The sequence below is a fragment of the Delphinapterus leucas genome, chromosome 10 (assembly GCF_059928025.1).
Source record: "Delphinapterus leucas isolate spDelLeu-1000000601 "Yukka" chromosome 10, BTC_Dleu_Yukka2, whole genome shotgun sequence".
Lineage (NCBI taxonomy): Eukaryota > Metazoa > Chordata > Mammalia > Artiodactyla > Monodontidae > Delphinapterus > Delphinapterus leucas.
In genome coordinates, this window is record NC_143138.1 from 7,886,993 (window position 1) to 7,959,081 (window position 72,089).

The window sequence follows — 72,089 nt, forward strand, 5'->3', positions numbered from 1 at the left end:
TTAGGGAGTATGTGGAAACTCTGTACTTTCCAATCAGATTTTCCGTAAACTTAAAACTGCTAAGAAAAAAAAGTTGACTAATTAACAACAAAAAAAGGCCTCAGAGTATAAGTATAAAGTTTAACAATGTAAGGAAAACACACTAGTTAACCATATTAATTTTAATATCTATTTGGAGTTTAAAAGTTTCCCAGCAATACAAAAGAATATTTTTGCTTTGAGACATTAATTAAAACTGTACAAATATATATATAACCATTATCACTAACATAAATTACTCTTTAGATTTTAACATTTTTCAAGAAGGTGAGCTGAATCTTCTGTACAAAAATACCATGTTGTTCTTACTATGCCTTTGTATAATGTCCACAAGATGATACCAATTACATTAGCATTTGTTACAAAGTCATAAAATACATAAAAAATAAGCAGTTTGATAACATTATTCTTTAAAAAGAATATCTAGCTCATAAAATGACAGGCTTGAATAGAGTAGTCCTAAGTTCAAAATGTCTATCTTAACTACCAATTTAGAAATAAAACTAAGAAAACATGTAGTAAGTGAAATCACTGCGATAGCAACTGAATGCATTTGCTCTTCAGAGCAAGTGTGAAGGTCAGAGCTGAGTCTGATCTGTCTGCAGCGGCAGCAAGGGTTTGCGTTGGGGAACGAGCTGGCATACTTCATCTTTGTGCCTCGTGGGAATATGGAAACAAATGTATTTTGAAAGTCTGATGAACACACTTGATGTGAAGATGACAGAACCTTGACTTGGTTAATCTGGAAGTCGTCAAGCCATTGGGTTTGATAGTCACCACGAATTCATAGCAGTTGTATAGATCAAAATCGAACAATCGACTCTTTCTTCACTAAAATCAGGTGATGTGATTTTGACATCTCTGTGTTAAAGAAATACTTATTTCTAAGAAAGATGTCCTGCTTTAGATTAGAATTATCATTTTTTCCATAATTCCAAAGTAGAAAAATGATAAATTACCATCTTTCTGCCATTGCCAAAATGGTAGAGTAGAACCTTGGCCAAATAAGAACCGTAACTGACAGTCCACAGACATCTATGTAATTGCTATAAAAGCCAAAACAAAACAAACCTCTGAGGCTAAACAATGAAATATTAAATAGTTTGGGCAAATATAAAACACTCTAAACACTTATTTCTGGAGGCATTTTTTTTAAAAAAAGCTTCTTATTGTACTTAGTATCTATTTGTATATCAAATACTTGACACTTTGGCAAATAGTTTATTCAATACTTAGTAAAGTCCTACCCATATATCAGCACTGTGGGCAATGATGCTCAGAAAATGCATTTCATTTCTAGGAAAGAAAGAAAATAGGAGATGAGTTTTGCTCTTCAGAGTACCCACTATTACATATTTCTTCCAGAACTCAGTAGACGTAGACATCTGTAGACATTTCCCGGGGTCAGGGGACTTGCACAGACTCTGGAGCGATGCTGTGGGACTTCACACCAGACTCCTATCGGTGGCCTCCGTACTTGGCCACCCAGTCTGTCCTCCCGTGCACAGAGGAGACTGGCTGTGCGCGGTTCACAATATTTAGATTCTTGGCTGTAGGATTATAAGTAGGTCCTGAAAACTGCCCCTGACCAGTTTTTGTGTTCCAGGGATATTCTGAAAGAAAGCAGAATCAGAAATTAGAATTTTATTCAGATGATTATTAAATTCAAAATAAAGCAGTTCATTTTATGGGGGAAAATCTGAATTTATCTTTTTTAAAAAAAATTATTTTTGGCTGTGTTGGGTCTTCATTGCTGCATGCGGGCTTTCTCTCTAGTTGCGGCGAGCAGGGGCTGCTCTTCGTTGCAGTGCCCGGGCTTCTCACTGCGGTGGCTTCTCTTGTGCGGAGCATGGGCTCTAGGCATGCGGGCTTCAGTAGTGGCGGCGCATGGGCTCAGTAGCTGTGGCTCGTGGGCTCTAGAGCACAGGCTCGGTAGTTGTGGCTCACGGGCTCTAGAGCGCAGGCTCAGTAGTTGTGGCCCACGGGCTTAGTTGCTCCGCGGCATGTGGGATCTTCCCAGACCAGGGCTCGAGCCCATGTCCCCTGCGTTGGCAGGCAGATTCTTAACCACTGCGCCACCAGGGAAGTCCTAAAATCTGAATTTGTCTTTAAAAGATTAATTCAGTGCTCTCTAAGTTTTTTTTTTAATTATATATAAGCCAAAAATTCTATTGTAGTGTTATGCTGACGCCAGCTAGCGTTTTCAGTAGCTTAAGCGCCATAATTTCTGGTTTATAGTTCTGACACTGCTACTGTTCCTTATTTGGGCTCACTGAAGTGCCCATCATATTTTGATGGGCAATGCCAACTTGGATGACCAAGAACAACTCCTTGGTTTAAGTTCAATGGGCAGTACCCACAGTGTCAGTGACTGTTTAAAATCACACCGTGGTTATATCTAAATAATATCTGAACACAGTATCACTACAGAAAATGTATTCAGAATTGTGAATCCTGTAAAGCTCTGGCTTCATGGAGCCACACAGGTGGGGTCACATAGCAGGTTTCCCTTTAAACATGAAAATGTGGTTTTTGGAGTCAAGAAACTTCATGTTTTATTGGGAAATCGATGGATGATAACAGAATCCCATTGAAAAGTGAGCCATTCTTAGGATCCCAAACCTTTCATCGCAAGGTTTGTTTTATTCATACATGTATTGGCTGATGAAAATTTTGTGAAAATTTTAATGTGTTAGACATTTGTTACCCGAACAATTTATAAGCTCAGATTGCTTGAACGTGTCAAATGACAAAGCAGTAAATCATTTCAGAGAAAACTTTAATATCCTCAGTCCCTCCTTCACCCCTTCCTCACTTCAAGCTGGGAGCTAGGTGTCAGAGCTATTCTCTCTGATGTTCCGTCTTTCTCTTTGGGATTTAAATATCTTTTCACACTATGTGGTAGCTGTCATTCTTGGATTATACTCTGTAGGCGTCAACTTTGAAATGACTCTCTAACCATTCTGTACACCTAACACTAGCTATACTATATTTATTGGCATGGTTTTCCCAGTTTTTTCTTCTATTTTTACTGTAGAATTGGAAGTATAGGAGGAACTTATGGGAACACGTGGGTCCTGACGTGTTGCTAACCTCAGCTTAAAGGGGACAAAGCCTTACGTGAGGAGCTGCCCTGGTGCCAGTCACCCCAACTGTTTTGTGGTTCAGTTGGGACAAGGAGGCCAAGAGTTCTTCCTTGGTCTGACGGGTCATTTCATCCCACTCTTACTGGGTTTAAAGTTCTCAAAGCCAATAAAAAAGCTCCTTAAGAAAGACAGGGACAGTGTCTAGAAGGGCCAGTTAAGTGCACCATATTTTCTAGGAATGGCCCTTTAGTCATAACCCACTGGAATATAGACCAGCATCAGTCTGATAAATTAGTGCGCTCACATCAAAATGGTACCGTGGGCAGAGGAGAGCACATGGGAGGGGAGGGCAGGAGGGAGGAGACAGTAAGTCCCCGTGACTGAGAGAAAGGAGAAGGGAAAACCCATCCTTAAGCTAACAGTGGGTGAGAAGTGAGGCGTCTGGGGAGTAACATCCAGAGAAGCTTTTTTTCCAGATGATGACATAGTCTAAGTCAAGTCCTAAATGCATTTGAAGGAAACTGTCCAGGCCAACATTTGTAAAACCTTCTTTGAAAAGGGAATCATTTTGCCAGTAAGGCGGTAGTGTTGACATTTAGGATTCCTTTCTGAGAAATAACAGAGTTTTAGGACTCCAGCACCCTTGGTGAAGAACTTAGTAGCTGACAAAGGAGCCCAGGTCTCATGTGGGGCAAAGAAACGCTTTGTTCAGCAGCTGGCTGTGCCCACACCTCACCACTCCCCAGAACGGAGCTGGCAGCCCTCTAACATTTGCTGTACATTTATTTTAAAACCTGCATGTGTCCTACCAAGGGCATTTAACTTCTTGTAGGAAACGTTGCTGCAGGAAAGGGTGTTTGCCTCTAGTTAAGAATGTAATCTGTGTCACTGCTATATAACTTATAGCAAGACAGAAAACTTCTGTAAAATGGAGATAATGATGGTACCTTCTGTCTTAGCGAGTTCAGTGAGTTAATGCATGTAAAGCACGTAGAACAGGGCCCCGTGCTTCTAGAGGGCGGCTGTGTCTGAAAGAAGTCACTCCTCTAGCAGGGGACAAGGAGGTATGAGGGGGTTTGGGTTGATAGATGACATGGGAAGGGAGGAAGAAATTAATGTGATTTTTCTTCTCCAGACTTGAGGATGAGGAAGAAGAGTAGAGAGGGAGGCTGAGAGAAGGGGAAATAGTCGAGTAAATACGGTAATGACCTGGTTGTATTCTCTTGTGGGAAACTGTCACACCAGTGGGAGAGCTGGAAGACACTTCTCTTACAGAACAGTGTTTTCCTAAGGATTTGCATTGACCACTTGAGAATGATTAATATTTACTTCTTTTTTTTTTTAACCTTTCCTCCTATCACGATCTGTAGGAAAATCTGATAAGCAGAGTAAAATGAAGAGATGAAAAGTTATGAGAAAGCATTTTACTTAAAAAAATGAAAACAGGAATATGCATGCTAAACTGACAGAATAATTAATATATAAAGGCCTCCAATCCCTTATAAAAATATGTTCAAAAATACCCACTTGCACTTTCTAAGAGCAGGTACTCAAAGTAATTTGAGACGTTATGATTTTCTGCCTTCATATTAAAAATTGCTACCAAGCTGTGGCTAATGACTCATGATAAGGCTGCCCTAAAGTATTTAAGGCTTTGTAAAAATTACTGCTGTATATAAAATGTTTATTTATATATTTTGTTTCAGCAGAGAGATAATGAAGCAGTTCTTTTCGCAGATAAGGTAACAGTACTGCTTAAGCAGCTCTGCCATGGTAAGAAATAAAAAATTACGGAAGTCCAGTGCTTTTTACAATTTTAGCTCCAAGAGCATGAACTTTAAAGACTGGTAACTCGAATCAGGAGTTCTATAATATAAGATCCTGGCCGGGACAGACTGGGAGAAGACTTTTGAAGTCAACTTTTAAATTAAACTGTAACTAGATACCTTATCAAACTTGTAATTATCTGCCTCAATGTTTATTTTAGGTGCTTAAGAAGGGTATCTATTTTAGACTGAAATAACTTAGAGAACATTCATAGTCAGATCTGGTCAACTCAAGTACAGAATCCTCACATCAGTTTCAAGAGCGTCCCCCTGAATGTGGCTGTCACACGCCACGCCACTGCAGAGCAGGTGACCTAATTAGTCATAGCGTCGGAGGGTGGGGAATAAAACTTCACCACCTAATATATTACAGAGCAAAAGCCTGTCAAAGTCCTGCCGCAGTTTATTTCTAAGCCCTAAGATGGAGCTGCAGAAGGACTACCCATTAACTGATAGGTGACAGAGTCTCCGCATCTGCTGTGCTTTCCGCTCCGTGCCAGGTGCCAGGCGGCAAGCCCTGAAAAGTGCATCCTCGCACATCTCGTCGTGTAGCATAGCACACTCTTCGGAATGAGACAACTTCTATCCCAGCTCCACTGTTTACAGGCTGTGTGACCCTAGGTAAATTACTCAATGTCAGTTTCCTCATCTGTAAAAGATCTACCTCCTCAGGTCATTGGGAGGATTCGGTGGCACAATCCGTGTGTCTGACCGAGAAAAACCACTGAATCAGAGGTAGCTCCGCTTATTAGACTCGCAAACCACATCTTTGGGAGAAAAATGGGACATTTTGCCAAAAACAGAACTTTAGTTAATAGCTGAGACTAATTTAAAAGTCCTCACTCAGGAAAGGTGACTGTAAACTTTAAAAAGCTCCCTTCTGATCAGAATTCTCAAAAACTGTATCTGAACTTGTTCTTACCTGAAGCTGTCGCACCGAGTGGTGCTAAGTGTATCCTCTGGCCAGCTGACCCCACTTCTTTTTTGAGAAAGGAAGGAATATATCCTGACTGATTGTAAGTAGCATAACTTCCAAGATTTCCTAGTGACGTATCATAAAGTTTCAGAGTCAGAAGGTTAATATTTTAAAGCACCGGAGAGTAACTTTGATTACAACCACTACTAATTCTAAATTCTGTTTTGGGGGGCATCGTCTGTATTTCATGCGCGGCACTACGGTTTTACAGATGTTCCCATTCAGTCCATATAACAATCCTCTTAGATGCATGTTACTATCCACACCTGACTTGGCTAACTTCTCGCAGTTAGTAAGTGACCAAATTAGAATGTGAACCCAAGGTATCCCCCTGAATGTACCCAGGTTTTTATGGCTCCACTTCTTAACCTGAAAGTGTATTTCCTGCCAGGAAGCCCCCATCCCTGCGGTGCTCTCTGAGCACTTCTTCATCTTGTAAAATCACCCTGATAAGTGCACCTATTCTCATAGGGGTTGTTGTAGGGATTGAATGAGATGAATGCAAAGCACTTAGCGTAGGCTCTGCTGTCCAACACGTGTCAGCTGTCACCACCCTCATCACTATTAGTGAATGATCAATCTGGGAGAAAATGTAAAGGCAGGAGACCAGTCAGGAGGGCACTGCTGTAGCTGAAGTGAGAGAGGAAGTAAGAGAGTCTGAACTTAGATGGTCATGGAGGGATGGAGGAGGGAACCAGCAGGTGTATGGGGTGGGAAGGGTGGGAAAGAGAGTAACATAAACCCCCAAGTCTGTAGCGTAGGTGACTGAGAACAGGATACAGGGGAAGAGTCAGGTGTGGGGTGAAGACCTGGTGCCCATGGGAGATTCAAGTCACAGAGGTCCAGCAGGCCTGGAGACCTGGAATGATCGGGGCATGGCTGTGATGGCGCCATGGGCTTGGAGGAGTCAGCTCAGAGGGACTGTGGGATGTGCAAAGACCCAGAATAGAACAGAACCCAGGCAACAGAGCACTAAGGGGGAGAAAAGAAAAGGACCCTGCTGGGGAGAGAGTGGAGAGGTAGACGGTAGGAATAGGGTCTGGAAGCTCCAGAGAAGACAGCGTGTGACGAGGAAGGAGTAGCAAATAAAGCAGAGGTCTGGTGGGGTTGGCACCGCCCTGGGATTTGGCCGCTAGCAGGACAGGCCGCGGCAGGAGCTGTTTCAGCGGCCCAAGGCAAGCTGAGGACAGACTGCAGTGAACTGAGGGGTAAAGTGGAAATCAGAGGAAAAGTGAATGTAACTTCTCTTTTAAGGAGCCTGGCTACACCAGAAAAGGGACAGGTTTGTCAGTGAGAACGTGAATCAGGGCTCTGACCACCTTGGTGGTTTCAAAGAACCGTTCACCTGGCAGCTACGACTGAAGCTTATTTTCACATGGTGTCATTTGACCACAAGGCTGGACTCTGCCTTCCTGTGTCCCTGACGTCTGTCACGGTGCTGTGCATAGCAGGCGCTCAATAAGTGTTTGCTCCTGGACCAACAAATGTCAAACGGCAATATTATTTATCAGACCCTAAAGGATGTTACACAGTAAACACGTTATCAGTTCATACGATTTTTAACACTGCTGAATTTTGCATAGGCATTGCTGCCTCATTTGTCCTTTCTTTTCGCCTTGAGGTACTCGTTCTAATTCACGAATCAGCCCTTTACTTCAAAAGACTTTTTGAAAGGGAAGTTCAAGGCAGTAATCCCATTCAGTAGCAGCCTGAGAACATATCTCCCGGGACATCCATGGCGGTCCAGTGGTTAAGACTCTGCACTTCCAATGCAGGGGGCGCAGGTTTGATCCCTGCTCAGGGAACGAAGATCCCACGTGCCACGTGGCATGGCCAAAATAAAAAAGATCTCTCCCACCCTCATCCCCATGATCAGAGCAAACACTTATTAAATGCTTATTGTGTGACAAAAATCCTAGGGGTGGTCGTATAATAATGCCTCGGTCAGTATTATTTCCTCTGTCTTACAGGCGGGGAAACTGACTTAGAACACCCAAGTAACTTGTCCAAGATCATAAGGCTAGTGAGTGTCTGAACAGGGACACGTCAGGCTCTAAAACCCATGCACTGATCGGTTACAGGATGCTGCTTCCTGTTGGAGGAAGAAGTTGCTAAGGGAAAATGCATAGAAAATTAAGCCTTCTTAAATTATTTTGGCTTTTCATTTGAAGTACCCTGTGAGCTGCAAAGTTTTAGGTTGGAGCCAATAGTTAGCACTATTTAAATCACTGACAGCAAAATTCTAGGACATCCATCATCTCTGTGAACCTGGTTAACTTTTTCTTTTAAATAATGGTTCATGCTCAGAAATCAGTCTCAGAACTTAAAAATTTCCAGGAATATTGATTATAAAATTAGAAAATATTCTTTTAATTACTTTTAGTAGATTTGCTTGATTTCTTTAACTTGTCATAATTAATTTAAGAAGACAAGCATAGAGCCTTTTGAGAGCTAATTACTCTTAGAATTCCAACTACCGAAGAAAGAGGTTCTTGGTGGTGTGGACACTTCTGTCTGCCCGAGTCCTGATCTGACCCCTAAAAGCAGGTGACCTTGGCCTTCGTAGTAGCCTTTTATGACAAGATTTGGGGTCGATGTTGAGAAGATAATTGGACAGGAGATTCAAAGAACAAATTGTACTCATCTACAAGGCCCAGAAATTACCTTGTGAGTCCTGTAATTTTTCAGGAAAACTTTCATTGCATGATAGTTTTTCAATTGGTTTAATTATGCTTTCTTCTAAAGAGAAGGCAGATGGAAGGAAAGAATGAACAATAAGAAGGATGTTATAGGAAAAGCAGAGAAAAAATGGATTCCATGATTAATGAAAAGATGCAGAAAGAAACCTTAAAATGTTTCTCCGAGAAAATGTTCTCGGTGCTGTCTCAGCTTTCATTTGATGTCAGTCGTATATTTCCCCGAGACTCAAAGCTGTGCAGCTGTCATTTCACCTGATTGTATTTAACCACTTGGTTCAGTGAATATTACTTTTAAATAACTGAGAAAAAATTAGCAAATTGCAGTGCCACAGCACTGTTAAATGGATACAATACCCGGAGCGTTTGATGTCACATCAGAACACCTCAGGAGACTCCTCAGTTGCTACACAGTGACCCTCAAACTCTTCTGATCCAATACCACCTACATCTTTTTTAAGAAAGAACTCTCTACCTCTTCAGGCACTTTAAGCTGATATCTAAAATGTTTCCTCGTAAGTTTTACAGTTCCAGAGGATTTAACTTCTGGCATACTGTAATTAGAGACATTTAAAAATAAAACTATTACATCTCTCTTTTAAATATAATCAGTGGAATCTAAATACCATAGTGATTTTATGCTCACCAGTACTGACTTAAGAAATACATGACCACGTTGGACTTCCCTGGTGGTCCAGTGGTTAAGACTCTGCCCTCCTACTGCAGGGGGCACCGTTCGATTCCCCGTCCGGGAACTAAGATCGCACATGCCACGTGGTAAGGCCAAAAAACAAAAAGAAATACATGACCACAGTCCTTTTTAACAGGTAGAAATTTCACATGAATCCCATTTCTCTCCAAAATTTTATTTTCATTCATATGTCTGCTCCCAAATTTTATCTGAATATAATTTTAAAGTCTTTAAATTAACCAGTCAAAAAATGTGTATAGATTGAAACCTTTAAAAAAATTCCTTGTAACCAACCATAAGTATATTAAAATACTTTTCTCTAGATTAAGTTAATTATTGTTAGAATGATTCGTTGTATATAATTTATCAAAGAAGATGAATATTATAGAATTTGATTATTAAAAGTGAAAAGTCAGATTTTTTTGGAAATTCTTCTCCTAATGAGAAAGATGGGACCTTTTTCAAGTGGTTCATGTATCCATTAATAAATATTACTCATTGCTAAAATCAGACAGGATTCAGCTTCATTTTTTTTTTTTTTTTTAAAGATGGGAAGCAAGGAGAAATCTTGTAAATGCATAGTAGGGAATGAAAGGTGTTTTGTTACAGCTCTGTTACTATAGTCTTTGAACACTATTCAGAGTTACAGATCAAATATCACATAGAGATCTCATAAAAAATGATTTTCAAAAATATTTTCATTTTATATTGGAGTACAGTTGATTTACAGTGTTGTGTTATTTTCACCAATGATTTTTAATTATCTATTAGCTATAACTCAATTAGGTTCTCCTTCAGTTTTTTAAAAGCTAAGAACTGGAAACCACTTGACTTAAAAAGGATTTATTTGTTCCCCAATCATCAGAGTTACTCACTTTCTCAACACTGACACCAGTATATCAAACTAGTCCTTTGACTGGCACCCCACCTATTTTTACACTTTGGGGAAAAAGGAAACATTTAAAAGTAAAAATCCGCAGAAGGAAAACAGTGTAAGTTCATACTTTAAATGTAGTCTTGCCTTACCTGCATTACTCCTTTTGAAAGCAAGTTCTGCCCCCGTGGGTCCCAACGACTTAGGAAATAGCTGGCTATTCCAGTTGTATGGGTTTGTATCCTTCCCACTGGCTGTCAAGGACACGTTCTTGGGGTTTACACCTTAGAAGAACAGAACAGTCATTTCAAAGGTTAGAGTGCGATCATACATTTGAAGGAAAAATATACATTCAAACTAGACTAGAAAGAACGCGAGGGAATGGAAATAAATTTTGGCTACAGTGTAGCAAATACTTGCTTTTTGATGGACCCTCACATGATCCTCAGCCCTAAATACAATAACCTGGAATCCTCACGGTGTCTTTTAGAAACGTTATTTTCTGTAATACAAGTAATGATAAACATTGGACATTTCTTGCTAAATGTCTTAAAAAATTGAGGTGGCACAAAAATTTTCTTCCAAAAGTTATTTCCATGTCATACACTTATTTTGAGTGTTTGCTCTGTGCCAGACCCTTGAGGAACACTTGGGCTGGGGAAAACAGACATGCGGCCAAGAACCCAGGGGAACTGAGAAATTCGGAAGTACATGTAAAGATCCATCTGTGAAGCTTATTTGCATATCGGATATAGTAAAATATAAACAGCTAGTTGTTTATGATTTTCTGAAATCTGTGAAATGTGGACTCGGCCTTGGACTTTCGTCCCAGTGGTCAAAGGGTGTTGTTTTAACCTAGTTTTAAGAGATTTGAGAACTTCCTGAACTTGCCTTCTTTTGACTGATAATTAAATTGGGTTCAGCTTAGCAGACGCCAGAGACATCACACTGTCTAATAAGCCTCTGGGTCATACATGTAGAGTTCTCTTTAGTGTAGAGAACATCCTTACCGAGGACTGCTATTAATGTAGAGAGAGGGTCAGTCCCTGTTTCAAGGGAGCTTTGACTTTTCCCAAAGTGAACTCCTTGACAAGGTTTCACATTTATGAGACATATAATAATATTCCTTGTTTTAAAGCCAGAAACAAGCCTGGTTGTTCCGAACCAAGCCGCAAGGCTACCTGTCATCAGTTCTGTAAGGAAACACTCCATCAGGTAGATCATTTCTCTTTATCATAGGATATTGCTCTTTATGGATTTTGGTTTCTAATAAAATACCTACAAATAGAACTATAATAGGCAATTCCCTGACAATAAAGAAGATGCACTAGGTAGCAATTACTCAGGTTAAAAACATCTTAACACACACACACACACACACACACACACACACACAAGATATTTACCCCCAAAGAAGGTGCAAGGTCAGGGGAGAAAACTACAAATCTCTTTAGGTGAATATTTTTTATAAATACAGTTCAACAAAGAATGGGCCCTGAATGCTTAAATTATTTTAATACGATTAGCCTTGCGATATCCCTAGTCTCTTTTGTTTTTCAGTAAATACATACTACACTATTGAAAATAATTGCTTTAACTCTTTGTCTGTTAAAAGATTTCAGTTTTCTTGAAAATAGACAATATCTGGAATTTTAAAACATGTATTAGTTTACAAGCTTTTCTGGGGTACCTTCTATAACCAAACACTGTTAAAGAGAAGCAAAATTAATATACTATCATCCCGTCCCCTCAAAGGATATTAAAAAGTCAGCAAATATTTACTGAGCACCTACCACGTGCCAGGCAGTGTGCGTGGCACTGGAGAAAAAGTGGTGAACAAAGTAGACCAGTTTCTGCCCTTGTGGCTCTTATAATCTACTCTAGTGAGAAGGGAGACATGAACAGTTATAGATAATTAGGTGAGTAATTAGCAGTGTGCAAATTATGCAGAAGAATCTGGTGCTGAGGCTGCAAAAAACAGAAGCCACAAAGCCAGTCTTCTAAAAAGGTAATTTTAAGCTGAAATGTGAGTCATGATAAGGACTTGGTAGGAGTTGGGGAGGTGTGTTCCTGGGAGAGGCGTCAGTGTGGGCAGTGGACCTGGGAAGGAGAAGAACTCGGAGTCCTCGGCAAGGATGGAGCAGGGACAGGGCGTGGCCCAGAGTGAGGCTGGAGAGGGGAGCAGGCAGCGGATCACAGGGCAGTTCGTGGGTCTCGCTAAGAAACTTAAAACGCAGTAGGAGAGGCACATACACAAATGACACAGGACGTTGGATACACTGGGTGGAAGGAAGGACCGTAAGTGATAATGGGACTCGAGAAGGATCCACAGAACAGGGTTTCAAAAGTGCTGGGGCCCGGAGTGAGAGCAGAAGGCACCACCGAGATCGTTAGCGCCTCCACTGTATACTCTATTTGCAACAACTACCTTGTGATAATTAAGTACCCAAGGCTTACGGGGCGAGCTGATGCATGACTGCAGTCCCATCGTTAAGTAACAGAAAACAGAATCTCAGAGTCGTGCTCCAGTACACAGCCGGTCAGTAGCAGGTCAATAACTATGACTCTTGCGTCCCTCTCCCTGAAGGCCAGTGTCACAGATCTGCCAATCCTTGTAGTGTAATGTCAGGCTGCCCTGAAATTATATGGTACATTTCTAGAGCTCCCATGATCCTAGAAGTTGATGCTTAATAAGACCGTAATACTTGGCTTTATGGTAAAAAAAAAAAAAAAAAAAAAAAAAAAAAAAGAAAAGGAAGGCCCCCAAAGATAATACTCTTTGTTATTCCTGAGGATATTCAGTGAATTAACTACAGACCATAAATAAATGTCAAGGATCACTTCTTTGCATTTCTGTCCTCTGCACTTGCTGGATCACGATAGGTGCTCAGTAAATGTTTGTCCAAGTGACTGAGCTGAGCTCAGTTCTCGTTTCAGATCTCACCCAGCTCTAGAGGGGCCACATCTTTGAGACCAAACACGCCAAAATAGGGTACAGTCAGGCTCAGGTTTAGATTTCAAACAGTTCGTTCTAATTTTGAGTCTGTTTCTTAGGCTTCAATTACAGCCATGCTTCTGACCCAGAGTGATTAGTAGAATTTGTTAGATCTTTCTGGTGAAAAAGGAAGTGATCAGATGGGTCTCAGGTGCCCTGAAATGCGTTCCTGAAAACTGCATGAGGGGAGCAGAGCTGGGAAAACAGGTGTCTGCTAAAAATTTTACAATACCCTCTCCCACCACCAGAGGGCGCACTTCTACAGCGAAGATGAAGCACTGATTTTATTTTAGTGAAATGAATTCAATTTTCTTTCTTTTTTAAACAGGGAAAAGTGTCCCCCATGAATCTGTGTTCTGGAAGCTTTATTTACACCCCCACTTTTGCAGTCAGATCAGAACTTCCTCATGGTTTCAGCACCGAAACTTACTAACCAACTGGTGTCTTTGCACCTTTCAAAAGTGCACCCTCTCTTACGGTCTTAATTCCCACCCCTCTCACCGTCCTAGGGAACAAGTCATCACCCTCTCTATCCAGACGTGTGCAGTGACCTCTAGACCAGTCTCCTTGGGCCCCTCGCCCAGTCCCCTACCCTTTTTGAGCCGCTAGTGTGGCCTACCTAGCAGCCAGAATGATCTTTTAAAAACACAAATCAGATCATTTAGGAAACAGTATAAAATTCTACTTCTTATAAGAACTGGTAATGGGAGTGCAGAATTGTTTGCATACAGTTTACAGAAGGCATAGCTTTGGTGGGGGAGGGTGGTATTTTCTGAAGCATCCTCGCCATCTTGATTGGTGGCTGCCAGGCATTTCCTGAGCAGACTTCACAGAGGCAGGAGGTCCAGAAACGTCCCGGCGACAGGCTGAGCCCGCAAAGAGTGCTATGATTGTATTTCACTGGTGCCCTTTCTCCAGAGATTCAAAGACCCTGGAACGTGACCTATTAACTATTCTAGTTACCAGGAAACATTTTATTTTCTCTGCTTACCTGGAAGGTATCTTGATTGTTTCAAATAGTACTGTTTAGCTGTTGAAGCAGTTGACAATTCCGAATCAGATTTTAGGGAAATAGCAGGGGGTAAGTTCTTGTTTTCCTCTGTTGAGTGGTTGGGGCCTGCAGGTACTGACTCTGGAAGCCTTGAAAGTCAACATAAAGTAGCATCACCGGGTGAAGAACAGGAAGATGACGGCTGCTATGCTCTCGCCCACCCTCCGCCCATCTTTCCAAGCCAGTCAGTGGTTTCCATCAGAGACCTTCTGCTGATAGCATTAAATGACAGCCCCTCTCCCCGAGTAGATATCGGGCAGTGCATAGAATCCTTCCTAATACTGGACAGTATGAGGCAGAAAGCTTTGTAACTAAGCAGCAAGTTGCCTGTGTGCAGTATGTTTCCATTTTTCCTGCGACTGCCGCAGCTGTGGATTTGTGATGTGGGAAGATGGCATGTTGGAAGGGAAGAGAATCACAGCCATCTCCAGCTGGCTACTCCAGCAATGTGTAACCACTAAGGTTGTTAGAACACGGTTTAGGCTGGACTAAGAGAACTGAAGTGGGGAAGTGTTAGGAAAGTCCCCAAACAGAATTTCCAAAGAGCCTGATGACATACAGAGACATCATGCATTTGTTGAGATGTGCCTGTTCCCCAGAAGGCAGAATCGACTTGGGCGGTGGCGAGCGCCTGGCTGGGTGCCTCTGTCCCCCAGTGCCCGGCCTCCTACGGCCCCAGTTCTGTGTAGGAACGGAGGCCTTCCGGCATCCAGGCTTAGCTCTGTCTAGTTCCTGAGGCCATCTGTCCGAGCGGCAGCCTTCGCTACCAGAGGATGGGGCTGTGGTTGGTTTTGCTGCCTGTCGCTCTGTGTGCAGCCCGGCACCACGACCTTCTCTCCCACCTGTGACCGGGCCTCTTCCTGTGCTGAGGCCTGGCCCCCCGGCCAGCTCTCGTCACCTGTCTGACCCCAGGCCTCCACGGTTCCCCCAGGAAAGTCCTGCTTACCACTTCGACCCCCTCAGGGATGGACACTGCTGTGATTGGCCCTTTGGACTGCTGGCCGCCACTTTGGGGTGGCCCTGGACACAGGGAGCCCCCTTCATTAGAAACAGCCCTACTCATTTCCGGCCACTGTGTTTACACCCTGCTTTCCAACACTGGCTAAAATACCCTATTTCTAAATGCCGGGTTTTCCCCTTAAAGAGAAATACATATAGGACCAGGAAGGGTGAAGAGCCAGTCTTCTGATCTGTCCCTTTGGTTAGCACCTCAACGCTTGTTACACCCTCGTGCCCGGCAAGATTGGAAGTGGCTGAGAGGTGTGACTTTCTGACTTAAAAGTGGAAGGGGGATTAAGCAGGTTTATTCTGTTTCTTCTCAAGTTTGGGGATTTTAGGGAGGAGTAGCTGTGGAACTTGGGGATCTGGAAATTGACTGACTGAGAATTATCTCCCCCCGGAAAGTCTTCATCTACCTTCAGAGGTATGTGTACTCCAAAGTGAAGGCTTCTGCGCCGTACTGTGCCAAACAGCTATGAGAGAAATTTCCCTGACTCCTGCGTCATCTTTTCTCCCTGTTCCTCTTCTGTTCCAAGGCGGGGCAGGGACGAGGAAAATATTTTCCCAAAATATTCACCAAAATTTCACCCATCTTCACCTCAAAGTTGAATAACATGTGGATTTCAAATGGGAATTATGGGGATCATAACTGAACAGGGGACACGAAAAACTGAACTAGAACTCCCTCTACACACGCTCAGCCTCTGGTGCTGGGCATTGTCACTGTGAGGGACTCGGAGTCTTACTTTTTCAGAGGTGAGCACAGAGGTCTGGATTTGACAGGAGAAACAACATAAGCTGCTTCTTTTAACATGTACACTCATTTATACGTAATGAGTAAAGTTGATGCCTGACGAAAACATATTTTCCCGAGAAATGTGAAATCTTACCAAGATGGAGAATCTGTTTTCCTCGTTTCTTTGAAAACACGCATGCTTGGCTTCTTGGAATGGGAGACCCCGAAGTCACATTCCTCAAACTCTTCCCAACCGTCTTCAGCCTTGAACACAGCCTGACCCCAACGCCTCCTGGCACCTTTATGGCCCAGAGTGCCATTTGGCTTCTGTGGTGGGAAACCGGTGTCGTCATCTTTAATCGGGTGCTGAATGCCTTTTATGTGCAAGCTATTATATTTGAGGCTAAGAGTCCCCATCCTCAAGGAGCTTTCCATACAGTGAAGGAGATAACATATATACATATTTAAAAGTATTAAGGAAAATAGGTAGCGCATGCTAAAAATATGATAGGAAATTGAGAGAGGACAGATCTCTGTGAACTTGGGTTGGGGGAGACTTGAATATGTAGGATCAGAATTGACTCTTCGTTGATGTGTAATCTGGAAACCTGCCACGTGTGGCTGTGTCTCTGGGCAAATGACGTAACTTTTCAAAGCCTTAGTTTCCTTCTCCTCAAATGGTGACATACAGTATTTATGTAATTTAGTGTTTTCGGATTTGATAGTAAAATACATTGAAAGTTTTTAGGATAGGGCCTGGCACATAAGCGTTACTGTAGGTTAGGTATTATTGCTGTGGTTGTTATTCTAGAGTTTGGAAGAGGAGATGCGTAGAGTACGGCTTTTTAATGGGAAAGAGCCAGAGCGTGTTCCACGGGGAAAGGGCGGAGCGGACTGCGTTTACTGAAGCAGATGTTCGTGCTGGGTGGAGGATAGGGTTGTAAAGACAGGCCGATGCTATATGATGAGGGGCCTTCATTGTACGCCTGGGACATCGCAGCTGTCCTGTGGGCAGTGGAGAACACTGGATGTTTTTGAGATTAAAAAGTGATGTGATAAAGGCAGCATTCGAGAAAGGTCAGGCTCCTCAGATAGGAGGCCTTTGCAGTTAACAGTGGCACGTGGTAACAAGAGCCACGGATTCATAGTGGTTGGAATGCTCATGAAAGAATACATTTGCTGTTAACAAGAAATAAAAGGTCTGGACTTTTTTTCTGTCTCTCCGAACAGAGGTCAAGGAGAGTGTAGCAGACACTGCTTCCTCACTAAGATTTTGTTCAGGGCAGCAATATGCCCACGTAAAAGATCTGAAATGCCAGCCTCCCTTGCAGCTCTGTGTAGCCATGGGACATGACCTAGCCAGTGAGTTGTAAGTGCAAGTCTGTTGGGAGGGGCTTCCACGAGAAACAGTTTAGGCTCTGCCGGCCTGTGCCAGTGTCTTCCACTCTTCCCCCTTCTGGAAGGCAGATGCAACCCCAAAGGAGCAGCAGCCAGCTGTGGCCACAGGACCGAGAGCCGTCTGCTGAGGAGGGTGGTAGAGCAGGAAGACAGAGCAGTCTGGCTCCTTTTATGAGCTGCACCAGCTCTGGCTTACCCACCACCCACCTTCTCGCTATGAGAGGAGAACAACCCCTCGTGGTTTAAGCCACAGTGGTCAGGTTCTGTCATAAGTCACTGAATGTAATCCTGTTGGACACAGAGAAGGAAAGGCAGGGATGGCTTTAAAAATGTGAGCCTGACTGTCTCAGAATGGTAGCTTTGTTAACAAAAATAAGGAATGAGGAAGAAGACCTGGTCTGGGGCAGACCATGGGGTGGTTTGGGGGCATATAAACTGAAAAATCCAAAATGCAATGGGAAATTGGGGAATTTGGAAGCAAGGTCATCAAATACAGCTGTGTTTGAAGTAAGAAGATGCTTAAAGAATGGATATGCCTTTGCTTGAAGCTGATGGTGCCACAGTGATGGATGATGAACAAAAAGTGGTATTTGCCAACTTCTCTTATACTCTTATTTCTTGGTCAGAGAGAATGAGCTCCAGACTAAGGAGAATAAGAAGATCTAAAGCCCCAGGTGAGTAGAGTTAATGAAAAGTCATACTTGGCTGAGTCCGAGACTCTTATTATTTCATTTGAACTGTATGTTAGGGTCCTGCTGAACAATGCCAGTAACATCAAGTCATCTCATGTCTAAGAAGATTGGAAAGGGATAAATATTAATAATGTTTATAAAGTAGAAGGTGGATTTTTGCAAACTCCACATTAATAAGTTTGGTACCAGATGAGGGCAAAGATTCTAACATCAGTTATTAAAGAGAAAGTTTTTGAGCACTAATGAAAAAAGGTGGTAGAAACACAGACCACCATTTTTCATAAAAAGCAGACAGCGAATGCATGTACTCTATATGGCCTTCAGCAAAGGAGGTGACAGGGTCTTCTTTCATGCTATCAAAGAAATGAAGTAATGAAAGGACAACAAAGGAGCATTAGTACTGTCATGGGCTGAATGCTTATGTCCCACCAAAATTTATACCCCAACTCCAATGGATTGGTACCTTTGGGAGGTAACTGGGGATGAGATGAGGTCATGAGGGTGGGACCCTCATGGTGGGATTAGTGCCCTTAGAAGAAGAGAATCCAGGGAGCTGCTTTCTCTCTCTGCCATGTGGACAAAGCAAGAAAAGGTGCTGTCTGCATATCAGGAGGAGGGCCCCACCAGGAATCAAGTTGGCTGACACCTTGATCTTGGATTTCCCAACCTCCAGAAGTGTGGGAAAGTAAATTTTTGTTATTTAAGCCACCCAGTCTATGGTATTTTCTTATGGCAGCCTGAGCAGACTGAGACAAGTACATAGTTCAATAATCTGACCAAGAGTACTGATTAATGGATCAGTATCCATCTAGAAGAAGGTTCTAGTGGCTTGCTATCCCAAGGGCACATTGCTATTCTGTTCATCGTGAAGGTACAGGAGGAAAAAAATGAACAACCATTCCATAGCTGGTGACAAGCTGGGCAGAATGGTTAAACTGAGAAGACAAAATAAGGGTTCAAAAATACTTATTAGAAATGTGAGGGGTAAAAATAAGGTCTTCCAATTTTTGAATCCTAGAGATCAAATACACAATGAGAGGTATAGAATATGTGATTGAACAGAAGCACTTGTACAAAACAGACTTGGGAATTTTAGTTAACAGAACGCTGAATCCCAGCTCCGCAGCTCATTAGCCATCTAAAAATTGTGGGCTAGTTTATTGGGTACTTTAACTTAGTGAATGCATACGAGAGGGCGGGAGGGTGTTGCATAGCGCATGGCACTTAGTAGCTGTTTAGTAATGTTAACTTCCTTTCCTTCCCTCCCAGTGTGAGTCAACATTTTATGGGCCATCCAAGAAAAAAAAAAAAGTAGTCCTTGATGGCACGAGTGAACACAGGTTCTGGAATGTTGGCGGTGATTCACCCTGTTTCATGTTTCCTACCTACTGTCTGCCTCTGGTTCTGGCAGGGGAAGCAGGAGGGTGAGGGGACTCAAAGGCTCCTTCAGACACAGGAACCGAGGGTCACTCAGTCATCGGTGAATGACATCCCTGTGGAGTACGTGAAGGAACTGAGGGTGTTTCTCTTAGAGAAAGGGGCAGATAATGTAAGGGCGATTTTCAAATATCTGAAAGGCTGCCTTTCTGGAAGAGTGATTAACTTTTATTAAAAGCTACAGAAACCAGATTTGAGCTCAGTATGAGGAAGAACTTTCTAGTAGTCAGAATTGCCCCAAAGATAATGTGGACTCCTCAAGACCCTGGAGGCGGTTCAAAAACAGTGTGGACAATTATTCATTCATTCATTCAACAGATATTTGTTGAGAATTTACCATGTGCCAGACACTGTTTTGGGTTCTGGGTCTGTATTGAGAAACGAAACAGATGGACATCTTTTATATCTTCCCCAACGTGTTTAGAATGCCTAGAAACACAATCCTAATGGAACCAAACCATCACATCTAAAGTGTCATTATGGGCTACTTACGGTTGGCATGTTTTTGACGATACTTGGAAATAGTGTTGGTGGCTGTTTCTGTTGATTCTGCTGCTTGGGCGGTTGCTGGACACCCGTGTTCTGTGGCGGCTGGATGGACTGCAGTGGCTGGTGGCTGTTTTTAGGCTGGGGCTGTCCGGCAATCTGGTCACTTACGTCTGGCAGAGGCGTAGGTTCTAGATCAACTACAGGTGGCTTTGACTCTAGTGGTTGCACATGCTTATTTAAAGTCTGTTTCGGTTCCAGATGATGTGAGGAAGGGCCTAATACTTGACCGACTTGAAAATATGGGTGTTTCAATGCCTAAAGAAGCATGGAAATAACAAATGGAAAACGGTTTCACCTAAATTTATTGCATGTAAACTCTTGTCCAGCGCTGGGCTAGGCATATATCACTAGTCTAGGTAAGCTTCAGAGATTTAGAAAGCATCCAGTTTTCCCCTTATGTGATGACTTTAAAAAGATACCCAGAAAAAAAAAATGATTTGAGAAGAAAATTTCATTAAAAAAAATGAAAAAGTACATATTAGTAGAAAGAATGTATAACTCACTTGTAATTTTAACATCCAGTCAAGGCAACTGTTCTTTGAAAGACTCCGTATAGAACACAAAGTCTAGTTTATAAGCAGTGGCTGAATTTGATGGATTAACTCAAACTAAAACACTAGATACTGATAATGTTTTAGACTCCATAAAGGCATTAAGAAATGAGTTAAGAAAGCCTTCTACGTAGTTTATTTTAAATGATTAACTCTAACATCATATAAAATTCAGGGTTATTTTTAGCCTAACTATAAGTACATGTCTACTAGCAATAAAAAAAAATTCTAAGAAATTGAAATAAGCTTTAACAATATAACAGCAAAGAGAAAGTAGTTATGGGAATAAACTGTACAAGTACTAGTAAAAATGGTCACTGAGTTTTCACTAGATCAGTCATCAAATCACTGTTACTGCATGGAAGTGGGGGGTAGGGGACAGAGCTGGTGACCATCTGGGTGACACAGGCTAGAGCAGTGGTTCTCAACTGGGGGTATTTTGCCCCTCCGGAGACGTTTTTCTTATTGTCACAACTCGGGGGCTGGGAGGCGCTCCGGGCATCTAGGCACGCCGTCAGGGATGCTGCTTAATATCCTACGACGAACAGGACAGCCTCCCCACAGCAAAGAATTAGCGGGTCAAAAATGTCAGAAGTACCGAGGTTGGTGAAAACTGCTCTGGAGAGTGTCTGAAGCTCTCTGTGCAGCTCAGCTGTGGATACAGGTCCCCTTATCAGTACTGCATGTCTGGGTGGGGAGGGAAGTTCCCAGTTCTGCTGTTTTGTGTGTGTGTATCGGGGAAGGGGCTGCCCCTTAAGATAATGAAGCCCTGTTCCCCTGCACCTCCTGCCCTAAGCCAGTACCCGCCTACGTGGAGGCGTAGCCCTGACCCACAGTTAACTTCTCAGGCGTGCAGGGGCAGATTTTAGATGGACAGAGGCAACTCCTGTAACTTAACCTCTCCCTGTCTCCCTGCTTCCACTAAAAAGCAGGGCAATGAAATAGTAAACAAGGAAGAGGTGAAGGGCAGGGAGGTGTATATTTTGGCAGAGGTAGAAAAAGTGTTTCTTCTAAGTTTCCCCTTAGAAACTTTGTTGTGTCCCCTACCACACCTGGTGTGTGTGTTAACTACATGGACATTGCTAAGTGGAACTCAACAACTGTAGACGATTTAAATACATCAGTACCTGACACATAGAAGGCACTCAGGTTCTGGATTAAGTAGCCCCATTGATTAGTATGTCACTGTTCCTAAGTCAATAATGTACATGTTGGAGCCAGAAGCCTTATGAATGTTTTGTAATTTCAGGGCTTCATCTGTAACTTTTCCTCTTTAGGATACCAGCTACCATCCTTAAAGAAACAGAGGATCTTTAAAAAATAATAACTTCTTTTTTCCTGTTTGTTAAGGGAATATTGATTGAATAGAATAAGGAATGTATAGAAAGTTCTCAAGAAGAAATTAAAATCATCTCGAAAGCCGACACCAGGAGAAAACTACTGCTCACATTTTGATGTTTCTCTTTTCAGAACTTCTTTCTAGTCTTTCAGATACATACGCGTATATAGAGAGAGATTTTACCTTACACAGACTTGCAGCTTCTGCAACTGTAAGTACCTCGTGCCAGTACCCCACTGTTGTAATTACTATCACTTCACAGATTATTTTAACGTTTGATAGGGCAAGCTGTCTAACCCTACCACTGTGCTCTGATTACTTATTACTGTTCAAACCTGTCTTGGCTATTCTTTCCTATTTGTTCTTCCAGTTGACCTTTAGAAAATATCGTCTCAAATTAAATTTTTTAAAAGCCAAATAATTATTTGGTTTATTTCAATCCTCAATTTATATTTAAATAACAATAAGAATACCATAAAGCCTGTTATGACTTTTTAAGTTAAGCCCTTTGCAGATAAAACCATGGCGTCTTTAAGACCATGAGACAGGATTCATCTGTAGGTGTTGAGGGTATAGTCACAAAGGAGCCAAGCATGGGTATCACACACTGCCCTCTTGTGGGAGCCGGAGAGGGAGCATGACTCCAGTCCTGTGGAGGGATGCTGCTGCCGTGTCGAGGGAACCCGAGTCCTTTACATGGTAGGAGAGCGTCGAAAAGTCTACTAGGTTGTCTAACTGAAGAGATGCTCTTTTATTACCTGTGACAAGTTTCTTCCTAATTAGCTTGTCACGTGCCTGAATTTATTTTTTTTTGACTTTTACTTTCTTCTTTATTCTTTTCGACTGTGAAACGAACACAAGCTCGTCATAAACATTTGGAGTCATACACAAAGTACAGGCTATCCTGTGCAAATCAGGTCAGCATTCTCCTAATTCTAAATCCGATGCCTTGTTACTTCGTAGTTGTCTTTCTAGCCCATTTCCCACCATTCCCCCATTCCCATTCATCCTCCAGTTCTGCCACTGCCTCAACGTTTAGAGCTCTATCACTTTGCCAGAGAAAGAAGGGAAAGGAAGATGCTAGATGGGAAAAAAGTGTGAGCAAATTCCAACATTTTTAATGCCTAGTGTAAATGTCATTTCCTTTGCAAATTCCTCCTTAAATTTTACCACCATCCTTCCTCTGGGTGGAAGGATCATCCCTATACATCTCTCTGTTAACTGTCTCTAAATTATCAAAGCCCTCTGTCCCCCAAAAAAGTGTGGTAGAAAATTGAGTACTTGCAGAATGTTCCACCAGGCCAGGAAAGGGGTCGTATATTCATATCTGAAATTCCAACCACCTAACATACTACCAGGCACTTAGTTTCTTAGTTTGTGCTCAATAAATATTGAAAGAATAGTGATTTCAAAACTTCCTTGAAAGGTTATTGAAGTGGACATTCATTCTCTGTCCAGAATCCATTGTGCCTTCATAGCCAACCACTTATTTCCTTTGGTGGTTGTGGAGGGATCGTTTTTCTCCTAGTGTACGTCATCTAAGTGGAATAGTAAATCCAAATGCCTCTACCCCCACCTCAAAAGCCAGAGAAATACAGCTTTTTTCCCCCAGACAGTTATCCTCACCGTTCAGTTTTCTAAGGCTCTTGTGGCTTAAACAACAGAAATGTATTTTGTCACCATCCTGGAGGCTAGAAGTCAGAGATCAAAGTGTCGACATGCCTGAATTTTTACCATTAGAGATTAATTCCTTTCAACCTCAGCCTCCACAGAGTTCCTCATTTGAACCACAAAACAGAAAATCATTGGAGTGACTATTTTTGCAATTCTCCCAAGAATCTTACATGCCTAGAAGTTAAATCATAACATACACTGGATGCCTTAAGCTTTAGGGCTTAATTCTCTTGGTAAAACTCTGGTTGAAAATAGACTTGTCTTTGTAAAGAAAAATATCCCCGATATTGTAAAACCTCAAATTAAAAAAACAAACAACCCCCCCCCCACACAACTATACCAGGGAGATCTGTCTTACCTGGCTTGCTGTTGGTCGTTTCTTTGGATTCCAACTCAACATTTCAGTCATAAGCTGAATAGCTTCACTACTGGCATTGGGAATAAGAGTTTTTAAGTTTATAGGAACACACTGGGGAAAGCGGAAATTCATAGAGGATGCAAGCTGGTACCCTTCCGGCCAGTCACTCTGTTTAAGGAATATATAAGTGGGGGAGGGGAGGCAATAAGTAATTTGTTTTTAATGATCAATTTAAAACAGAGTAATAATATAAAAATCACTTGTGTGTGAAAATTTTAATGTTGACTCATATGAATAAATGTGAAAATTAAATACCAGACCACATACACAATTCAGTGCTATAAACAGTATAGAAGGAACAGTGAGTTGAGAATTAGGGAAAAAATGAGAAAGCACTTTCATAAATTTCAAAATGTTAAACTCTGGTCTTTTGGATCTCGATGGTGATGATGGTACCCAGGTGGCTCTGAACAAGTAAGGACAAGCGATGTACAAAGACACTGATTATTACAGAGATCCTCATTATATGTTATCCATTGCATCCAATGTCAAAAACTGCACATAGCTGGGAAATGAGTTACGTTAAAGCTTTAATAGCTGCGTTAACCTGACTAATGTTAACTACGAGGCACACGCTCATTTAATTCAGGTGTAATTATACAAACTTACACTTATTAAATAAGCGCATCTCAGAAAGTGAAGTCTAGCTGAGTGCAATAGTTAATTGAAAAGTACTCAGTTCAAGAAATTAAATATCCATGGCAGAGGTATATAAATGTAAACAAGAAAAGGTTAAGAGAAAATAAAACCCAGGACACCTGGCATTAATGCGTTGATCCCAATGGACATTCACAGAACAAGTAGGAAAGAGGCTAAGCATGTAGTCATCGGCTGGTCATCAGACCAAAGTTAAATACATAGAATTCTAAATATAGAGAATTTTCCCTTAAGTTCTTAAAGAAAGGTAAGCCCCTTTTTTCTACAGTCTGGTGGGATTCTGGCTTCTTGCAGCCCTCATCCCATCCCAATACAAAAAAAGACTGATAAGAAAATTAACCCTTAAAGCGTAAGCCTTTTTGAAAATGAAAATATCAGCTAGCTGCCCCAAAGTTACAAATAATCAAAAGTTATAATAACTTAAGGACAAAAGTACTTACTTTTTTGGGAGTCCCTAAAACTTGGCAAATCTTAAAGATTTCATCGACCTCACTTGTCCCTGGGAAAAGTGGTCTTAACGTGTATAGTTCAGCCATTATACTCCCAACAGCCCACATGTCAATGGGAGAGCTATAAACTGAAGATCTTAATAAAACTTCAGGAGCACGATACCTATGAAAATGGAAAACAAAACAAAACAGGCCATTGTGCTTGTAGTTTCAGAGGTGGAATGGCAGTAGGATTTTGTTTGGTCAGGCATTTCAATCGAGAACCAGGTATTAACTGCCTTCTGTGTATCAGGCATCTATCTGCACAATGTGTTGGGTTTATATTGACTAGCACACGTTTTTCCTGACCACAAGCAAGTAGTGGCGCTCAAGACAACTATAAATGAAATGTCCAAGTGGCCTAAGACAGGGACTCCAACAAATAAATGTGGAAATGCTATATAATACGTTAAGAAAAGGCGGAGAAGCTCTGAATGGAAGCAGATACGTTCTGAATGGGAGCAGTCGTATAATTTTACAACGCATTAACTCCTGATATATTCACATGAAGGATCGAAAACAAAAGATTAACAAAGATTATCCCTGAGTAGTGGGCTTTTTCCCATCTTTTTAAAAAAAAATTATTTTACTGAAGTGTAGTTGATTTACAATGTTGTGTTAATTTCTGCCGTACAGCAAAGCGATTCAGTTATACGTATATATACATTCTTTTTTGTAGACTTTTCCATTATGGTTTATCACAGGATATTGCATATAGTTCCCTGTGCTTGTTTATCCATCCTTCTTTTGGCTTATCTGTTTGAAAGCGCTGATTCCTCAATTGACTCAATTTCCTTAATTGATAATATTTTTAATTAGAAAAATACTCTGTTTATAAGGCAAAGGTAGCTGGTGGAGGATATTCTCAATTTTTTTTCCATGTTGAAATGCATAAACGTTTCAGCCTAAATGCTTTGCAGTGTTGTCCTTTGGCTTCCATTCAGAGTAGCTTTCTTGGACAGCTTTGAGATATAATTCACATAACATACAGTACATCCATTTAAAAGCATACAGTTCAGTGGCTTTAAGTATATTCACAAGAGTTGTGCATCCATCATCACAATCAACTTTAGAACGTTTTCATCACCCCCAAAAGAAACCCCACACCTCTCCAATAGCCCTGCACTCCCATTTCTCTAATCTACTATCTATCTATGGATTTGCCTGTTCTGTCACTTCACATCAATGGAACCATACACTGTCCGGTCCTTTGTGACTGGCTTCTTTCACTGAACATGTTTCCAAGGTTTATCCATGTTGTAGCATATATCAGTACTTCTTTTATTTATTGCTGAATAATATTCCATGGTATGGCTAGACCACATTTTGTTTATCCATTCATCAGTTGATGGGCATTTGGGTTTTTCCCACTTTTTGGTTATTATGAGTAATGTTGCTGTGAACATTCGTATACAAGTTTTTGTGTGGACGTATGTTTTCATTTCTCTTGGGTATATACCTAGGTGTGGGGTTTTGCTGGATCACATGGTAACTATATGTTTAACCACTGAGGAGCTGCCAGGCTGTTTTGTACCATTTTCTACTCCCACCAGCAAATGAGGGTTCCAGTTCCTCCACATCCTTGCCAACACTTTTTATTATGTTTTGATATTTTTAGGAGACAAAATTGTTTTGAATGTTTTGCCAAATTTAGATACTGAAAACAAGTATTCTCAATTTCATTCCATTTCAGTATAGAATCTAAATTTACCCAGTTGAAAATAGAAGCTCCTTAAAAAGATTCTTCCCTGCAAGAGGAGATTTTCCAATTCTAATTATACATTTAAAAAAGATAAAACTAGGGCTTCCCTGGTGGCGCAGCGGTTGGGAGTCCGCTTGCCGATGCAGGGGACATGGGTTCGTGCCCCGGTCCGGGAAGATCCCACATGCCGCGGAGCGGCTGGGCCTGTGAGCCATGGCCGCTGGGCCTGCGCGTCCAGAGCCTGTGCTCCGCAACGGGAGAGGCCACAGCAGTGAGAGGCCCGAATACCGCAGGAAACAAACAAACAAAGATAAAACTAGTACACTTTGAGCTCTTATTTAATTTGTTCAGTTCCTCCTTTGCTTTTGTAGGGATAAATATCATTATCTTCCTGTTTGCAAACTTCATTTTCAATAATTGCAGTTTCCCATAAACTTCAAAAGCCTTGGGTTTTTGGCGTCCATTTATCAAAAATTCTGAATGAAGATTTCCAAGTGATTTGAAACAAAATGTAACCAAAATATGAAGGGATTATTTACAAAAAAAGCTAGATACCACTGTAAATCATTTAAATTGACTTACAATTCTGAAATTCGAATGACAGACGGCAAAGAGAGAAAGCACACACAGCCGTGCTGCAGCCGTTTTTGTAGTCAACATCAATAGCATCACGAAAATTCTGTGGTGCGGTTACCCCCTGCGTGTATGTGTAATGTGTAAATTCTGACAACTGCAGCTTATTTTGATCGGTAGAATGCAAATTTAGCAGCTTATTTGGATGCAGTTACAAAATAGATATGCATCTTAACCAATCCAAATAAATTTCTGCTTTCTGGGTTTCTTAATTTAGTAAGAATACTGTTTTTGTGATGCTAGGCTTCACTAAAACTTGTATTACCATGGCAAAAATAAGTTTATTTTCAAAGGTTTTAAGTGAAGTTAAATAGCATTCATAGTAATGTCAGACATTTCACTTTTCAAGGAATGACCTTCCAGAAGCTTCAATTTGATTCTCCGAATTGTGATGAAAAAAATCAAATGATTATTAGAAATAAGGTAACTGATTTTTCTCTTCGAAGCCAGTTGGAAGGCACTCATTTAAAACTGACATTGTTAATTAGCCATGTGTTGAAGTGTGAACTTGGTTTATGGGTCTCTCATGTCACCAGATCGGACCAGGGAGGAATCGGGAAGCATACAGCGGAGGTCGATCAGACGTGTCCCAGCTTGTTTTTTTTTTTTTTTTTTGCGGTATGCGAGCCCAGCCACTCCACGGCATGTGGGATCTTCCTGGACCGGGGCACGAACCCGTGTCCCCTGCAAAGCCAGGCAGACTCTCAACCACTGCGCCACCAGAGGGAAGCCCCCAGCTTGTTTTAACGAAACTATTGATAACCAAGACTGTCCGCAGCAAACCGGGACATATTGTCACTCTTTCCAGGCTCTGTCCTCAGACTTCTTTTCTTCTCTAACCACACTCAGTCCCTTAGTGACCTCACCCAACCCTGTAATTTTTTAACACTGAGGTGTCCCAAGTTTACGTCTCCAGCCCAGCCCTGCTCCCTGAACCCCAGGTTATAGGTCCCACCGCCTACCGTGACATCTCCCCGTGGTTGTCTCAGAGGCACCCCTCAACCCGAAACACAACTGCGCCTCCCCCCACGAGCTCCACAGCAGCCCCGTCTCCATCAGGGCTGACTCCAGCCCTCTGGCTGCTCATGGAAAAGACCCTGAAGCCTCTGACTCCTTCATCTTATTCCCCGCATCTGCTTCACCAGGAAATCACATCTGCTCTATTTTAAAACACACCCAGCATCTTACACCTGTCACCACCTCCATGGCCCCCAGATCCAAGTCACTGTCATTTTCTGCCCAAGATAAGTGTAACAGCCTCCTCCTTAGTCTCCCTGCTTCTGCCTCTGCTCCTCTAGACCCTTTTCAGGACGGCAGCTCAGAGCCCTCCAGGGGCCCCCTGGTTCTCTCCGATGAGCATGACACCCCAGTCCTTACATCCGGCCACCCCACAAAGGCTCTGACCTCATTTCCCGCTCCCACCCTCCTTATTCACTCTGCTCTTTGCAGAGTCCACGGTGGCACTCCTGTCCGTAGGCCTTTACGCTCAGCATTTTCTCTGCCTGAAAGCCTCTTGCCTCCCAGCATCTCCCCAGCCCGGCATCAGTGAGACCGCCTGTTGAAAACAGCAACATACCCCCTCCCTCCCCTGTCTCTTCCAATCCCCTGTCCCTTTCCAGACTTTATTCTTCTGTATAATAATATGTAGAGATGTATATGTATCACTATCTGGTTTTTATTGGAATCCAATATACATACAGAAAAATGCACATGTCCTAAGAGTACAGCTTGCCTAATTTTCACAGTTAGAACATACCCATGGGCCCAGCACCCAGACCAAGGAACTGCGTGTTATCAGCTCCGCAGAGGGCCCCTCCTCTGCGCTCTTCCAGTCACTACTGCCCCTACCCCGACCACGTAACTGCTATCCTGACTTTTAACAGGTTCGTTCTAGTTTTGTACTTTATATAAATGGAAGCACATAATATGTGCTCTTTTTCTGTCTGGCCTCTTGCTCACAACATTGTATCTGTGAGATTCATCATATTGTTTACGTAGTTGTAGGCCTTTCATTCTCTTTGCTGTGAGGTAGTCCACTGGGTGAATATATATGCCTCTGGTGATGGACATTTGGGTAGTGTGCAAGATGGGACCGTTACGTGGCTTGTGATGAACGCGTGTATGTCTCTCTGTTGGTAACTCAGGACATTCTTTATTTGTTTATGTATTGGCTGTCATGTAAGCAGCATGAGGCAGAGATTCTTTTCTGTTTAGTTCACGTCTGTGTTCCCAGTGCCTAAAATAGTATCCAGCACATAACAGGGGTTTAGTAAATGTTTGTTGAATGAATGAATGGATGCGTGAAATCCTTTTTCCTTCCCTTTTCATTTATCACAAGAGTCATGAGGCAATCCTTCTCTCTCTCCAAAGAATATAAAAAAATTCAGTTCTACATTTTGCTTTAAATACTTGATATGGAACCTCCAGAAAGATGTGTAACGATCTACTGTAGGAAAGCGTCAACAGAGACATATGCCTCTGGACCGTTGCTAAAAACTACTCACCATCTGGTGGATACATAATCAGTATACGGTGGCTGTGACCTTAATTCTCTTGCAAGTCCAAAGTCGGCAATTTTCACAAGTTCTGGGCCCATACAAAGCAAGTTTTCTGGTTTCATATCCCTATGAAAAAAGCCTTGGTAATATAGAGAGGAAAAACAATAATAAATCATCGTATCTAGACATATTTGATTTACTAACAAGATAGCTGAGCCTCTCTGTTCTAATTAGGAAGGTGAGCTTAGGAAAAAAATAAACCATATTTACTGTCTATACAGTGATGGGAGGTGGGGACCCTGCTTTCAAAATAATTTGGCGAGGAAGTTCATACAGTATATATGGCCATTAAAAATAAGTATCCACATGTATTTCTGTTTGTGGATCCGGTGAGTTCAGGCACTGGGTTAGATCCTGCCACATTATGATTATCTCCGCTAATTTGCACAACACCCTTAAGGAGGTATTATGATCACCAGTGGGTAGGAGATGAGGAGGTTGAAGCTTGGAGAGAAGCAGTCCAGTGAAAGCTCAAGGAGCACTGCGTATCAGGCTTCAGTCAGCGAAGCTGGTCTTATCACTGCTCTACCACATTGTAGTTTAACCTGCGATTCCTTGAGTATAATCGCTTTGAGAAGTCCATTAAACACAAATAGAACGCCACACATTTGAATCAACTCCTTCCTTTAAAATTATTTAACAGCTCAGTTCTCCCCTGGAGACTTCTCTAAACCTAAACTTTTTTAACCCCTTCAAAGCCAGCGTGGGCTCTCCATGACATCTACAGCAGTTTTGTACTCTGCTTACCTGGTACTCCTTACTCAAAATAGCTACTGAGATCCATCCATTTCGCTAACTTCCAAGAGAAACACATCGTAATTTCATAATATGAAGACAGGAATGGGAGCACGTGTGATGGTGAAATGACATTAATCCATAAAATCTTAATTAAACCACAGTTGAGGTCTTCCCCATCCTCACTAATATAAATATATTGGTAACTTGGTCCCAACTTTAACTAAAATATTAGTCCATTTCTTTTGACAGCTACTGTTTTTAAAATATCTATTTTCTCAAAGGATTACATCTGAGATGTTTACGAACTATGGCAAGAATAATTTAGCTTTTGTAAAAATGTCTGTTGTTCTTGGAGTCTGGTTTCCCAGATCACTATGTAGGCACTTATAAAGCCAACTCTAGATTACTCATATGTTATTTACTTTCATCAACAATTTTTAAATTCCAAGCTGGTTTCCTCCTTCAATCCCTTATGCTCTGGAGTTGCTGCTAGTTGATAAATATCCAAGGAATCTAAGCCAACTTTATTACTAGCCTAAAAAATATCAGCAGAGCACAAAACTCTTTCCAAAAATCAGAGAATTCCTGAGGCTTTTGGTTTTCCACGTCACACTTGCTTCCATTAGCATAAATTAACGCAGGCAAATATCGAGAGTTAACCATGCTGACCAGAGTTTAAAAATGAGTTGAAGATCAGGAATCCAATATGAACAAGTAAAATAGCATATATCCTTTACATTCCATGTAATTAATAAATGACTGACTTTTATCCATGGATTGTAATATATTTTCATGGGTTTTAGGCTTTTGAAGACCTTAATAGTTTACATAAGACAAAAAAACCCTGGGGATTCAGGACTGTTCTTACAATGTTTATATGGAATTCTGCATAGCATTTCTAGAAAATAAATTATTTCCTGTAGCAGTTAAAAGAGAAAGGAGAAAAGAAAATATAGGATGAAACATGAAAGGAGACTAATAATGGTGATTTTTGAATGCCTATGTGCAGAATACAGCAATGGTATGATATAAACTATCCTAATTTAATATCTAAACATCTAGTGATGCTAAACTAGAATCATTAAAAATTAGTGATCATTAAATCACTAAAATTTTTCGTAATAATATTAACTTTATTTTGATTTGATAGATAACGCAAAAAACTGTAAATTAAGATTACATAAATAAGAAATGCATAAAAATAATTTCTCCAAATATAGAAACAACTAAATGTAAATACTAAGGAAAACTAGAAAATACCATAGCACAGGTGCTTTAAACTATTTAAGTGTTAATAATTGATCATGATAGATCAAAGCATTCCAATCTTTTCCAAAAGAGGGACCTTTTTTTTTTTTTTCATTTCCATGGTAAAATTAGGTGGAATGAGGTAGCAGGATGGGGTTATGATGACTGAGACTAAAGGCTGATGATCAAACTGTAAAAAAATTCTGCTATAGAGGGAAGATAGTCACAGATTATAGAAATTCTATTTTATATAGAATTATAGAAATTCTGAATTTTTAAAATAAAACTGTCAGTTAGTAGGCACATACTCCAAACTTGTAGTTATCCAATATTATTTAACAGTTCATATACAATTCCTACGCATGACCGTGACAGTAATCTAAAGGGGTAGGGCAATGAAACCTACCATGTTTATGGATAAATGCCAGCCCTTGCAATATTTGATACATAATATTTCTGATGACCGACTCAGGGAACAACTTGTTTCTGTGAAGAAATGAACAAATAAACAGTGATGTAATTCAATTTGTAAAAATAATGCTGTACACTAAAGGTACAGTTACAGTATCAGAGCAGAGGTTTTGTATATTGGTCTTCAGTTGACATGGAAAAGAAGTTTACTTGAATAAAAAAGGCTTGTAAACTAATCCTCAAAAACAATATTTCAGGAAGTTAAGCTACGAAAAACAAAGTGTAAAAATACCACTAACCTCAAATAGCCCTTTACTATGTACAATTGTTAATGGTTTAATTTATACTTTTGACATTGAATAGTATTCTAAACAATATCACTTTAATTTCCTTTTAATTTAGAAATCCAGAATTGAATCATGAAATTCCAAAGTTGAGTCTTTTTAATGTTCATTTGCAATTGCATTCGCCACTTCCACTTATATATATATTTAAAATCATATGAAAGTATAATATTTCATGTATTTACATGTACTTAATTTTTTCTTCAAAATTATATCTCAGTATACCATGGATATGTTTATCATTTCATATATTTTGAAGAGCATAAATTATTATTAGAAGCCCAGAAGATTACCCATAATCCCACCACCTGACAAGGAAACTCTCTTGATTTTTCAGCATTCTAATCCAGCCCTAATCCATCTGTGTGTATAACTTTTATATTAGGTGTCAATGTTACATAAATACAACTTTGGTTTCTGTTTTTTATTCACTTATAAGCACTCTTACAATCTTCATAATTATCACTTTTAATGGCTACAAAATAATGACATCAGTATTATACACTGTAATTACCAACCTGTTCTCCCATTGATAGTTATTTATTTTAAATAGTTCAGAGGTAAGTGAAGCTTGGTATGGTCATTTGACAGAACACACTAGCTATGGTAACTATGAAGATTATGTATCAGCATTAAAAAATGCCTATAGGGCTTCCCTGGTGGCGCAGTGGTTGAGAATCTGCCTGCTAATGCAGGGGATGCGGGTTCGAGCCCTGGTCTGGGAAGATCCCACATGCCATGGAGCAGCTAGGCCCGTGATCCACAGCTACTGAGCCTGCGCGTCTGGAGCCTGTGCTCCGCAACAGGAGAGGCCGCAATAGTGAGAGGCCCACACATCGCAATGAAGAGTGGCCCCCACTTGCCACAGCTAGAGAAAGCCCTGGCACAGAAACGAAGACCCAACACAGCCAAAAAATAAATAAATACATACATTAATTAATTTTTAAAAGTGCCTATAAGTGAATAAATCAAACATAAAAATGTATCACCACTAAAATTACAACTATATAGAAAATATGCATGTCTGTATACAGGCGATAGAAAGAAATCTAGAAAAATAAACACTGATTTGAGAGGTAGAATATCCTTTACATTTATTTTAACTGCTATTAATGTCATAATGATATCAGCCTGAAACATAACAGGCATTCAATACAGTATTTTTTGAAAGAGGGAAAAATATGATTAAAGAAAAATTCACTGACTATCCTTAGACCTTGAGAGAGAGAGAGAGAGAGAGTGTGTGTGTGTGTAAGAAATAGAGAGAAATCAACCTCATTCTACTGGGAAATTCATTTCATATTTTAGGCTCTTTTGCTGAACAACTCTGGCTTTAAAAACAGACAAAATGGACATTAAACTCCCAGATGTGACCAGCAGCTACCACCAAAATGTTATCCTCTCCAAGTTCATGGCAGATGACTGAAACTCTCCTTCTTTAGAGATTCTGTTCGTATGTTTAAAAATTAAAATGAGAATTTCCTTGGGATTGGTAACACATTTTTATGATTCACTTAAGCATTCTAATAAACAAGCGTATTAGATCCTTTCTTAAAAGCAACTTCATTCTTTCCTCCATTCCTTCATTAACCTTTTGCAAGATGCTTGGGAGAGTAAGAAAAAATTTTCTCGATTTTGCCCAAGGCCAGCTTTATTATTGAGTATTAAACTATAGATAGATTTTTGTTTCAAAAAGTATAGATAGATAGTGTGCTTATATGAAATATTTACCTTGACTTTTAAGTTATTACCACGGAAAAATGATGGTCCTTCAACGTTAGATATTATCCTTTGATGAAGATAACTAATTTAAAGCTACCTCATGGACTGACAGATCTGTACATTGCCAAGTGTGACATAATGAAGGGATCCAAGGGACTCATGGAGGAGACAATAAGGAAAAGGTTTTCATAAAGACATACCTGTCTTTCATTAATTGATAGAGGTTTTCTTTCATATATTCAAATATAAAATAAAGATGGTCATTTTCTCTGATAACTTCTTTCAGTTTAATCACATTGGCATGATTAAGTTTCTTCAGAGACTGCAATAGAGCAAATGAGCATTAAAATTCTTAAAGCAAAGTTATAGAAGTTGGCACAATCTCATCAATGCTAGGATGATAAGTACCTTAAGTAGTTTTCCATTTCTTCTAAATTCATTAATGAATTTTTAATATCTATAAAAATTTCCATGTCTAAAAACATCTAGAACATCTATTTAAGTAAGCAGTGGGCTTCCCTGGTGGCGCAGTGGTTAAGAACCTACCTGCCAATGCAGGGGACATGGGTTCAAGCCCTGGTCTGGGAAGATCCCACATGCTGCAGAGCAGCTAAGCCCGTGAGCCACAACTACTGAGGCTGCGCTCTAGAGCCTGTGAGCTACAACTACTGAAGCCCACGTGCCTAGAGCCCATGCTCTGCAACAAGAGAAGCCACCGCAATGAGAGAAGCCCTCGCACCGCAACGAAGAGTAGCCCCCGCTCACTGCAACTAGAGAAAGCCCGCCTGCAGCAACGAAGACCCAATACAGCCAAAAATAAATAAATAATTATATATATTTTTAAATTAAAAAAATATAAAGTAAGCAGTAATTGTCTAAGTAATGAGTATAAGTGCAAAAATAAACCAGGTCAACAATAGCTACAAAACATTTGTCACTTTGTTTTTTCTTGGTCATTAAATAGGTTTAATTTTTTCTGCCTTAACTATGTGGAAAGCCATGCAAAAGTCTCCAAAAATTTATCCAAGTTATACAACATAAAATATAAAGAAATGGTATGTGGTAATTAAAAAAATTGTCTTTCCTTTGATAATATGGATTAAAATGCTCATTTAAAAGTGAGAGTATACTTTTAAATATGAGGGTATAGTTACTTTCTGTTCTCCACTGACATTCTGATGAGAAATGAGAAATTAGGAACATAAAGAAAAACATAAGAAATATAATTATCTTTGGTCTGCTTCCCGCAGAGAACAGAACCATCTTCTTAGCTACCATCCTCAGAAATGAGACACATGTGAGGTAGAGCTAAGGCCTTCTGGGGTTCTTTTCATCTCTGGGATTTTACCTTAACTTCTCTCAAGTTCATACATTCATCCCAAGAATAGAACTTTCTCTTCATTCTGCAATAAAATAGAAAAGTTTAGTGTGTGGGGACCGGGGATTTGAAGACACAATTTACACCATTGGCTTTCTTACTCTATAATTAGTTCACTTTGGGCAAAAAGCTGTGATATCTCTTTTCCTTCCTCCTTAAAAGGAGATCATCTCCCTTCTGTGTATCTCAAGGCCATTTGGTGCAGGTTCATGACAGTGTCACTTCTTGGGCAAATTGCCTAATGACTTCTCTGTGCTGCAAACTGCTTAGCTATAAAGTAGGAACTACTGCATAAGAAAATCCTATTGTAAACTGCTTAGTTCAAGCACCCAGTAAATGCTATTGTAGATGTCCTTATTTTTACTGGTATCTGTGGTCAGCTACAATAAGGTATGAAGGGCATCACTACTATTATCTCTAAAATATCCTTAGTGAATCAGAATTTCAGTTATACTCATTCAGGCGCTAGAAATTTATGAAGGAGCTTGAAGAAATTGAGGGCTTACCAACTTACCAAAAGATACGTTTCAGCACTATAGATTTATAAATGTCTTGCTAAAATGATAAAAGTAAATCTAGCACAGTGCTTAATTTGAAATAAAATAGAAGTCAATTCAAATATAGTATAAAAGTATTTTAGTAAATTGATCAAATCCATGCAAAACTATACATATAATCTCTATGATTCTTAAAAAGTAATTATAGAATTTTAATCCAGTGTTTTAGAGGCTAGTTAATATATCCAAGTTCCTTTTCAAAATTTAGTACAAATTGAAACTTTTATTCTTCTTAAAAATCTGTACTAGCTGCATCCACATATACTAACTACCCTAAGGTAATGCATGTATCTATATGCAGCAAATACAGAAGTTTCCTTGCAAAACAATTAGCCTGATTTCTAAAGGAATTAATTATAAAAAATTAAACCAATTTGTCAGAATTCCTTTTAGATTCCCTGCCATCTTCTCTTTCATTTATTGATTCATCCAACACCGACATGCCAGGGTGATGAAATCAGAGATGGTTACCCTGATGCTTCCCATCTCACAGGAAATAGACTTTAGTTAACACAAAACAGACATACAAATGAGCTTTCAGGATCATGAGATGAATTGGCCAGGCCCCAGGCCTTTTTGATGAGGCAGTATTTCAGATGAGACCTGAAAGAGAGAAGGTGCCAGCATGTGAAGGCTGAAAAAAAGAAGATTCAGCCAGACAGAAACAGCTAGAAAGAGCTGGGCTGGTTAGAGGAAATGAGAGACCACCTCAGGTCGATCCTTGTTCCTTTAATGCCGGGGAGCTGATTTTCATGGCTGTGAGGTCACCGTTCCTGCTCTGCTTTTTCTCCCGTAGCACTTTACCCACCTTCTCGCATACCATATAGTTTACTTTTATGTTTAGTCCTTCTCCCCTCTCCTCACACGCAAGCTCCTTGAGGACACCTCCACATTTCTGCTCAGTTTCTGGCACATAGTAAGTGCTCAATCAATGTTTACTAAATGGATGGATGGATTTCGAGACCCACAGCTGGGGTCCTGAGGAGCTGTCCCACAAACAGGAGATCCTCAGGAATGGAATAGCCTCTCAGGTCCTTAAAGGGCAGAGAGCTTAGTAATATTTGTTAATTAAATGAGGTGCGGGGATCTTACCAACACCCCCTAGAATGAATTCTGTTACAGATTTTTTTTGGAGATGGCAGCAGATACCATAAGGTTTCTTACCAGTGACCTAAATTAAATTTCCCAAGGGAAAAACTCTCTTGCTTCTAGGCCTTCATACATATTATTCTTACAACTTGGAATATTCTTCCCCTCCTCTTGAGAATTTTTTGTCATTCTCGAGATCTCATTTTATGGGGGAAGCCTTCCAAGATACCTCTCCAGCACTGCTTCTCTGTGCTCCCATAGGCCCCGGTATCCCCCCATCATAGGACTTATCATATTTTGTGTTGTAACTTTTCTAATTTGTTGGTCTATTTATAACTCATCTATCCCATCCCCATTTGTCCCGAGCACCAAGTGTAATCGTAGCTTAACAATTATGTGTTGAATGAATTTTTAAACTTTTTGCAAGCCTTCCGAATGACTCATCCTCTTCTTATTCATTTTTACTCTGTCTTTAATTAGGGTAGGAACACTGTCTGGCACATAGTAGATACTGAATGTGGCAGACACTATGACTTGTCTATCCAAGAGCCACTTTTCTTCTCTTCTTTATTAACATAGATCAGCTTTAACCCAGGGATACAAAATGGCCACCTAAGTACTCAGTTTCCCAGCTTCTCTTATTGCTACGTGTGCCACGTGACACACTCCTGGCCACTGAGGAGAAACCAGAAGTCTTCTGGAGAGGGGTGGGGGAAAGCTTTTGCTTTCCTAATGAGAAGAAAGTACAGCAACTGACTGACAGTAACTGTTTCAGCTCTTCCTTATTTCTTCTTACTCGGAATTCACACTCAAGGCCTAGACTGCTACAGCTATGTTTTTAAATTTATTTTATTCAAGGATGGTTGATTTACAATGTTGTGTTAATTTCTGCTGCACAGCCAGGTGATTCAGTTACATGTCTATATATATTCTTTTCCATATTCTTTTCCATTATGGTTTATTACAGGATATTGAATATAGTTCCTTGTGCTGTATAGTAGGACCTTGTTTATCCATTCTATATATGAGTTTTCATCTATCTGCTAATCTCAAACTCCAAGTTCATCCCTCTCCTGACCCCCTCCCCCTTGGCAACCACAAGTCTGGTCTCTATGTCTGTGAGTCTGTTTCTGTTTCACAGATAAGTTCATTGGTGTCATATTTTAGGTTCCACATATAAGCGATATCATACGATATTTGTCTTTCTCTTTCTGACTTATTTCACTTAGTATGATAATCTCTAGGTCCATCCATGTTGCTGCAAATGGCATTATTTCATTCCTTTTTATGGCTGAGTAGTATTCCATTGCATATATGTGCCACATCTTCTTTATCTATTCATCTGTCGATGGACATTTAGGTTGCTTCCATGTCTTGGCTACTGCAAATAGTGCTGCTATGAATGCAGGGGTGCATGTATCTTTTTGAATTATAGGTTTGTCTGGGTATATGCCCAGGAGTGGGATTGCTGGATCATATGGTAACTCTATTTTTAGTTTTTTGAGGAACCTCCATACTGTTCTCCATAGTGGCTGCACCAATTTACATTCCCACCAACAATGTACGCGGGTTCCCTGTTCTCCACACCCTCTCCTACTGCAGCTATGTTTTGAAGACAAAAGAACCTAGGTCTGTGATAACAGCATTGAGACAAGGTATGAGCCCTGGGCTACCTACCTCAAAACATTTTACAATGTGAAACAAATAAATCCCTATTTAATTTACTTTTGGTTAGTTTTTTTAATTTCATACACGGAAAGCTTTCCTAAATTATACACGTATGACTTCTTCTCAGCATTCAATCTATTTGACTGCTTAAAGGATGTGACCTCTCACTTCTCTCAAGGTCTTACCCAGTTCTATGCAGGTGAGGCCCAATTCCCCATTTTATGAAATTGAAGACTGAAACAAACACATGATCTTGCCACACAGAAGGAATAATGAACATTTTGTTACAGAAAACAAACCAACGGTAATAACCTTAAATGATACCACGAGACCCAACCCTCATTCTCATTTTCTTACCCCCTCTCCCCGGAAGCCACAGCTTTCACGAAGTTTATGTAAATCTTTACAGTCCTTTTAAAGATATTTTTACGTATAACTTTATGTGTAATGAAGTATTTATCTGTGTGAATTTACATAATTGCTTAACCAACAAATAAGGATGATTTCATCTCATTTTGTCTGATACCTACACCTCATTTATTATTTTTTTCTCTTGTTGCCTTAGTTAGGGTCTCCAGTTCAATCTTGATCAGTAGGGGATATAGCAGGCACTCTGGTCTTAAAACCAACTTTACAAGAAGTACCTGTAATATTTCACCTTTCAAGTCAGGGAAGTTTCTTCTTATTCCTATTTTTCATTTCGGTTATTTTATATTGTACATTTACTTATTTGATAATAATGGCTATTTAACAATATTTTATAAAAATATTTTCTTATATATGTAAAGTTTTAGATCATGATAGTGTAAAGTTTTTAACATTTGATGAACATTTGTTAAAGCATTTAAATTTTAGATCATCATCATTTAGTTGATGTTGTAGTCAGTTTCCAAGACTCGTTCTGGGGAAACCAATTGCCACGTCATGAGGACACTCAAGTGACTGTCTGTAGAGCCCCATATAGAGAGAAACTGAGGCCTCTTTTTGTCCTTATGAAAAAAGGAAATTTGGACACAGAGATAGGCATCGAGGGAAGCTGATGTGGGAGGGATACAGAGAGAAAATACCATGAATAAGCCAAGGAGAAAGGCCTACAATAGATCCTATCCTCCCGGCCCCCAGAAGAAACCAACTCTGCTGACACCTTGATTTTAGACTTCTAGGCTCCAAAACTGTCTCAATAAATCTCTGCTGTTTAAGCCACCCAGTCTGTGGCTTAAACTTTGCTACAGAAGCCAAGTATGAGCCAAATGATGCTCTAAATTCCTATGTTGAAGTCCTGACCTCCCAGTACCTCAGAGTGTATTTGGAGGTAGACCTTAAAGAGGTGATTCAGGTTAAGTGAGGTCTTTAGGGTAGGTCCTAATCCGATATGACTGATGTCCTCATAAGAAGAGATGAGGACACGACATGCACAGAGAGACGATCATGTGAAGACATGGGGAGAAGAGAGCCATCTACAAGCCAAGGAGAGAGGTCTTACATGAACCAACCATGTTAGCTGACACCTTGATCTCTGACTTCTAGCCTCCAGAACTGTGAGGAAATAAATGCATTGTTTAAATCACCCAGTCTGTGGTACTTCGTTGTAGCACCCCCAGCAGACTGATACAGGGAACCACCTTGGGCATGGGTGCTCCAGCCCTGGTTCAGCCTGCAGATGACCGTGACCTTGGCCCACCTCTTACTGTCACCTCATGAGAGACCTGTAGCCCGAACCACAGCTGAGCTACTCCTAAATTCCTGACTCACAGAAACTGTGAATTAATCAATGTTTGTTCTTGTCTTAAATCATTAAGCTTTGGGGTAATTATTTTTTTACATATGATAGATAACAGATACAGTGGATTAAAGAAATAAGATAATAATAATTAACTCTATTTAATTGGTAAGGTCGGGAAAATTCCATATGCCACTCAGAGCTCAGTTTGATACTATGAATACCATCTGATTTTGAGACGTATTGTTTCAAAGAAACAATAAGCTCTACTCTGTACTCAACTTTAAGTTCCACAATTACCTTCAGTTTCAGTTCAAATGTATCATGCATGAAAAGCAGAGCCCTTATATTTTTTGATTTGCCCATGTAGCTGGACAAATCAGAAAATTAACATATGTGGGGATCAGCTGAACTCCTTTTTGGCAGTGTTTTCTCCAGAATGGCGTTCCATATTAGCCTAACGAGCATGGGGTCTAAACCAGACTTCTCTCTGTACTTGTATACAGTCTCAAGCAAGCAAAGGAAAAGAAAGATCGGCAAACTTGGCAGTGTTGCCCATGGTACCTTTTGATGGCCACCAGCTCCCCTGATTCGATACTCTTGCCCATCAGCACACTCCCATAAGTGCCGTCCCCCAGCTGTCTCATGGTTGTGTATCGGTTCATCTTGGAAAAATAATGCAGCACAGTTGCTGACTGAAATGACTTCCTTGTTGAATATAAATGCTTCTTTTTTGTTCGTTTTTGCCCTTAGACTGTTGTTGCTACACTGGTGACAGGCTTGTCATCATTAAGCACAGGCTCTTCCCCAAGATTATGTAGGTTCATAAGATACAGCAATAAGGAATCTGGCAAGGAAACAGTGCTTCCATTCCTATGAACACCCTGTAAAAAAAGCAAAACAAGAATAAAAGGGATTTTCATTAAAGAACCTCTTCCAAAAATTTACTGGTAACCTAGGAAAATTATAAATACCAACGTGTTAAGCACGTGTCATTAAATCAATTGTGCGATGCGAATGATGTTCACCTATAAAAGACTGATGGTACTCACTGATGAATGCTTCATTTACACGGTGCCATGTTACTTATCCCATGAACGTTCAATAAATACTGGCTTAATGATTTGCATGATTGCTTTTTTACTGACTATATAATGCAATCTATATTAGTCCAAATCAGATTTTGGGAAGTCAGACGCTCTACTATGTCCATTCCTTGAATCAATGTTTGCATCATATTTAATTTGGACCATAATCCCTTATTTGAAACTCCTGGACCAGACGTGTTTGGAATCCAGGAATTTGCGTATTTTAGAAAGTAATACGGTGCGTAACACCTCCCAAGCAGCATCTTAATGTACCTGTAGAAAAATGTTTGAAAAGTACACTACGTAAAATAAATGAAGACCATAAATGACATCACGTCATTCGGGTCATGTTCTGTTGCAGATGAATTTGCACAGATTAATTTTTTATTTTTTATAAATTTGTTTGTTTTTATTTTTGGCTGCATTGGGTCTTCGTTGCTGTGCTGGGCTTCCTCTGGTTGTGGTGAGTGGGGGCTACTCTTCGTTGCGGTGCGCAGGCTTCTCATTGTCGTGGCTTCTCTTGTTGCGGAGCATGGGCTCTAGGTGCGCGGGCTTCAGTAGTTGTGGCACGTGGCTCAGTAGTTGTGGCAAGCAGGCTCTAGAGCGCAGGCTCAGTAGTTGTGGCGCACAGGCTTAGTTACGCGGCATGTGGGATCTTCCCGGGCCAGGGAGTGAACCCATATCCCCTGCATTGGCAGGCGGATTCTTAACCACCGTGCCACCAGGGAAGCCCCAGATTAATTTTTAAAAATTCATCTTTCAGAGCTTTGAGGGTTTCAAAACTACAGAAAAGGGATTGTGGATCTGTATATATTTGAAGGGTACAAGTTTCTCTAGGTTCTGATTTTGTAGCTATGATTAAAGAAAACACACAAAGCACATAAAGCCTTAGTGTCTACCTCATTAAAACAGCGTTCAGTAATTTCCTCCCATTGTTCTGTCTTAGTTCTGCATTCAAGGAACAATTTCGCATTTCATACCTGTTTATCATTCTTACGTTGCTTTGAAAAATCTCTGTCATTCTTTTACAAGGCTGTATGCTTAGTTACAAAGTGTAACAACATGTTTGGCACTATCAAATAGTTTGTTTTAAAATGCCTTTTACAGGGACTTACCTGGTGGCTCAGTGGTTAAGAATCCGCCTGCCAATGCAGGGGACACAGGTTTGAGCCCTGGTCCGGGAAGATCCCACATGCTGTGGAGCAGCTAAGCCCGTGTGCCACAACTACTGAGCTTGCGCTCTAGAGCCCACAAGCCACAACTACTGAGCCTGTGTGCCACAACTACTGAGCCTGTGAGCCACAACTACTGAAGCCCGTGCGCCTAGAGCCTGTGCTCTACAACAAGAGAAGCCACCGCAATGAGAAGCCTGTGCACCGCAACAAAGAGCAGCTCCTGCTCGCTGCAACTTGAGAAAGCCCGTGCGCAGCAACGAAAACCCAATGCAGCCAAAAATAAATAAATAATAAATTTGAAAAAAAATAAAATAAAATACCTTTTACAGGGAATTCCCTGGTGGTCCAGTGGTTAGGACTACATGCTTTCATTGCCGAGGGCCCGAGTTTGCTCCCTGGTTGGGGACTAAGATCCCACAAGCCGTGCGGTGTGGCCAAAAAATAAAATGCCTCTTATAATCTGGTGCTTCACTCAAAGATTTTTTTTTTGCGGTACGCAGGCCTCTCACTATTGTGGCCTCTCCCGTTGTGGAGCACAGGCTCCGGACGCGCAGGCTCAGCGGCCATGGCTCACGGGCCCAGCCGCTCCGCGGCATGTGGGATCTTCCCGGACCGGGACACGAACCCGTGTCCCCTGCATCGGCAGGCGGACTCTCAACCGCTGCGCCACCAGGGAAGCCCAAAGATTATTATTTTTTTCACTGTAGCATGATCTCCACGACATAAAGTCATAAAAATTGCTTCTCTATTAGATGCAGAAATTTAGGAGTGACAAGAATATGTTTTAGTTGTCAAAGTACCTAAGGCTTCCAAAAACAGGCTTTCTGAGGAAACATGGAAGAGAAGTGCGCTAAACCTATGTTGTTTCCTTTATACAGGAACACATTTGTCCACAGGAAACTTTGGAAGAAGCTGTGGGGCTTTTAAATAACAGGGAGTGTGTGTTAATTTGTCATTTATTTTACTTCATATAGATAATAACCACTTCAAAGGCACATGAGAGGTAGTTTAGGCCATGCTAACTCTGTGGCCAGGATCTTGAAAAAGAGATCACAATAGTAAACTCCAGTTCTATTTAGTGGTTCCTCCATTTTTCTCAGTTTAAATCTGAGCAAATGGTCTTAACACATGCCAGCAAATGGTTCCCCATTTGCCTGAAAATGAAGTTCTTTTGTAAGTGGCCATTACATTATACACAGACACAGATTCTAAATATTAAGGCCTTAATATAGAGAAAGGTAACACCCCCGCCTCCTCACATATTTCCTGACCAAAACGTGTATTTGCTTTTCTTCATTTTTCCTTTATCTGGATAAGGAAATATAATTTTGAAAGCTCTTTGGGGGTTTGTTTTGTACCCTGTGCTATGATTAAACAAAACATGGACTCTGAAGTGTATTTCTTCTGATCACTTAGACTCTTATTAAATCAGTATTTTGCATTTTATTATCAGCATGTTAAATTGTTTTTCTTTCTTTCTTTCTTTTCTTTTTTTTTTTTTGCTGCACCGGGCAGCTTGTGGGACCTTAGTTCATCAGTCAGGGATTGAATTCACCACAGTGAAAGCGTCGAGTCCTAACCACTGAACCGCCAGGGAATCCCTAAATTGCTTGACATTCTTTTCTAGCTTTTCTGTTTAAGGTGACATACACTTATCTCTTTTAAGGAAATGTGCTTTCTAGAGGTTTACTGATTCTTTCTGGTTAAGTAACAATACAGAGAATAAATTTGTCCAAAAGGCCATGGTGTTTATCATATCAGTAAAATTATACAGTAACAACACAGAGGGATTAAATGACCTATGAGCAGTCAGAGAATCAGTGATGGAGTCAGTGGAATACTTGCATTAGCCTGAAGCTGTTTGGGTTTTTAGTGCAGTCCCCAGCTGCTAAACAACCCATTCTTGCCAGCTTTTACAATCACTGGTGCAGCTTAAGGAACCACCCCTCTCCGCTGCCAAACCATGTAGAATCTACCCCGCAATGAAAGCTGCCCACCCCCTCCACCCCCTAAAGATTCCTAACTCCTCACCCTAAAACGCCAAGATGCTATAAACAACCGGGAAAGTGCACAGGGTGCGCCCCACCCTGGCTACACCCTGGGGCTACATCTGTCTTGTCCTGATACCTGGAAGGACTTAGTGAAAAATTATAGGCCAGAAACAGTGAAGGGAAAGACTGTGAGTGGGGGAGAAGGGAGTCTTCCTGGAGTTCCTTAAGAAAATTATTATTTTTACCCAACCCCCCCAAAATTATTTAATTAAGAATTTTAATGGGATAAATAGCATCTTCTTTTCTTTGCAAATCTGCTGCATATGCAACAAATTATTTTCTTGTTAATACCTCACTGAGGACAGGCATTGAGGGTCTGAGAGGTAGGCAGTTATGTAGGCACTTCTGGAAAAGGACAAATGGCTTGAGAAGGGAGTGAAAGAGGGAGCGGCACAGATGGGGAGAGAAGTTCAGAGGTAAGAGGTGCCAGAAACATTGAAACTTTCCCTTGCAGCGCCTCAACAACCTGCAAAAGTGGGATTAACTGCCTCTTTCCGGTCCACTATTAAGACCATCAGCCCACCATCGTCAGTACTGTTAGCACAACAGACCATTCAGTCATTGACTCCTTTCTGCATTGTCCTGGAAGCCCAACCGGTTTTGGAGTGGCTATTGTAGAAACTGCACTCCAGGCCTAACCACTCATCTTCCAAGTAAACACTGGAAACGCAAAGTTTGTTTCAAGTGCTATAGCATAGGATACTTATATTCAGGGAAAAATAAGTAAGGGACACAGCCATTTCCCAGTTTCTTTCGTTTGAGGGGTAAAGATTATGGATATGACATAGATTTTAAAAAGCTCTGATTTGTGGCTCTCAGAGAATTGGGCCAGTTTACTAACCTTTAAGTAACACAAGTTTACATACTATGCTCCCAAACAAAACTTTAAAAAGGCCTCTTTTGAGTCATGTTAAATACAAAATAAACAGCTCTCCAAGGTGAGAAGCTGACCATTTCAACTGTCCCCTTATCCCCCTAAAAGTATAAGGATAATGGCCTAATGGCATAGATATATAAAGGTAAAGGATTTTTTAAAAAATCATTACTCCCATGTACCTACTCACTGATAGCATATAAACAACTATTTTTATCAGTGTAGAATAGGAAGGTCCTAAACAGATTACTAGTCAAAAGCGGTACATGTAACTTAAAAGACAGACTGCCTATGGGTCCCCAGTTCACACCCAATAATATTTCTCTGCAAGTTACATATATTATTCTCTGTGGACCTTTGGAAAGATAACTCTGCAAAACAGGGATGTATTGACATGACTTCTTATGCATATATTTCCATATATATGCAACAAAGCAAAACAAGTAAATGTAACTATGATCCTCAATTAATTTAATAGAACTGTTAGGAACTTGGAATTTTCTGCAGTCCAGCTCCAGTACTTACTGACTTCCTTATGAGTTATACAAACCTTATATTCTGGTTTAAGGAAAAAGACACTTATTTAGAGGCTCAATTATAGGCCTACATTAGATAAATGCCCTTATCATTTCTCTCCCATTCTAGTTGTCTTACTTTTATCGAAGTGCGCAATTACTGTAAACTTGAGCTTTATTCTCAACAGCTTCTGCCAGGTAATAAGGGATTTAGATAAGATTAAAGGAGATTAACAGAGAGGGCAAATGGAGGGTAAAATTTGTGTCTGCCCAATCACTGAGCAGATAACGTTTCCATGTCTTCAACTTGTCTTTGTAGAATCTGCTGTAACGTTATTACTCTAAGGCTGGCATTAACGTTTGTTAAAAAAAAAAAAAAAGTAACGCCATAAAAACCATTAAGTCGTTTCAAAAGCAAAAGAGAAAAAAGATTTCAAACTAACCAAATCATACGTTTACAGAAATTAAAAGGGGAGCTTTTACAATGGGAAAACAGGATTCTGTGTTAAAAAATAAATAAAAGCATGGTGCTCTGTGCTAATATTCACAAACACTTAAAACGAAGCAAAACCAAACCAAAGTAACCCACCCCAACGAAGAGATGGTACAGCCAGCTTTGCGTAGGCAGACGGTGGCCGCCCTGCGGGGGAGGGGAGGGTTTGTCCCTCCCCGGTCACTCGGCGGTGAACAGGGCGTGGGGCCGATAAAGGAAAGCCAAAAGGCTGGAAAGTAACGTTTGCCTCCGCCACTATTTCGACTGAACGGGTCGTTTTTCTGATTAAAATCACTCCGATAACTTTGACTCTCTTTATGAGAATTCCGTTACAATTAGAACAAATGCCTGATCATTTTAAAAGATTATCTAAACACAATCACATACATTTCTTTCCTTTTAGAATTGAGATTACAAACCACTAAAAAGCCAGTTTTATTGCCTCCCCTCCCCCGACTCCAGCCCTGTCCTTAAACTGACCATGTCTCAGTCTTATTTGTAGTTAAGAAGCAGTTTTCGTTCCCAGACGCTCTGATCTTTTCTCGCAAACCGGGACTTTTAAAAGACTCCCGTCTGGGGGCAGGGCTCGTCCCCGAGGCCCTGCGTGTCCGGCCGCAGCGGGCAGGTTATCCCCTGACCCCCCCGCGGTTGGCTCGGCGTGAGGACTGGGGGCGCCCGCTGGTCCACCCTGTGCCGGGATTCCGCTTTTACCTGGGAGTCATTTGGGAATGCACGAATGAGGACTGAATTTGGACCCCGTTTCTCTTTCTTCTTTCTCCTTTTCAATTTTGTAACAGTTTTGAACTCAATTCCATTGCCTTCTCCAGACCTGATCCCGCCCCTCACTCCTAAAAGTAGCGTCCCCTCCAGCCTAAGCACTAAAGGGAGCGGGGGAGAGCAGGGGTTGCGTTGGGAGACGCTGGGGTAGAGGTTCGGGGGTGCGGGTCCCTCAGACTGATGGATTCCCGCCGTCATCCTCCAACCCAGGACTGACCGCGCCGTCTAGGAGCGCAGGAAAGTGGTCCAGGGGGTCTCGGAGCGAACCGACAGCTATAGGAGCAGGTTGACCGCCTCCTGCCCGCCCCGCCCCTCCCCGAATTCTCCTCCCTCCAGTCTCTCCCACTACCAGTGTCCAGGCCCCTTCTCTCGGCGGAGGTTGGCGCTGGTAGGACAGGGAGCCGAGGGGACATGCCGGGCCGCCTCGCAGGACAGGCTCGGGCTGGGTCGGACGGAGCGTGGCGGCCCAGCTGCCCGCTCGGGATTACCTGCCAGCGCCGGCCGCTTACCTTGTTCACTCCCTTGTCAAGCTCTGGCGTGCTGTGTGTTTCATCTCCTAGGAAACCGCGGGGATGCTCCAGCTCAGCCCGCCCGCTTACGCCCCGCCCACGGGGCGTGATCGAGCCGGAAGGCCCCGCCCAATACACACGCCCCGCCTCCCGAGGGGCGTGGCTTCTGGGGACACCTGGGTGTCAATGGAGTTAGCGCTCTGTGCCGTTTAATTTGGGGCTTGGGAGAGTCCTGATTACATTTGTAGTTATTTATTGGAAGTTGGTTTGTTTGCTCTTTATTTTGTTTGCTCCGATTCATTCTACAAAGTCTTGATTCATTGACTCTTGTTCCCAGACTTGTGAAGAGCAAGTGGAAGGCTACGTTTGCCTCCTGGTCCTTGTATTTGTCTATACGTGAACTGCCTGGGGAAAAACTGCACTGGGTTGCAAGTCCAGTTGCAATCCAGAGCAGTCAACTCCTCAGGTATGTGTCATCTCCATTTTCACTTATTCGTTCAGAGTACTTACTCGTAGCAGTCACAGTGTTAGATTGTAGTGATCCCAAGGTAAATGAGTGAATGTGTGAATAAATGAGTTGTGAAAGAAGGGCACACTTGTGTTATTACCAAAAAACAAACAACAACAAAACTCAATTGGCTAGCAAAAAAAAAGCCCATAAATCAAAAGCATGAGACATGGGGTAGTGATGTACCTATTAGTAATTATCCATTAGGTGTCAGGCTCTGGACCTGGCACTGAGAATAATGCCAGGGTAGCAGGACAGACATGTTCATGGTCCTCTCACAGCTTAAAGCGAAAAAGACAGGGGAAGTAAGAAGCATAAGTTAGATCATGGAGGTCTTATATGCCCAGTTATGAAGCCTAAGCCTTATCAGGCAGTAACTGGGGAACCAGTGAAGAATTTTCTACAGAGGAGTGATATGTTCACGTTTGCATTTCAGAAAGATCACAAAAGCAGCAGTGGGTAAGGTGGATTTCAACAGTGATTGTAAAGGCAACAGAATAAAAAGGAGGCCATGGCAATCGATCAGGAAGAAACGATGAGGATCCAACTATAGCAGCGAGGCTGGGAATAGGACAGAGAGGGAGAGAACCCAAGGGATATTTAGGAGTTAAAAGTGACAGGACCATGTGGCTTAGATGAGTGGTGTCATTCCAGTGCTAGGATCCTCTGCACCTTCCTCAGGGTGATCCCAGAAGTTTCAGGCAGAAGCCAGGGAGGGCTCATACCTAGGAGATCAAAAGACATTGAACCCAAAACACTCAATTGGAACTTCAGCCACAAAACATCCCTATGGATGACTTTGACCATCTTGAAGGGCCGCAGGACAGGGTTGGGAACCTGAGATCTGGCCTGTCTGTCAAGAAGCAGGTACTTCACTGCGTTATGTTTAAACAGATTATTCAGTTCACTTCGTTCCTTTTGCAAATAAGTCTAGAGTCTGTCGTGCTTCAGAGGAAGTCATAAATTATATCCTCTCAAGTGTGTTTGCTTCTGTCAAATGAATTTGAGGAGCTGATCTTTATCAATATGTTTCTAAGTCCAGCAACTTTGTTTATACGTTTTATTCACTGACTTAGAAGATTCTACTGTAATATGATATATCATCAAATTCCTGCCCAAAATGAAGTTTGAAAACTCTGAAATAAAAATTTTTAAATACTAGAGGGACATCATAAAGACAAGTGACTATTGAAATTAAAATTTTCATTCCCAGCTTTTTTCATTTCTTAAAATGCATACTTTTTGATTTGGGTTATGATGGGACATTTGGGGGAGGTTAAGTTTAAAAACTCAGGAAATCAATGCAGCTTTTTAAAGTACAGGAGGTAAATGTAAGCTTCACATTTTTAAAACACCACACAAGTCTTCGATTGATAAGTATAATTTTTAATTGGCTTCATACGGATGGAGACTTTAGAGGTATTTATTTAGATATATTTGTATTTTATTTACTTATTTATTTGTTTGTTTGTTTATTTATTTATTTATTGGCTGCATCTCCCGTGGATGGCAGGATCTTAGTTCCCCGACCAGGGATTGAACCTGGGCCCCTGGCAATGGAAGTGTGGAGTCCTAACCACTGGAGTGCCAGGCAATTCCAGATATGTTTTAATTTAAATGTCAAGATTTATGGGGTTTTTTTTTTAACAGAAAAGAGTTTGTTCTCTTAAGTTTACCAGTTATTAATTAAAAATGAGTCCAATTCCCTAGATATTTCAGTTCATGCTCATTTTTTGTTTACTTGTGAACAGTCTCACAAAGCCTAAGTCTTGGGTGAATTAGGACAAGTAAAGTACTTTTTTCCTGAGGATAAATGTAAAAACATAACTGCAAAGACTAAGTGGCAAAGGAGAAGGAAGCTGATTCACACTCCAAACTCAGATGAAGTTCAGCAGTTGAATGTTTTCGCGGGACTCCAGAGAGTGGCTGAGGTGGAGCTGAAGAAAAGAGGCTTGGCTGGAAGTCTGTGAAAGAGGCAGACGCCAGGTCTTATCCTCGAGCCTGTCCAAACGGGCGATGCCCCTCGCTAGCGCAGCGGAAGGCTGGATGAGGCAGCAGCTGAAAATAGGCAGGCTAAGAAAGAGAGCGCATTTTGAATGGTGAGACCCTGGACCACTTTCTCGGCTTGGCTTCCAGAAAGATGGCAGCTGGCTCATGCTGTAGGTCATAGATTAGAACAGTACTTTCTGGGCAAGTGGATTCGAATAAGAAAAAATCCTGCAGGTACTGAGAGTTGAGTCCCCCGGATTGACAAGCCCCATCCAGATAAGGACTGTGACCACTACTTAGGGCACTGGTTCTCAAATTGGGCTGCACATTGGAATCAACTGGTAAGATTTACAAAAAATACTCATGGCCTGTGTCCCACTCCCAAGGTAATCTGATGTCATTGGCCTGGGTTGCAGCATGGGCTTTGGAAGGTTTTAACAACACCCCAGATGATTCTAATGTATGGCCAAGTTTTAGAACCATTAGTTTAGGGAAGATATTAAACCTATTTTTCACCTTGCCCAAATTCTGGTTAAATAGCTTTGTATAACCTACTAGTGAAACACGCCGCAGTGTTCATGGCAGCATTATTCGCAAGAGCCAAAAGATGGAAACAACCCAATACCCACTGATGGATGTGACTGGATAAACAAAATGTGGCTTATACATATTATACAATGGAATATTATTCAACTTAAAAAGGAATGAAATTCTGATAGATGCTACAATATGCATGGACCCTGAAAGCATCATGTTGAGTGAAATAAGCCGGATATTTCATGATTCCACTTATATGAAATTCCTAGAATAGTCAAATTCGCAGAGATGGAAAGGGGAATAGAGCTTACCAGAGACTGAGAGAAGGATGCATGGGGAGTTACTGTTTAATGGGTATAGAGTTTCAGTTTGGAGATGAAAAATTCCTGGAAATGGATAGTGGTGATGGTTGTGAATGTTCTTAATGCCACTGAATTGTACACTTAAAAATGGCTAAAATGGTAAATTTTATGTTATGTATATTTTAGAACAATAAAAATATTTAAACAAACGAACTAGGCCAAATAAGGACTGTGAGACTCTTAAGGAGATTCTGTGACTCAGAGGAAACAGAAACAATACAGGGAACATCTTCTTAAAAGGCAATACAAACCAAAACTATAATTCATATTCTCCAAGCCATAAAGAGAAAATACTGTGTCTGTGAATGTAACAGGAAAAGGATCCTATAATAGGAATTAATATTCAGGGAATAATAAAAAGCTCTTAGAAAATAAAACTAGGGTAGCAGAAATCTAGAATAAATTAATAAAATAGTTGAAGATAAATTTAAGGAAAACTCCCAGAAATTAGGACAAAACAGCATATAGTTTTTTAAAAAAAAACAAGAGAAAAGATTAGAAAATAAGAGGATCAAGTATTTCCTCTAACTAATGAATGTGCAGAAGAAAAGAAAGAGGAAGTGGAATCAAAAATCAAAAAACTAACACAAGAATAGCACAGAATTGAAGGACACTTGTTTCCAGATTCAAAGAGCCCACCAAACACCCAGTAAAACAATAGGGGGAAAACCCACACAAAGACACATCACTGTGAAATTTCAAAAAATTAGTGATAAATAGAAGATTCTATAAGCTTCCAAAAAGAAAAAACAGGTCACACACATGTGATTAGGGATCACAGTGGTAAATGATGCTGAAAACTGGGAATATATCCAAGCAAACAAAAAACTCTTAGCAATGAAGAGACCATAAATTCAACAGCTGCCCATTTCCACGCCTCAACAAACACAATTCCAGATTTCTAACTTCGGAGCAACCTGAATTATATTGACAGTTTCCTCAATTTTCACATTCACTTTGTACCAAATGATATATGCTGGAGGAGTGTTATCATTGGATTTGATCAGTGGGTATCACTCTTGCTGGGTCATTTTAGGAGAAAGCTGTAACATCAAAATGTGCAGGATTGCTACGTATTTCTCTGCTCTTTGCATTACCAAGAAGGGGTGGGACATTAAGTGATCCACAATGTTGACCTTAGTTCATACTCCTTCCATCAACCTAAAGAAGTTTTTTTTTTTTCTTTAAGTGCCTTGACATAATCCCAAAATGGATATCCATCTTCAAGAATATAGCAGTTTCTCACCAAACACTTTTCAGTAGGATTAAAGGATTTCTTTTTAGACTATTTGCCTCTCTCCAAAGTTATTTCATTTCTAGAGAAATGTTCATACGGAGGCTACTATTTTATTCTAGGAAATGCAAAGAATTTACTTTCTAAAAATTTGAGGCAAACTTTACATACATTGAAATGCCAGACCTTAAGTGTACAATTAATCGGGTGTTTATAAATGTGCACACCTGTGTTATTACCGCCTGGATCAAGATATAGAACATTCCCATCATCCCAGAAAGCTCTCTTGTGTCCCTCAACAGCCAATCCCTACTCCTTTTCTCCACAAACTTCAACTGATTTCTATTATCATGTATTAGTTTTACCTGTTCTTGAACTTCATGTAATTGGAATCTAGAGGATTTAGTCTTTTGTGCCCTGATGCTTTTGCTCAACATAGTCTTTTGAAACTCATCTGTGTTGTTGTGTTTATCTGTAGTTCATTTTTGAAATTACGGAATAGGAGTCCATCATATGAATTTACCATCATTTATTTGTTCATCTTCCTGTCAATTGACATTAATTAATATAAATAAAGCTGCTATGATAATTCCTGTTCAAATCTTTTAAATGAAAATATGTTGTCACTTCTTTTGAGTAAATATGCAGGAGTGAAATGGCTGGATCATAAAGGAGGTGTATGGTGTATGTTAAACTTTAAACGAACTACCAAGTGGTTTTCCAAAGTAATTGTACCATTCAACAATTTTACCAGCAACGTAGGAGAATTCAACTTTGCCCCACATCCTTGCTAACATTTGGCACTGTACATTAAAAAAAAATTAGCCATTCCACTGATTGCAAAATTTCTCATTTAGTTTTCATTCACATTTCCCTGATGACTAATAATTTTGAGACTCTTTTCATGTATATATTAGCCATTCATACGTTTTCTTTTGTAAAGTGACTATTCAAGATTTTTGGCCATTTTTTATTGGGTTGTTTGTCTTCTTGTTACTGATTAGCTTGAGTTCTTTATATATTCTGCATACAAGTTCTTTGTCAGATATATGTTTTGCAAATATTTTCTCTTTGTGGCTTTCCTTCTCGTATTCTTAACTATGTCATTTGATGAGCAGAGGTTTTAGATTCTGATAATGTCCTATTTATAAGTTTTTTCTTTAACAGCTAGTGCTTTTCATGTTCTAAGAAATCTTTGCCTATGACAAGGTCACAAAGATATTCTCCTATGTTTTCTTCTTGAAGCATATTTATACTTTTAGCTTTTACATGTAGGTCTATTAACCAACACAGATTAATTTTTTTCTGTATATGTGGGAGTTGCAGTTTATTTTCCCCCCAGGTAGATATGTAATGAATTACATTATTTTAAAAAATATATTAATATTTATTAGCACAATTATAATGATCAGTATTAATATTTAATGTTCATTATTAACATATGCTAATATGTTAATATAACAGATTATATACAACAAATATTTAACATATTACATTCTAGTCACTCATCTAGGTAAGTGGATCATATTTTTATGAGTTTGAAAGGTTATTTTCTTTTTTTAAATTATTTTTTAAATTGAAGTATAGTTGATTTACAAAGTTCTGTTAGTTTTAGGTGTACAGCAAAGTGATTCAGTTATATCTATTTTATATATGTGTGTATCTGTTAATCCCAAACTCCTAATTTATCTCTCCCCTGCCTTTCCTCTTTGGTAACCATAAGTTTGTTTTCTATGTCTGTGGGTCTATTTCTGTTTTGTAAATAAGTCTATTTGTATCATTTTTCTTAGATTCCACATATAAATGATATCATATGATATTTGTCTTTCTCTGTCTTATTTCACTTAGCATGATAAACTCTAGGTCCATCCAGGATTACATTAATTTTTTAAATGTTAAGTCAAAGTTATAAACCCCATTTGAAAATGATGTATTATCCTTTTTATATGTTGCTGGGTTCAGTTTAATAATATTTCCATAAGAATCTTTCAATTATGTTCATGAGGGATATTGATCTGAATATTTTTTTCCTTGTAGTGTTTTGTCAAATTTTCATATTACGGCTGTGCTAAACTTGGGAAAACAGTTAGGAAGTGTTCCTTCCTCTTATTTCCTGAGAGAATTTGGGTAGACTGATACTATTTTTTCTTTAAATGTTAGCCTTCAATGGTTTAATTATCTAGGCCTAGAGTTTTCTTTGTAGGAAGGTTTTTAATTATAAATTCATCTTCTAAAATAATTATAGGGTTATTCATAATTTTTATTTCATTTTGCATCAGTTTTGGTAAATTTCTTGCAAGGAATTTTCCTCATTTCATCGCACTCATCTAATGTATTGCCTTCCAGTTGTCATAATCTTTCCTTATATCCTCTGGATGCCTATAGGATGTGTCTTTATTCTGCCTTCACTTTTGAAACACGTTTCTGCTGGATATAGAATTCTGGCTGATGTGTTTTGTTTTGTTTTTCTTTTGGATATTTGAAGATGTGATTCTGTCCTCCATTATTTCTGATGTCAGAAGTTACGCTTATTATTTTTCCCTCATTTTGTCTGAAGATTTTAAGATTTTTATCTTTATTTTTGATCTATCAGCTGTTTTCCCATGATGAGCCCAGGTGTGATTTTCTTTGTGTTTATCATTTTTGAGATGCACTGATCTTTTCGAATCTGTCTGTTGATGTTTTTCCACCAGTTTGGGGACATTTAATAGAGTGATGATTTTTGTTTTAAGTAGTCAATTATGTTACTGACTCATTTGTGGATGCTTGGTATTGCACTTTTTTTTTTTTTTTGGCTGCTCGGCTTGTGGGATCTTAGTTTCCTGACCAGGATTGAACCCAGGCCCCTGCAGTAAAAACACTGAGTCCTAACCACTGGACCACCAGGAAGTTCCCTGGTATTGCACTTTTGAAGATGGATTTGTTTTAGTTTTGCCATTAGTTTTAGGGTACATTCTTTGGACCTAGGATATAAACTTTACTCCCTACGGCCCTTCTAGGGTTTCGATGGAAAGCCCATGGTGTTTGCCATGCCCAACTTGGAGAGACTTAACTCCTCATTCTGCCTCCCTTGCAGCCGGCAGATGAGATGGTTGCTGTGTTTCTGCAGCTTTTTCAGCTGTTGCTTTAACAGTCTCCTTGGAATCTCGTCTACGCAAGCACAGGTCAGGGGTCAATTTAAAGTGAGTTTGTACCTAGATTTAGGGGGCTTCCTCTCTGTGGCTTCTCTTTTCCAAGCTTCCTTCCTCAATTTCCAGCTGCTCTGGCAGTCCCAGACTCCATCCTCTGACAAGCCAGAAATGCTGGGTTCTGCTCCGGTTCTAGCTGCCCCGTGTCCTGTGGACTGGGATGTGTCCTGAGGAGAGAAGCTGTGTAGACATGGACCACAGCCATCGTGGTTCCCTTCCCTCCAAATTCCCTCCAATTTCTACTTGACTTTGGTGATTTTTCTAAGGCCTTCACATAGTTATGCTTTATATTTGTCCAGAGTTTATAACTGTTACCTGAAGGAGAGTTAGTTCAATACAAGCCACTCCACCATTTCCAGAACTAGAAATTCAACAATTTACTTTTGAGTGTTGATACTTCAAATATTCCAGAGCAATATTGTATTCTATGACCTTAATATTCCTATTTGTATTTTGAAGGACTGATGTGTAGGTGTGTAACAGCAAAATGGCAAAATATGTGTTCTGAGACTCAACATAACATCAGGATTGGCAGTGGCTTAATGTAATTATTATTTGGGGGAGTCCCTCCTATACATCCTCATCCTTGTGCTTTCCATAAATTGTTTCATCCTCAAATAATAAATTTTTCAGTGGTTAAACCTTAATTGAGGACTTCCCTGGTGGCGCAGTGGTTAAGAATCCACCTGCCAATGCAGGGGACACAGGTTCAAGCCCTGGTCCGGGAAGATCCCACATGCCGCGGAGCAACTAAGCCCGTGTGCCACAACTACTGAGCCTGCACTCTAGAGCCCGTGAGCCACAACTACTGAGCCCACGTGCCACAACTACTGAAGCCTGCGCTCCACAGCAAGAGAAGCCACCGCAGTGACAAGCCTGCACACTGCAACGAAAGAGTAGCCCCCGCTCGCCACAACTAGAGAAAGCCCGCGCGCAGCAATGAAGACCCAACGCAGCCAAAAAATAAAAAATAAATAAAATCCTTTAAAAAAAACCCTTAATTGATGTTTCTTCCAATTCTCCTTACAGGATGGAGTGTTGAAAAGAAGTGTGTATATTTTTAAACTACCAGCATATTCCTTATCAAAGATTGGCAGCATATCCTTCAGTACTTGATTCCTATCAAGACAAGGGCTGACCTAGCAGCTTCACGGTTCTTTAAGACTGCATTTCACATTTGAGCTTTTCCTTTCCTAGGAAGATAAGCATTCTTGAAGATGTCATTACATAGCCTTCTCAGAACTTCCAACTGATAATATTTTGTAAGCCTAAAATCAATAGAGAATCTCTGAACTTCTTAGTACTTAAGATCAGCAATAAAATACTTGAAAGACAGAACAAGAAAAACTTAACACTTGTATATATCCTATTTTCCAAAAAAAAGAGTTCTATTAAAAATATCTTTCAAGGGCTTCCCTGGTGGCGCAGTGGTTGAGAGTCCGCCTGCCGATGCGGGGGACACAGGTTCATGCCCCGGTCTGGGAAGATCCCACATGCCGCGGAGCGGCTGGGCCCGTGAGCCATGGCCGCTGAGCCTGCGCGTCCGGAGCCTGTGCTCCGCAACGGGAGAGGCCACGACAGTGAGAGGCCCGCGTAACGCAAAAAAAAAAAAAAAATTGAAGTATAGTTGATTTACAATGTTCTGTTAGTTTCTGTTATACAGCAAAGTGATTCAGATATATATATTCTTTTTCAGATTCTTTTCCATTAGAGTTTATTATGAGATGTTGAATATAGTTCCCTGTGCTATACAGTAGGACCTTGTTGCTTATCTATTTTATATATAGTAGGGTGTGTCTGCTAATCCCAAACTCCTAATTTATCCCTCCCCCCTTTCCTTTTTGGTAACCTTAAGTTTGTTTTCTGAGTCTGTGAGTCTGTTTCTGTTTTGTAAATAAGTCCATTTTTATCATTTTTTTAAGATTCCGCATATAAGTGATATACGATATTTGTCTTTCTCTGTTGGACTTACTTCTCTAGGTCCATCCATGTTGCTGCAAATGGCATTATTTCATTCTTCAAAAAGTATCTTTGATGTTCCAAACAGAAGGGTTAGCGGGTCAATGACTGCTACTGTGTTATATTCATGAGTAATTACTAGGTAATGATACTTTATATGTGAATAGCATTTTACAACCAACCAATTACAAGTTTGATTGTATGCTGACGATTCCCAAACTTGTATCTCCAAATCTGTGCCTCCATCCTGTACTTTAGACTCAGATGCCAACAGCCTACTCAACACTTCACTTAGAAATCTAAGAGTTTGAACTTAACATGTTCAAACTCAGCTCCTTGCCTCACTCTCTCCTTGCCCCACTTCCCCAAAGTACTCCCCCTTCAGCTGTCCCCAACTCAGTTGATATAGATATATCACCACTGCAAATGTCCAATTAAAAAAAGAAGAATTCATCCCTTACTCCATTTCTGCTTTTTCTAGAGGGGTGTGTGTGTGCCACGTGGCTTGTGGGATCTTAGTTCCCCGACCAGAGATCAAACCCGTGCTCCCTGAAGTGGAAGCATGGAGTCCTAACCACCAGACCGCCAGGGAATTCCCCATTTCTACATTTTAGAATTGATTTCTTACTTAGTTTAGAATTTCCCTTGGAGAACACTTGAAGAGTAAGAGGTAATTGTGGGAGTTCAGATTATATTTATCCATTCTTTGCTGGATTATTTAAAGTAGGTATATTTATATTTTTGAGAACAACTTTTACATTTACAGTCCAAGGAATACTCCAGAAACTCAAGGTTTTGGAATGCCTGATGTTACTAGCCAGCAGCCATTTTTGATTTACAATCTATTACAAATACCTGAGAAATCACCTTGAAATTAGTTTCCTGGCATTCGCACAACTGATACAGGTCGCTGATAACATTTGTTATTCTGTCACCACTTGCTCCGCCCTTCAAGTTCAGCAAATGCTTGGTATAACATTTCCCAGACTCAAGGCAACTTGTCCTCGTTAAAGAAATGAATCTCCAGGGTCTCGTGACAATCATGCGTATCTCTCCAATATTTTCCACCAGCAGTGCAGAGTGTAGAAGAATATCATTTGCTACCACATAGTAGCAAAGTAAGAGTTACAGATGACTATGGTGAGGTTACCATGCTAATGAGTAGACAAAGTCTTACATATATTAACTTTGCGTATTATTAGTTCTCTTTTCTTCTCCACATAAAATATACTTTAGTTTTTTAATGCATAATCTGGTCTAATCTTAAATTATGCTAATTAAATTTTGTCCAAACAAACCAAGCCTTTAAAGTCTAAGTATTCTAAGCTATGTTTTATGTTTAGGCAGTTTGTAAGTCTGACCTGAACTTTTGTCCAGAGGGAATCATGGAAGAATACAAAACAGGAGATGTGTGATGGAATCAATATTTGAAATGTTGGCGTCTTACCATGTATCTTCCTTCTAAGGATGTCCTGAGTCGCAGTCTCAGGAATTCATGGATTCCAAGATCCATGGAAAAGATTCTATGATAACAAACCGCTTTTGCTTAATCGGATGCGTTTTTCTCCAGTCTTTTCCTGCGTGTCTTAGGTGGGTTGCTTCTAAGCAAGCTTCTAGACCACATCCTTTTTTCTGGCCCACATTCACTCTTTATTTTAGATTGTAAAGTACGTTTCCCATATTTCTGTACAAATCCTCCAAATAATTTAGAACCTCTGCCCCTGAATAAGAAGGAGAGATTTCAGTTTCCCTGAGAGGATGGAACTACAGCCCTCAATTCTTCCCAGAAAGGAACTGCCTTCCCCATGTTCACTGAGGTGCATGGAAGGGCTGGGTCCAAATCCCAGCTCCCTCTAAAAAGCTGTGGGAGCCCTGGCAGAATCCTTTCTTGGCTCACTATTTTCAGTTATGTCTGAAGCCCATGACCCTAAATGCCACACTATACTGCAGTCCCATCTCTGCTGGAGGTGACTGCAAATATTTCTAGATTTTATCATGTCCCATCTGAGTCTTTTCTTCTAAGCTAAATATCCCTGGTCCCTTTAATCCACCTTTATCAAGTGGGATGGTTAATTTTATGAGGTTACTGGCTAGGCTAAGTTGTTTGGTCACACATTATTCCAGATGTTTCTGTGAAGGTGTTCACAGATGTGATTCACACTTAAATTGGTCGACTTCGAATAAAAGCAGATTGCTCTCCATCATGTGCCTGGACCTCATCCAGTCGGTTGAAGGTCTTAAGAGGAAAGACAGAGGTTGCCTGAAGAAGAAGCAATTTTGCCTCAAGACTGGAACTAGAAACCCTGCCTGAGTTTCCAGCCTGCTGCCCTGCAGAATTTGAACTCAAGACCTGTAACATCACCTCTTGACGGAATTGCCAGCCTGTGGGCCTGCCTTACAGATTTCTGACTCGTCAGACCCCACAATTGTGAGCCAATTTCTTAAAATCTCTCTCTCTCTCTCTCTCTCTCTCTCTCTATATATATATATATATATACTTATCTAGAGATATATCCTATTGGTTCTTGCTAAATTTGATCCAAGCACCACCAGTCTGATCAAAATCCTATACAAGAAAAAAATGCCTTTAAATAGGACACAAGCGGGACATAAGGTTTTTGATACATAGATAAGGACATTTTTGTCCTAGTGAAAGGCTCTGCTCTGTCATTCCTTTGTGCCTGGGATTTTGCTGTCAAAGGTGGGACCCAGGAGGAGGAATATTTATTTTTTACTTTTTTCTTTTTAATTTATTTTTTGGGTGCGTCAGGTCTTAGTTGCAGCACACGAGATCTTCGTTGGGCACGTGGGCTTCTCTCCAGTTGTGGCGCGGGTTCCAGGGCACGTGGGCTCTGTAGTTTGCGACTCGGGGGTCTCTATTTGAGGTGCACGAGCTCAGTAGTTGTTGTGTGTGGGCTTAGTTGCCCCGCGGTATGCGGGATCTTAGTTCCCCTGTCAGGGATCAAACCCACGTCCCCTGCATTGGAAGATGGATTCTTTACCACTGGACCACCAGCGAAGTCCCTATTTTTTACTTTAAATAGACCTTATTTTTTAGAAGGGTTTTACATTTACAAAATAATGGAGAAAATGGTACAGAGTTCACATATGCCCTGCACCCAGTTTCCCCTATTATTAACATCTAACATTAGTGTTATATATTTACTATAATTAATTGATACTTTTTCTTTTTGCCACACCGCGAGGCATGCGAGATCCTAGTTCCCAGACCAGGGATCAAACCCATGTCCTGTGCATTGGCGGGAGGATCCTTAACCACTGTGCCACCGTGGAAGTCCCTGAGGTGCATCCTTGATACTAGGATTGTTAAGGCTCCCCAGGTGATTCTAATGTGTAGAGGGATGTTGTGAACCATAGAAAGAGGCAGTGAGAGACCATTTATCACTTTCTTTTGTTGTTTGTAAATTCTATTTCCAGTGGTTTTTTTAGCACAACGTCTCACGGAATATTAGTTAAAATCATTCCATAAGATCCGAAAATTTTGGGGCTTCCCTGGTGGCGCAGTGGTTGAGAGTCCCCCTGCCAATGCAGGGGACACGGGTTCGAGCCCCGGTCCGGGAAGATCCCACATGCCGCGGAGCAACTGGGCCTGTGAGCCATGGCCGCTGAGCCTGCTCATCCGGAGCCTGTGCTCCTTAACAAGAGAGGCCGCGACAGTGAGAGGCCCACGCACCGCAACGCAGAGTGGCCCCCACTTGCCACAACTAGAGAAAGCCCTTGCACAGAAACGAAGACCCAACACAGCCAAAAATAAATTAAAAAAAAAAAAGATCCTAAAATTTGAAAAGAATTCTGTTATCTTCTCCAGCAGATGTTCCATAGAAACAGTTTGTCAGAGGTTAGGTTCAATACTTTGAAGTTCTTCCAGGTAAGTATATCAAGTCTACTCCAAGATTGTGCACTATTCATGGAGAGGAAAGAATGGTTAGCAAGTGAATAACTTGTGTTTCTGTTCAGTGCCCCGTGGCAGGTTGAGTCTAACGGGGGACCGCTGATCACAGGGGTCACCTCTCAGCCTGGCCTCACCTCCTTTGCATATCCTCTGCTCTCAGTAGCTGATATAGTAGGTGTCTGACTGAAGGCTTGGGCTCAGCCCAGTCATGAGCTGGTCAGAACAAAGTATGTCAGGAGCTTTGGCTGCTCTAATTTACACCGGCCGCATTTGAAGGCTGTAAATTAAGAATCAAATAGTTATTACTCATAACTCATAATGAATATTTCATATTAGTAATATAACATTTAGGCCCTTGTAAGTTCCCTACTTCCTTTCATTCTCCACAAAACTCTTTTGCCCCCTAATAAGATCAGCTTTTTAGAGCAATAGGTATGACCCAGAGTCTAAATCTTCCTGCGCCTTCTTCAGGTGGCTCAGTTTGCAAGAACTCATCTGTGCTACCCAGACACTCTGCCCCGGAACCTGGCTCCTTGGAGGATGGCGTGGCTGGGGCCCCCAGCCAACACTTGAGGTATGTTCTGTCTTCACCCCCTCCTCTGGGATCAAGTGCCACAGCCTGGCTTCTGAGTGTTGCCCACTGTCTGGACTCCTCAATACTGGGGTTACACTTGCATATGTCCAGCGTCACACCTGGGCTTGTTTGCCCCATAGGCTCCAGCTTTATACAATCTTGTTGTCATCACCATTTCCCGTTTTCAGCTGAGTCAGTTATTTTCAGCCCCCTGACCCCTTGCTCTAGGAAACTATTGTTACTGAGTCCAAGCTCATACTGCTCGCTGAGTGACAGGCCAATAAATCAAGGTGTTAGGGCAAGGAATAGCGACTTTATTCGGAAAGCCAGCAGACAGAGAAGGTGGCAGGCTAGTGTCCGAAAGAATCTTACCCAAGTTAGAATCCAGGCTTCTTTTATACTAAAAGAGGAGGGAGTATAGCTGATAGCTGCAAACATCTTGGGGTCGGCCAGACCCCAGAAAGGATGTGATAGTCCTTTTTTCTAGCAGTTGTCCAGGTAGGTCCAACAATAAACCTCCAACATGACAAATGTTGTTCTCTGTTCTGCAACTTTTTATCTTTGTGTGAATGAAAAATGTCATACCTTTAAAGGTGAAGCCTGGGAGACAGAGCCTTGAGAATGGGCTATCCCATATATTTCAGGCTCTAGGCAACCTTCTTTTACAAAGGTGCAGAGCCAGCATGACTAAGCACAGGCAGCAGAGCACAAGCTCTCAACCATTTGGATGATTTTTTTTTTTGCATTTGCATTTTGCATAACATCTGTGCTATTATTTGCTTAATACTTTTCCTTACATTACCTTGCCTTAAAACAAAAACAAACATTGTTTTGCTTTGTCTAGGCAAAAGTATCCTGAAATCATAGGTTTGATGTGTTATTTATATCTTTCCCTATTACACATTAACATAAATCCATAACTATTAACATAAAACATTTGTGGACTGTCTAGAATCACCCTGTAACCCAGAGCACACTTGTACCACACTTTGGGAAATGCTTACCTCAGGGCTTTGCCTAGAGTCTGCTTACTCCCATCCCTGCCCTTTCTACCCACACTGCGTGGATCCTTTGCATCCAGTGTTAGGACATAAATACTTAGAAGTAATAAAACTCTCTACTTCATGCCAAGTACGAAGTACGAATGGGATTGCGAAGTACGAATTGCGAAGTACGAATGGGATTTCATTGATAAATAACTAATCAAAGCTAATGTAATGTGGTGCTTAAAAGCAGGGTCTCTGGAGATGAATTCAAATTCCAGCTCTGCCACTTACTGTGAAAATCATTTGGCCTCTCTCAGGTAGCTCAGAGGACTGTTATGAAGATTAAATAAATTAATACATATTCAGGGCTTAGAACAGTGTCTGGCCCACGTAAGTGCTATATAAATGTTAGGTATGATTAGAAGCTGCAAGTTTTGGCAATGGGAGTCTAAAGAAAAAAGTAGTCCGTGAGTGTACTAGGTGTCCTTTCCTTTGAGAAAAAGTTGGCTAGGGAATAGGCGTGTGATAATATTTATTTAATCTTGTGGCCAGTACTGCATGTATTTATTACATCAGTGTATGAGGGCTTTCTGAATCAGGTGAGCAGTATGGAAGGCTCAAAGATTTAAAATGGCCTCTGATTTACTGCAATTTAGTTGTGCAAACTGGGTATTCTATGCAAATTTGAGGATAATCCTTCCCCCACTCTCACACTTCCCCCATTCTCAAAAATTTATTTACGTAGTTTGTTTTTATTTGAAAACTGAATATTTTCACTAAGCACTGGGAGCTGTGCAAAAGTGTGTGTGTGTGTGTGCACGTACGCGCACTGTTTCAGAGAGGTTTTCCATTATCAGCATAGCAAATAGTTTTTTCTAAAAGTACAAAACTTAAATAAACTAATATGTTTAATCTATTATAACAACTGTTTCCCAGGGTATAATATGAACATTTTTTCCTATTTTTGTTTTGAAATAACTCAAGCATCAGCTACATTATTTTTAAATGTCTTCATTATGTTTAATTGAATAACATTATCAATTACATTTATGAGGAGTTAACAAAGGAACAGTAAAGCTAAATTTGAATAAAACATCTCTATTCTAATTTTGAAACCTAACTGGAAAAAATGTATATTGTAGTACAATAAAAATGAATCAAATACATATCATCAGTGTTAGGCTGTCTCTGTTAGGAAAACATTCATCAATGTTAAGAAAAGGTATTCAGCTGATACTGGAAAACAAAATTCTCTTAAAAACAACTGCACTTTATCATTGCAACACGGTAGATTTCTTAAAAAGCTATAGATATATACTTCGCAGGTAAAATGATCAAAATTACTTCCTGAAGTTATTTTAACAGGTTGTAAATGCTAAGTAAAATCTTAGGAAATGACTCAGGAGATAAGATTGTAAAGATTTCTTCCCGAGGCTATTTTGACAACCCTTAAGGGCCGAAGAGAGATTTGTGAAATTCCTTAATATGATCCAGTGGGGAAAGGCTTGGGGTGAGAGCCAGGATTCTTGACTTCTACTCCAGCTAACAAACTAAATGGACTTACTTAGCTCATTAACTTTCATGCTTATTCATTCGGAACAGTCTCATTGCAGACCTAATTCAATATGCTGTAGTGGGTTTGAAAATGCCGTGCAGGGACTCCCCTGGCGGTCCAGTGGTTAGGACTCTGCGCGTCCACTGCAGGGGGCCCGGGTTCGATCCCTGGTCTGGGAAATAAGGTCCCACAAGCCGAGGGGCGTGGCAAAAAAAAAAAAAAAAGTAAGTAAAATGCTGTGCAAGATTTCCCTAGATTATCTAAACATTTCCAACCTATAATTTACTCCGCTGATAATTGGTTTTACTGTTATCTATATACATATATAATATATATATATTTCTTTGCATGCTAAATGAATCTCCCAACTTAAGAGAGAGTTGCCATGTCATGTTCTACTGCCTGCATGGAGACCAATATTATGCTGTGCCCCAGGACTGTTGTTCAAAAGTCCTCATGGTCATAGCTAAAGAACGGACTGATTCTCTCTGAATAACCAATTGTAGACCCCGGTCCAGATGGACACACATCCCACGTCTCTGCTCCGTCTGTCCAGGAGGGTGCCGAGTCTTGAGGAAAAGGCAAAGTGTGTCTGATGGTCCGGCAATCTCCAGGAATTTTCAAAGGAAGTGATGCTGTTGGAGAGGCTGCCATGGCGACTGTAGCTGGAAGGTCCAAGTCTTCCAGGTAGATGGACATTTGGGTGTTTTCAGAATCATAGTTACAGCCAGAAAGGCTCGTGACTTCCCGCACATTGTCACAGCATTTCAGAGCAGGGGGCTGGTAGGCCTGGTAGGACACTTTGGTGGTGGTGGTGATTACTGTCTGCAGGGCTGGAGCAGATGGCGGGGCCGTCGTGAGGTACCTGCAGGGAAGCTCTGGGTTGTAATAAGGGCGAGCGGCCACGGCCTGGAACTGTCCATGGTCAGTGCTCTCCCCAAGGTCAGCTTTTCCAAGAGCTGGTTTCCAGCCAGGCTGTTTACTGGTGAAATCAAAGCTTCTCTCAAAGCTGCCGTAGGAGTTGATATTGTATTGCAGTGCATTCAGATGAACCCAGTCCGTGTCATCAGGAATACTGCTGGCATCTTTATAAAGGGTGGGATAATATGGGCCTGAATTTGTGTAACCAGGGCCTGCCAATTCATAGCTGCAGGGTGGCCTAGGCAAAAAGATTCTTGGGTTTGGATATTTCTGAAAGGGTGGTACTATATCTCCTTGAAAGGCAGCTAGGTCACAGGTAGCTTTGTAAGCATCCGAGTTTGGAAAGGAAAAGCAAGGCTGCCCTGGAACAGGGAAGCCAGTGTCAGGAATTATATCAAACTCCTCTGGGTTCTCCAGGGAAGGTATGTTGCTGAAATGGCCACCGTTATCTTGATTCTCTCCTGCCTAAAAAAATGACACAAATTTTTATTTGTAAATAAAGATGTAAATTGCGTGGACACCCTCACCTGTAACAGTCGTCAACCAACCAAATAACAAGCTTTCGCTTGGTGGGCTGTGTGTTAGGAGCTCAGAAACATGATCTGAGCTCATGGTCTGGGAATTTCACAGCTTGAGCTCACGCTTGGATTCCACGCTGCTGAATTAGGAGAGACCGTGGTAGCCAGGCAGGGTGGGTCTGAGTGGCAGATGGTCTGTTCTCCCTATACTACGTGCATAACAGCAGAGGCTCAGGAGCCTGACGCAGACCTGGGTTCAAATCCTGACTGTCCCTCATGCACTGAACAAGTTACTTAACCTCTCTGAGCCTCAGATTCCTCACTTAAAAATGGGGCTTAAAGAGGGAGGAGATATGGCTATATGTATACTAACACACCATTGTAAAGCAATTATACTCCCATAAAGGTGTTAAAAAATGGGGCTTAATAACAGTAATTTCTTCTTAAGGCTTTTGTGACCAATTCACGTGTAAGACTTAAACCCTATGTGCGTGGCACATAGAAAGTGCTCAAACAATGCCAGTGTCTCTTATCCTCCAACTAATATTCTGCCTCCTTGGCATACTTTGGTTGAACAGCCAAACTGGATCAAGTTGCCCAAAGAAATTTTTTCTGTTCTATGTAAGTAATGAAAAGGACCCTCTCGAAGATGCACCGTTCAGGCATGGGTATGCACCTATTTCTTTCCGTATGACCATTCGATAATTGCCCTTGTATTAGGATGTCAGCTCACATGCTCACTCTATCATTAACTGTAGAGATATTCTGCTTTTTTATCAAGAAGAAGGAATTAGAAACCCTATTCAAAATGTTGATTCAATGACATTGTTAGAGGTATATAATTTTCACATAAAATGAAACCTTTTAAATTAAGGTATGGCACTCATATTTTACATAATTCTCAGTGCATTTTGTGATGACGGCGGACACAGACCACAAGTGTAATGTCAGCTCCCTATTACCTCGGGTTCTCGAATTCTCTTTTTCTGGGGTTGGTAAAAAGAAGCCATTTGTCTCTTGATAGCACTTCTTCGAGCTTCTGTCTCTGATTTACTCTCTGGTCTTGGGTGATCATGAACTCCCTTGGCCTGCATTAATAAGGAGATGAATCACATTATTCCTTTGAGGGGAGCTGGCAACACTGGTCAAAAATTGAGTGTGCCTTTCCCAGTGCCCCAAGTTGTTTGTTTTTTCCAAGAGACAGGGAAAAAGATTCTTTTTTTTTTTTTTTTTTTTGCGGTACGCGGGCCTCTCACTGCTGTGGCCTCTCCTGTTGCGGAGCACAGGCTCCGGACGCACAGGCTCAGCGGCCATGGCTCACGAGCCCAGCCGCTCCGCGGCATGTGGGATCTTCCCGGACCGGGGCATGAACCCGCATCCCCTGCATCAGCAGGCGGACTCTCAACCACTGTGCCACCAGGGAAGCCCGGAAAAAAATTCTTGAACAAATAAAACTGCACCAATAATAGACATCTTAAAAGATGACCTAACAGTCCTTTTGCCATATGAAAACAACTATAAGTAGGTTCACCCTCTCCCCCTTAGAGAGCACACAGTAGCTGAACTAATTCCTAGGAGCCTGGTAAGGCCCTGGGAGCCCCAGCACCTATTTCTGGCCACCAGAGCTGTATCTGGTTTGGTCCAGGGTTCCTGAGATACATGGCAGGTGGTTTGGTCCCTGTGACATGATGAGAATGTCCATCACAAAACTGTGGTGTCCCCCCACCTACCTGAAAAAATATTGCATTGCCATCAAGCCGCCAAAAGTTGGTTACAGGGTACCCGCTGTGCCCTCGACAGGGGATCAATTCCAAAGCAGCATGACAGTTGGGGCATGCCTTCTCTGCAAAGCCAGAGGCGAGAAATATTAATAACAACCTGACCCCAGACCCTCCAGAAGGAAGGAAGGGGAAATTCGCTGGGAATAGGGAACTCACGACTGCAAGGCCACCCTGTTCCCAGTCCCATAGCTCACTCTGCTGCTTCAGCCTGGCTTTGTCGCAGATGGCAGGCCTCAGCTGCAGACGGGAGCCGTCGGGCAGGGCGCAGTCCCGCGCACACACCACCACGCCCAGGCACGACTTCTTGAGGATGTGGCCGTTGTGGTTGTTGGTGTTCCGCATCGCCCAGCCGCTCAGATGGCGTTGCGCCTTCTTCTCGCCACTGCGGTAGATGAAGCGCACGTAGCCGTCCGGCCACTCGCAGAAGCGGTCGAAGTGGTCTGGCTCCTGGGAAGGCGCCCAGAAAGACGGGTAGTCAAGTTCATCAAGCCCAAACCAGAGACAGCACGGCTTTAATCTTCCCCAAGCACATTAGGATAAAACTGGGTCTTTTTAATTCCAGAAACTGTGCTCTTACAAAACGTCACTCATCCTGTGTATGCCCTTCTGACAACGGGCTATAAATTGATGCTTACATAGTGCTTATATTCTAAAAGCTGTACATGTATTCGTTCATCTAGCCTTCATACTGCATACAAACAATAGGTACTATTATTATCCCCATTTAATAGAATAGTAAATGGAGACCAGAGAGCTTCATTGACTTGCCCAAGGTCACACAGCTAGTAAGACTTGGCTCTAGGATTTGAGCCCTCACAGTTTGACTCCAGAGCCTATTCTCCTTACCACTATGTTATACCACTTCTCGGTGTATTTAAATGTTACAGATATTTTCTAGTTAATCAGTAAAGCACCAGGGCAAAAAGTGATTGGAAAGTTCTATCGCTGACATACAGTTGAGCCTGTAAATATCTTTACTTCCATCCAGTGCTTTTTCTTCAAAAGCTCTTGGCTTGATACCCAGCACAACATCAGAGAGACATGAACAGTTTCCCAAATTAGCCCTCCAGGTTTACAAGGGTGTTATGATGACAGCCTAACCATAAGGTAAACCCGAGCATTTGGTGGAGCCTGCTAAGCTAACCTCTTCCCAGAGCAATATGGATTGTCATTCTACTGCACAAAGAACTGCATGGCTAAAATAATGTTATATGTAAAATACTGAGCACTGCTTTACTATTCACATTTGGTGGTCCTTTGTCCATATTATGCATTATTTATACTGCAATATGGTTCTTGTACAAACTAGGGACCATGGGCCGAATCCAGCCTGCCACTTGTTTTAGTACAGCCCACAAACTAAGAATGATTTTTATATTTTTTAATGGTTGGGGGGAAAATCAAAAGAACTACATTTTGTGACACACGAAAATCGTATGAAATTCAAACTTCGGTATCCATAAATAAAGTTGTAATGGGACATGGCCATGTACATTCGTCTATGTAGGGTCTGTGGCTGTTTTCTCACTACAGTGCAGAGCTGAGTATTTGGGACAGAGACAGTATGGCCCATAAAGCCACATTATGCAGTATCTACAATCCTCACAACAACTTTGCCTCATAGGCATCCTTCCTCTTATTTAATAGATAAGGAAGTGGAAGTTAGATGGATAACCTTCTGCAGTGGCATAGCTGGGGTTTAAAAAGAAGATCTGTGGCAGCCGGGCCCCACTGACCTTCCTGGTATGATAGAGGCTCAGAAAACTATTATTACAGTAATAAGCCATGTACACCTTCTCTCCCTTCCCCCAGCCCAGGATAATTAGATCCAACATCTGCAAAGCAGAAGTATTCTTAGTTGGACAATTCAGACTCGTGTACCACGTTAGTATTGTACATTCTAACGGTGATAGGTAAATGGGCGATTTTGTTTCCAAAACCGCAGAGATATTGTTGAAATCATTATGATTACTAATAGGCATTATTTATCTTTTCTCAGAAATATAATTGACATAAGTCAATACATTAACTTAAGGTACATCACAAATGAAATATATAATGATGAGCTAGCAACTCTAAGTTCACGCTAAATGCTATATCTTTGTTTTTAAAGTGAATATTTCAATTTAAGGACCTTAGTAACAGACAGTTTTCCAGAAGAGAATATTTTGTTCGCACTCCCCCCCGCAAGGGTACAGACTAGACCCCCACTACCAAAGTAATGCCACTGAAAATGAAGACACAGAGACTGCATTTTTAAATCAAAACAAGAATGGAGGACTCCTAGATTGGGTTTCATTTGCTCTAATGTCTTGGTGCAGGGGAGCACATGTGGTCACATACAGACAAGCGTGCACACACGGAACATGACAGTAGATCTGGACGACAATTTAAGATTGTTATCTAATTCCACGGCTTGATGACAGGTGAGCAACCTGAGACTAAGGCAAATTCAGGAACTGCCTCAAGGTCATACAGCTAGTTTAGCTCTTCCTCCTTTGGTTTGTCAGAGCAGGGCTAGGATCCTCTTTCTCCAGTTCTCTTTCCATAGCCCAGTGCACCTGCCTCTTTTGAGATGTCACGCGTGCACACACACACACACACACACACACACTTTCTCTCTGTTTAAGGACCAATCTCCCAGAGGAAAAATTATTCACATTTACATGGGAAGTCCAGAATAATACTCATGAGAGGAACCATCCTTCCCTTATTTGGATGTGGCTCATTTCTAAAATGCAAGATTAGATTTTTTTTTTCCTATGAAGACGCATGCGGACAGAAGTCAGTGAGGATGAGATGCCCTCGCTGTACTGTGGTCCCCTTTCACAAAACTGGCACAGTGTGGCTCTAAAGTAGGCAGACTTGAAAATAAACAAACTTACTGCAAATACATACATCCCCAAAAGTACTGATCGCTTTGAGAGGCTAGACAACCTTGCTAATGAATTGTTATACGCGGCACATAGTAGATGCTGAATAAAGGCCAAGTCTCTTACCCCTATACCACAGCATTGCCAGGGATCCGCCTTTGCGAATGCTTCCCAGGTCGCTCCTAACTCTCCCTCCACCTACACCCAGGACTTTAAAGTCACTTTTGAGTTTTTGCCCCAAACCAGTATGACCAATTATAACTGCCCAGCTCATTCCCTGTACTAGGCTCCAAACCCCTTCGTTCCGTTAAAACAAAACAAAATAAAACAAATTCACCCAAAACGGATGATGGTGATTTCCTTGTCATTAGAGAAGCAATCTCAGAAGTTGCGTCCAAAAGCCGGATTCCGTGCCCTGGTTGGCATGACTAGAGAGGCCCCCCAGGAGCCGTGCTTCATCCAGGCAGCTGGGGCAGGCGTCTAATGGCCCAACTCCTGCTGTTTAATAAGAGTCGGGTCACCGAGATTTACGGGCCTATCTCACAGTTTTGCTGCGTGAGAAGCACTGATGTCTACATTAGCCAAGATTCTCCCCTACCTTTCTCGTGGATGGCAAAGAATGGATAAGGAGAGACTCAGCGGATTATGGAGAACAGTATGGAGGTTCCTTAAAAAACTACAAATAGAACTACCATATGACCCAGCAATCCCACTACTGGGCATATACCCTGAGAAAACCATAATTCAAAAAGAGTCATGTACCACAATG

General features: G+C 41.0%; 2 protein-coding genes across 2 annotated transcripts in view; both read right to left on the reverse strand.

Annotated features, from left to right (window-relative positions):
* Positions 1-1,477: 1,477 nt before the first annotated feature.
* Positions 1,478-41,872, reverse strand: MAK (male germ cell associated kinase). The gene is made up of 14 exons (XM_022586649.3): positions 41,505-41,872; positions 35,877-35,931; positions 34,729-34,850; positions 32,458-32,537; positions 30,012-30,144; positions 25,125-25,296; positions 23,968-24,135; positions 19,989-20,300; positions 16,124-16,296; positions 14,175-14,323; positions 10,341-10,472; positions 8,592-8,666; positions 5,874-5,993; positions 1,478-1,652 (listed from the first exon to the last, which is right to left on the reverse strand). Exons 1-14 carry the CDS (start codon positions 41,603-41,605, stop codon positions 1,498-1,500), a joined length of 1,947 nt encoding a protein of 648 aa, XP_022442357.1. The 5' UTR covers positions 41,606-41,872; the 3' UTR covers positions 1,478-1,497.
* Positions 41,873-64,547: 22,675 nt separating this feature from the next.
* Positions 64,548-72,089, reverse strand: part of GCM2 (GCM transcription factor 2) — an 8,905-nt gene continuing 1,363 nt past the window's right edge. The window contains exons 2-5 of the mRNA XM_030760304.2: positions 68,642-68,894; positions 68,397-68,509; positions 67,629-67,754; positions 64,548-66,613 (exon numbers count right to left, since the gene is read on the reverse strand). Coding sequence (XP_030616164.1) covers positions 65,672-66,613; positions 67,629-67,754; positions 68,397-68,509; positions 68,642-68,894 — 1,434 coding nt within the window. The 3' untranslated portion in view covers positions 64,548-65,671. The remainder of the gene's footprint in view (positions 66,614-67,628; positions 67,755-68,396; positions 68,510-68,641; positions 68,895-72,089) is intronic.

What these genes read in the sequence shown, in the direction of transcription:
- MAK (XM_022586649.3), bottom strand. Translation starts at nt 41,605, where the DNA reads ATGAACCGATACACAACCATGAGACAGCTGGGGGACGGCACTTATGGG. An exon ending in TTTTAGGGACTCCCAAAAAA is followed by an intron (nt 24,136 to 25,124) that starts GTAAGTACTTTT and finishes TTCCTTAAACAG; the next exon opens with AGTGACTGGCCGGAAGGGTA. An exon ending in ACAATCAAGATACCTTCCAG is followed by an intron (nt 10,473 to 14,174) that starts GTAAGCAGAGAA and finishes TGTTCTTCTAAG; the next exon opens with GTGTAAACCCCAAGAACGTG.